Source organism: Passer domesticus, chromosome 10 (assembly GCF_036417665.1).
Source record: "Passer domesticus isolate bPasDom1 chromosome 10, bPasDom1.hap1, whole genome shotgun sequence".
Classification (NCBI taxonomy): Eukaryota; Metazoa; Chordata; class Aves; order Passeriformes; family Passeridae; genus Passer; species Passer domesticus.
In genome coordinates, this window is record NC_087483.1 from 1,076,476 (window position 1) to 1,147,966 (window position 71,491).

Genomic DNA, 71,491 nt, shown 5'->3' on the forward strand with positions numbered 1-71,491 from the left:
AGGTTGTCTCAGCATTTGAGTTGTACAGCCATGCCCTCTGCACAGTTGTCTCTGTGAAATAAATGGGCAGGAGATCTTTCTCCTTTTTAATGCCTTTATTAAGAAGAATCAGCTCAGGTGGGGAGAAATCGACGGGTTGCGCCCTCGCCGCCGTTGCTCCCAGGCGTGGCACGAAGGAGGAGGATGTTGCAGTTTTGTCCGCTGGTCTGCAGACAGAACTGGGGACTCTGTCCTCACGGGAGAGTCGTTGAGTCCTTGGTTTGTTTGTTTAAAAACCCGGGGGGTCTCCCCAATCAGTTTCTCCTCAGGTTAGGGCGAGAAAATAAAAAGGTCCAAGGAGGCACGGGACCACACTCCCATCCTTAGACGTCACTTAAGTCACTTGTTGGCTCGTGATTTTAGGGTTTTTTTCTTATAAAAACTGTAAAAACCCAAGGTGCACTGCATTTCTTATTTGCATACTGGCTCCGATGTCACTCCTATTTTCTTTACCTCGGAGGGGTCTGTCCTGGTGAGTGGCCAGCATCAGGGAAACAGTTAATCACCGGCCATTAACAGGTATTCGAAGAGCTTTTCTTTGGCAGCACACCTAAAGAAGTCTGACCGTTTTTTTGTTTTTGTTTTTTTTTGGGGTTTTTTTTTTTTAACTCTGAAACTAAAAAAAAATACAATTTTCTGTTCATAACAGCTGCTGCTATTTTTCTTTGATCAAGCTTAAGCTTGCATCAACTTATAATTTTTGGCTCATTAACATAGAATTTCCTATATTTTTTGTATTGATAATACATTTCTTCAGCACTCGGGTGATCATATTTACTAAACTTCATTACCCTTTTTGGGTTTTTCAGGTTAATTCCTTTAGAGATCCTTAGGTTATTCTGTACAGCAGATGTCACTATTTTTGTTAAACATGGAAATAAGAACATACTAACAAGTGTACCCACAGTGAAGGTTATAGTTTTCCAACTTTTTTTGAAAATCCATAGATTATCCCACCAACTGGAATCAAGTGTAAGAGTCTTTTGATTTCTTAAATATGCTAGGTTTTTTATTTCATTTAAAGTGTTTCTAATGACTGCTACAATTAATTTGATTTGATAAACTATTGTTTTGGTTTGGTTGAGTTGGTCATTAATATGATTAAGAGCCAATGCGGTCTGATTATATATTACTTCTAATTCTGATTGTAGTTTCAAAATTTTGTTTAACATATATTGTTTCTTCAGTTTTGTTTTTCTCAAATCTTCACATATAGGAACTCTTAAACTTGATCCAGATTCTTTGTGTAATATAAAGACAGTTCGTTTTATAATTCTAATGATGCCACCACTAGACCAGCCTCTTGGCAATTCAGTGGATGTTGTGGGACCATTGACCCAAAACAGGTGTTTAGGGGTTTCCTGAAAGATATTAATTTTTGTCGTGCCCTCCCAATATTTAGAAATACTTTTTCCTTTTATCAGATTTACCAGGTTTGCTTCAGTAGCATCATGTTCAAAGCACCACCAGGTTTCTCCTACAGGGTGCTCTCCCAGGAGTGGCTGCCTAAAGGTGGCGGTGTTCCGGGTCATCCAATATATTTTCTTATTCTCTTGATAAAAGATCAATTGGGAGAGGTTAACACAATTGTTGTGGACTCTCAGCAAGGAGCTTACTTCTTTCTCATAGAAAGGTTGGTAGTACTCATTGCACAGCTCTCCTGGGCTCTCCAGAGCACCACCAGCAATCAGAGCCAGCACTACTACCCTTCCCAAGAGTCCGGTATGGGTCATCTTGCACAGCCTGCCCACCCGGCCTTGCCTCTTGAGGATTTTACTGAGAAGAAGTCTCCAAGTTCTTTAGAGTCTCTTGCTCCTCTGGTTAAACCTCTCTTGATCTGTGCCTGCTAATTTAGTCCCTCCTAGGGGAGCACTCTGGAGAAGATTAACCTGGGGTCTTTGGTACCAAGTTGGGACGACTTAACCAGAATTACTTATTAACAATTTTTAACTTTTACAAATTTCTTAAAACACTTCAAGACATGTTATGATTCTAAACTTTTTTCTTACGCAGTTCATCAGTCTTTTTGAATGTCAATTTTAAGTCATTTGGTCCTTTTATAATAGTATACTCAGCTGAATTAACTCCCGATGCGGTTGAATCCTGTCCTGAGTTAGGGTGTGAGGGTGGTGTAGAATCTGGTCCAATACCAGAGGGGGACACTGAAGAATCTTGTCCAATGCCCGGGGGTGAGAGAGGTGTGAAATCTGGTCCAATACCAGAAGGAGACACTGACGAATCTTGTCCAATACTCGGGGGTGAGACTGGTCCTTTAATTCTCGTGATGTGAGTCCAACCTTTTTCTCTGGTTTGCACAGCCGAATTAGCGATGAGGAGTACCTGAAAGGGGCCTTCAAATTTAGGCATCAATGGTCTATAATTCCAGGATTTTATTAAAACCCAATCTCCTGGGTTGATGTCATGTGCTTTTGTATCAAGAGGGGAGGTTTGGGGGAGGTATCCTCTTTTTCTAAGTCCTTCTAGAGTTCTTCCAATTACTTCTAAATATTTCCTTGTAGCTTCTTCTCCTTCCAGATAGTCTCCTGTGCTATAGGGCGTTAACAAGAATGGCAATCCGAACATAATTTCATAGGGTGAAATCCCTATATCAGACCGGGGTCTTGTTCTGATGCGCAAGAGCGCTAGGGGCAAACACTTTAGCCAATTCATTTTTGTTTCTTCGATCAATTTAGTCAATTCATTTTTGAGAGTTTTGTTCATTCGTTCCACCCTCCCAGAACTCTGGGGGTGCCACGGAGTATGCAATCTCCATTTTATTCCTAAAACTTCAATTATATTGTGCAATGTTGAGCTACAAAATGTGGACCTCGGTCTGAGTCTATGGTATTCACTATTCCGTATCTGGGGATAATGTTTTCTAAGATTGCTACTACTTGGGCTGTTCCCCTTTTGGTTGGGAAGGCTTCTACCCAGTGAGTGAGATGATCTACTATAACTAGTAAATATCTGTATCCTTGTACTGGGGGCATTTCAGTAAAATCTATTTGTATGCTCTGGAAAGGTCTTAGAGTTAGTTCTCTCCCTCAAGGTGTTACTTTTCTCATGACTTTCTGGTTTACTTTTTGGCAAATTAAACACCCTTTTGTAATTGTTTTTGCTAGGTCATATACGCTTATGCACAGGTTATTTCTTAGGAAATACTCACATAGTCCTTGGACTCTCCAGAGGGTTAATTTCTGTAGTTCTGTTAGCACCATCCTAGCAAGTGCTTTGTTTAGAAACACCCGTCCATCAGATGTTAACCACTCCCCCATATCCTTTGATGTAACTTTAAATTTCACAAAAATATGAGTTCTTTTTTTTCTTTTTCCCTACTCCAGTGTGGTTTCTGCTTAAAAAAAACTTTTACCAGATCCTCTGGTCTTAAAGCTGCTTCCTTTGCTATCCTGATCAGCTAGCAAAGGTTTCACAACTTTAGGCTAAACAGTCTGGGGGGGGGGGGGGGGGGTCGTCCAGTTGCTCCACAGTAATAGCAGCAGCTTTCACTCAAAGGGACTCGAGGCCTCTCCATGCTTCTTGCTCTTGATAGTAGACCCCCCCACTCTTTTGTGGCCTTGTAGTGTAGGAAAGAGTTGTTTGCTCCTACACTTTCTCTGGCTATAGCAAGCATGATCTTAGCTTTGGCCTTTGCTTTTTCTTCTTCTCTCCTTAAACACACTTTCAATGCTTCCCTCAATAACTCATTAATGTCTTTTTCTTGCCAATCCTCAATCTTTTCCAGTTTTCTCCGTATATCAGGCCAAGATTTAGTAACAAAATGGAATTTTAGTAGCATTCCACCTTCGCTGGTGTCCAGGTCTGTTTTGGAGTACAATTGAAAGTTCCGCCTCAGGTGATTAAGCCAAATGGCAGGAGTTTCATCTTTCTCCTGTATACCCTCAAATGCCAGTTTTGTATTAGTTCCTTTGGGAATTGATTCTCTGATCCCCCGAATTATCAAAGACCTGTACTCCATCATGGCCTTCCTCCCTTCCTCCTGGTTAGTATTCCAATTGGGAGCCACTAGTGGCAATTTTTCTTCTCCTGATGGCACTTGGGGCCCTGGACGGTTATCTTTTTCCCAAATTCTTGTGCTTGCGGCCCTAATCATTCGGGACTCCTCTGGGGAAAATAATATATTTAGAATGGAATTCATCTCCCCCCAAGTGTAGAAATTTGGACCTAAGAACTGATCCACTTGGTTAGCAATGCCCACGGGGTCTTCAACTCCATTCCTTAACTCCTTCTTGAATCCTCTTACCTCAGAAGCAGTTAGAGGAGCATTTACAAAACCAACACCTCCTGCTACTCCTCCCATAGGAACTTCTCTAAGGGGAAAAAGTTTCTCTGCCTTGGAGGTCTTGGATCGGGTACTACAGTATGGCCCATCTTCAGACACAAGATTGTTCACTTGAGGGGTAATAGCATTAACCTGGACCTGCTGTAAGTCAACGGCTGTACCTGGTGATAAGGGGTTATTAGATAAGGAGGCATTTATGTCCCAGTTAGGAGGAGGTGGAGGGACTGCAGTAGGAGGGGGAGAAGAGCTTGGGTGCATGTTAGGTGGAGCTGGAGAAGGGGTGGAGCATGCAGCAGGTGTAGTCGGTATTAGTGGTGGTGCAGAAGCAGCTGAAGGAGTCGAAGGGGGTGGTGAGGGAATGGCCCCCATGGCAGCTGGGAGAAGGGCTGGATCTGCTATTTGAGGTGCTCAAAGGAGAGGGTTATAAGGTGGAGGGGCATCAGGAGGCAAGTAGTCTAGGGGGTCCCACCTTTTACCAATTTCCTTAATTCTAGCATCTCCTCTTTCATTCTCTTTTTTCTTGCTCTGCACTTTACAAATTTGCACTCCTTCATTCTTTACAGCTTTCAACCAACAAGCTACATATAATAATTCCTCAGGATCAGTATCTCGAGCCGTCAGATAATTACTCAGCTGTTGACACACCCACTTGTCTTTTGTCCCACACCATGGCCATCCTCCTTGCACTTCTAATTCTGGCCACACTTCTGAACAGTAATGAATCATCTTAACTTTATCTAATCCTTCTGTGCCTTCTATAAAGTCCCATTTCTCTAATAGTTCACCTAGGGGACTGTGGGGAGGTATATTCTTCAATCTTTGGCCACTTTTTTTACTACCGCACCCTCCCATATTTTCTGCCTCTAAAGAAATCACAAAGATGTCTTTTTTTCTCTAAAGGAAATATATCTTATTTAAGAAGTCTCAACCTCCTGCCAAAACTCCAATTTCACTGAACCTTTTTGTCAGGACTTTGTTGAGACCTTCGCCTTCCCTTGCTAAGACTCAACAAACAACCAAAACATAAAAAAAATCCTCGAGGTCCTGACCTCTGAGGTTCGCCTGACCTCCTTCGTCAGGACTTAGAGAGACCTTGGCCTCCTTTGCCAAGGCTCAAACAGTCAAACCTTGAAACCCTGGTTTCTGAGGGGTGCCTGACCTCCTTTGTCAGGGCCAAACTGCCTGATATCCTAAATCCTAACTTCCTTCGTTAGGACCTGTATCAGGGCCTTTGGGGTGCGTGCCACTCACACAGCTATTTCCTCCGCATGCCCGGAGGGGGGGTCCTTTTTACCCCTCTGGAGGCGCCTCAATCACCAGTTCCACTCGCTTCCCCCTGTTCCCGGCCGGCCCCCTCGCGGGGGTGCGGAACCGCGGTACTCAGGGGTCCTCACTCGCTTCGAGGGGCCGAGCTGCCGGCCCTCGTCTCACTCACACACACTCGCTCACCTCCCTCTCCTGCTGCCGGATATTCTCACCTATCCGACGCTGCTCCGTGTCACTGTCCCAAGCCGATCTTCTCTGGTCCCGATAGCCAGCTGTCCTGCAGGTCCAGGGTGGGCGGCCGTCCCAGTCCTGGTGTCCTCTTCAGGCGTGGCTATCCCAGACGAGTCCCCCAAGCTGAAATAAATGGGCAGGAGATCTTTCTCCTTTTTAATGCCTTTATTAAGAAGAATCAGCTCAGGTGGGGAGAAATCGACGGGTTGCGCCCTCGCCGCCGTTGCTCCCAGGCGTGGCACGAAGAAGGAGGATGATGCAGCTTTGTCCGCTGGTCTGTGGACAGAGCTGGGGACTCTGTCCTCACGGGAGAGTCGTGGAGTCCTGCTTGTTTGTTTAACACTCCGGGCTGTCTCTTTAATCAGTATCTTTTCAGGTTAGGGTGAGAAACAAAAAAGGTCCAAGCAGGTACGGGACAATGCTCCCATCCTTAGACGTCACATAAGTCACTTGTTGGCTCGTGATTTTTAGGGGTTTTTCTTGTAAAAACTGTAAAACTGTAAAAACCCAGGGTGCACTGCATTTCTTATTTGCATGTTGTCTCTGGTGTCACTGCCCATTCTCTTTACCCTGGAGGGTTTCCCTTGGTATCTTTTTGGCAAACGGCCAGCATCAGAGGAACACTAGTTAATCACCGGCCATTAACGGGTGATTAGAAACTTTTTCTATGGCAGCGAAACCAAAGGAGTCTGACCCGGTCTGACTTGGTTTTTTTAACTCTGAAACTTAAAAAAAAATACAACTTTCTATTCATAACACTCAGTGTGCGGGGCTGGCAGCTGTGCCCCTGCCCGCTGCTGCAGCCAGAGGCCGCGCGGGCTCTTCTCCAGGCTGCTGTGGGCCCGAGCCGGGTGCCCATGGAGCCCCGGCGCGGCGGGGCTGCGGGGCGGCCCCGCAGCTCCCCGGGCAGCAGCCGGCCCTCTGCCCCCTGCGGAGCTCGGTGCCAGCGGCTGCTGGCCGCGCCTCAGGGCTGTGCGGGCAGGGGAGGCCGGGGCTGGGCGCAGGGAGCGCCCGCCACAGGGGCTGAGCCCGCGCCGAGCCTTCCCTGCTGCCGCTCTCTGCAGCTGGCAGAGGACACGAGCCGAGCGGCCGAGCAGCTGCGCTGGGCCCTGCGCTACCTGGAGAGCCCCCAGGAGCCCCTGCGAGAGGCGGCCGTCAGGTTCATGGGTGAGCCCCGAGGCCGGGCTCCCTCCCCGGCCCGCCGCAGCTCGGCCCCAGCCCCGCCCGCTGCCCCGGCAGCGCCATCCGGGCCCGGCGCCGTGGAGCCCCGCCTGGCCCGGGCGCTGCTGCCGCCCTCTGGCAGCCGTGCCCTTGGGCGGCAGCGTGCGGCAAGGGCCCGGGCTGAGCCCTGCCGGGCCAGCAGGGCGTGTGGCCGCAGCGCTGGCAGCGCCGCTGGCAGGGAGCTGTGCCGCTGCCGCCCTGACAGGCTCTGCCTTCACAGGGATGGCCGCGCGCTACCTGTCGAGGAAGAGGGAAGAGCTCCAGTTCCACAGTCAGGGTGAGTGAGGGCAGCGGGCTGGCAGCGGGGCTGCCAGGGAGAACTGCAATGCCCGGGCAGGGAGCTGCCATCCCTGTCCCGGCTGCAGTGGGCTTCGCTCCCTGTGTGCATGAGGGATGGCGTGGCCAGAGCACACAGAGCGATTGCAGGGGCACTGCTGGGGGGATTCGTGGCCAGCGTCTTGTGGCTGATCCCGTGGGCCCCTCCCCTCTTCCGGTCGATAGAAGAGCTGAGTGGGACACCCTTGATGGATGTAGTGGTTTTGCTTTGCCAATTTAGGATTTCCTGGCCAATGTGCCAATTGCTGTGGTGGGTTCAGTGCTGGTTAATCAGCAGTTCGCTCACCAGAATGTATTTACTCATTTCCCCTTTGAGACAGGATTAAGAGAAAGCCAAAGCAGGCTCGAGCCTTTAAAAGGGTATGAAGAACAATTTATTAAGAGAAACTAAAAGCAAGAGTAATAAAAGTCAGAACAAAACCTTCGCAACACTTCTCCTCCCCCTACAACCTTTTCTTTACCACTGACAATGTAAAGAGACCAAACCAAAATTTTGAGTCAGTTTACTACCTCTGCAATAGTCTTTTGTCTCTTTGCTTAAGGAGAGAAGTCCCTCTTATTAATGTTATGGAGACTTTTCCATAAGAAAACAGTTCTCTCGTGGCTCTCAATTTCCATGAATAGCAGCCACCCAGGGAAATGTGCAATGCTGAAATCACTCCCATTTTCCACAAGCTTTTCCCACAGCTGGGTTTATGTGGCATGTCAACTTATAGGGTACTGTTTTAAAGATGAGCTGTTCAAAAGCAAAGTTCTTGTTCTCTAAAATCATCTTCATCTCTAGCAAGAGAGATCTTCTGTTCCTGGGGACACAGGATCTTCATCACTCTTCTCTCCGTCTCTGTTGAAACTTCTCAAAGAATCACAGCTACTTTAACATCTGCTGACTTTAGCATGGAGGTCTTTGCTCTATACCTACCATTTGAACACTTTTCATCTCCCCATACCTTCATGTGTTATAGGGAAAAAAGTATCATTCTCCTGTTTATGGAGGAGAATGATACTTTTTTCCCTGTAATGGGAAGAATATATAATACAGCAGAATTACAAGAGAATTTTGGCCTAAAACTAAAGGCATCTCCTCATCTTTCCCGTCTAGGACTTGACTTCTTCTTCACGGACCTCAGCCAGGCCTTGGCTGGGCCAGCAGTGTTACCTCCTTGTCGGCCAGAAGGCAAAAGAGAAAGTTCCCCGAGTTTCTTTTGTTTTTAAGATGTGTTTTTCACAGAGGCTTTTGTGTACAGCTTTCCAGATTATCAATTCCCAACGGCAGCCATTGATTGGTTTCCTAGCAGACACGGAGGAAGCTGCCAGCAGCTTCTCCCAAAACATGACGTCTGGGGTGCACAAAGCAGCACACCTTGGCAGGAGGGTCTCCTAGGATTCATGCAGATGTGGGTGCTGACTGTGGCTCTCTTCTTTGTTCCAGCCATTTCAGTCCCAAGGAAAGACACTAGTCCGTCCCACTGAAACCTGAATATTCACGCCCGGTTTGCCAGAAGAGCTGAAGAATTAGGTCCATCTTCAGGATGCGGTGAACCAGTGTCCCAAGAACAGCACCAGGAGACACTGAACAGGACACCATCTCCCATTGCCACTGGAGCTCCAGGCACAGCTGATGATTGGAACAGCTGAGCCTGTGGGAAGCTCGCATGGCTTCTGGCCTTCCCCTGCCTGTAGATACCTCCCTCCCTCCAGCCCTCAGACACTGCCCATTCCCTCTTCCCCTCCCATATCACCCCTTGTTTTTGGCTTTCATTAATAAACGGTTTGGCTTCTTCACTTTGCCTGCATCCCTGTGGAGCTGCAGCAGAACAAATCCGGGGCCCTGGGACACACAGGCCCCTGCTGCCGTTCTCTGCCACGCCGTGTTTTGTGCACAGGAACGAGGGCAGGTCAGGCTGGCACGGTCCCTGTGCAGAAGCTGCAGTTCCACAATCCTGTGCAGTTACAGATCTTGCTGAGCACACGGAAGGCCAGAAGTGGCACAAGGAGCCTGGGTGTCAGGAGTGAAGTCGTGTCTAAGGCCCTGCCACATTTAATCTGCTGGTGTGCACGTCAGCAAGATAATGAAGAACAGACAGTGAAGGAAGCCTTATGGTTGAACTGGTGGGAATTTGACCCTTAGGAGACAATGGATTGGTCAATCGATGGGAAGTTAACCTGTGAAAGAGGAACAACACCCAATGGAGCTGTGTTTGGCAGGGAGGTGGCATCACAAGCCATTGCAGCCTCTTCTCACGCGCTGACCAAGCATGAGATGATGTTATAACAGGAAAAACTCCGCTCCAGAGGAGGAGATGTCAGGCCTGGTTGTGGGGTGGAGGGATGAGAGGGACAACATGCATGTCCTTCTGATGGAGGGGATGCCCTGAAGGTGGGTGGCCTGCCTGCCCCTCCCAATGAAGCACCATGCTGCATCTCCTGCTCCTGCTCAGTGGCTTTTCACCATTCCAGGGGTTGGTACATATTCTTTGCAAGAGCAGCTGATCAAACAAAACTGGATTTCCAATCACAAGTACAATTAAGTCTTTCTGCATGGGAATCCTCCAGAACCTGTGCCACCCCTGATTTTAGAAGAGCCAATCTGAGGATGCTCTGAACCCAGCTGAGAGGGATTCCATGGCAGGCATCCATGGAGAGCACAGGGGCTGGGAATGCTGGAAGTTTTCAAGAATAGCTTCCTGAAAGCACGGCAGTGCTCCATCCGTGCACAGCAGGATCAGGAAGAGGGCAGAACCAGAGACCATCCAGGCTTAACAGGCAGCTTTGGGTGTGCCTGAGAGCAAATGAAGCAGCAGCACAGTGCCCGAGACTCGGACACGCGACCGTGCCGGTGCCCAGAGCGCTGCCAGGCAGTGCCGGGATCCCGGCTGTGGTTCTGGTCCCCACAAGTGAGGAATGGCAGTCCCAGGCTCAGCCCCAGGCAGAAAGCCAACCAGGTGAGAGCAGAGGGAGGGCACCCTCCCAGTCTCTCTTGGCCATGGTCACAAAACAGCCCCTGCTGCTTCTTCCTCCGCCCGTGTTTGGGGTGTGCTGGTGGCAGAGCCAGCCAGCTTGTGCTCTGCGTTCCAAAGCCCGTTGGGAGCAGGCATGAAAAGTGCAGTGTGCACAGCAGAGAGTCCTGGAAGGTGCTGGCAAGAGCGTCCTGCGGGAACAGGGCTCTGGTCCCTGGCCGGGAACAGCCTGGTTTTGGTGCCGAGAGCACAGGCAGGAGTTGAGGCAAGGGAAGAGGCAGTGGGCAGCTTGTGTTTGTAGAGGGCCTGGGGCTGCACATCTGAACCTGGAAACACACTTGGGGCAATGCCAGCTAGAGCTGGAGTGCCTGTCCTGAAAGGACCTGAAGTCATTCAGCCTTGCCAGCGTTGCTTAAGGGTGTGTTGGTGTTTCCCAGGAAAGCTGCACATTTTGGGAAACGCCTTTGGAGGAAAGGGGCTTGCTTCTCAAGGAAAGTGCTTCCCAGGGAGCGCCCAGTGAGATAGGTGCAAGTTGTTCCCCTTTGGCTCTCGGTGCACCTTTCAGTCCTTGAGGCCCATTGCTCTTGGCAGAGGGGCAGAGGAAGGGAGAAGGCTGTGAAGAGCAGGTTTGGCATGTGCCTGGACCTGCTGACACCAACCCAAGCAGCTGCAGCAGGATGTGTTACCCCCTTTGCACAGAGGCATGAGCAGGAGCATCTCTGTCCAGCCATGAGCCCCAAAGCTCTCTGAGAGCTGTGAATTAAAAGGCCTTTACACACACACTTGTCACATCTTCCTCATCTGCTGTGTTTCAACTCTTGGCAATAGGCATTTGCCTCCTGCTTGGTGGGAGCTGCTGTGGCCCAGGGCCAGCACAGAGCTGGGCTGGGTGGGCCAGGCAGCGTGGAGTATATGGGCTGATCTGGGTGTGTCCCTGTCCTCAGAAAAGGCTTGCAAGATTTGCCTCCCAAGGTTCCTACTCATTGGCCCTCCCTGTGCATCTTGCAGAGAACATGGTAGGCATTTCTGGCAGCTGGGCATCAGCAGGGCTTAAAATGGGGGCATGTTGTGGAGCAAGCCCAGCTGAGATCCCCTGAGAGGAGCCCAGTGCTCCTTGCTCCTCTCTGCTGACACGTGAGCCTTTGTCTGGGTTCGGGATGGCCCTGGCTGTGTGAGGGCTGCTACGTGCACACGAGACAGCCGGTCCTGTCCCGCTGGGTGCCAGCAGTGCCTCGCAGCAGTCCTGCATCCACGTCAGGATGCTAGCCAAGAGAGGCCCTGGAAGGTGAGGCACATGATTTTAAGCTTTTGCAGATATACACAGGGGATGGCCAATGGTGTTCCCTCAGGATACAGCAGTCCTGAGGGGTCTCCCTAATTCAAAGAAATCCTCAGATAAATGCATTATCTGCTAAAAGCCCTTTTATTGAGCTGGTAGGAGGGCAGGGGTCTGCACCCTACCAAAATGCTTTTTGGCCACGTATAAATTTCAGTGGGTTGATGCAGAAATTTGATAAAAAATACCATCCATCTTTACCCTGCTGAGGTGATTGCATAGGCAGGGGGTTAGAAATACATTCTGTCAGATTCCTGTACTTGAAGCTGACGTCCAGGCGCTGGCCAGAGCGGTCTCCATGCCCTAAAGCAGCACTTCTTCCTCATGGCTTCCCTGCACAGGGCTCATTCCCTAGGTGCCCTTTGCTCTCCTGCTAGAATGTGTCTAAAGCTTTTTTCAAGTCCCTCTCCTGTCAAGTTAGGCCCACCAGGTTTTTCTCATGCTAACTGGTGCTAAGTACTTACCTGTGTCTGTGCTAAGTACTTGTTTGCTTATGTGAATTGCTTGTGCTTATGTCAAACAAAGGCCCTCTTTCATTCTCCTCTTTATCCTGATGCAAATTTGCAGCGACGGCCGCTGGCTTCCTCAATGATGGAATGTCCCAGCTAGCTCGGCCAGCACCGCCGGCAGCACTGGGGGCACTCTCCCACAGGTGAAGCTTTCCCGAGGAGGGCGCCTAAGGCTTTCGCCTTGGGGACAGAGGATCCGCAGAGACGGAGATGTTGTAAGGTGGCTGCAACCCGCAAGAGGAAGAAGAAACGGAGGCCTGACAGTAGTGTCAACCAAGGGAGGTTTAATGCAGGGTGGGGCGTCTGTCAAGGACTCAACTCACCTTGAGCCTGACAAGGGATTAAATACAGAGTCGGACAACCAATTAGAAGCGAGAACTAGGGAGGGGAAATATGATTAACAATTGTGGGAATCCAATGGGGGCATTCCTAGGGAGTGGCCCTGGCCCTTAAACCAATCACAGAACTACTTTCTCAGAAGCTTCTGGAAAGGAAGGGGTGGTTTCTTGTGACAGACAAGGGCTCAGGGCGGGGTAAACATTGTAACATTAAAGAACTGGGAGGGGAAAGGGGAGGAGAACAGGGAGACAGACAGGGCGATCAAGGGCCCCTGGAGAGGGAGAGAGAGAGGACCGGAGCATAACTTACAGAATTATGATAACCAATATACAACTTAACATAATACAAAATTTTGAAAAATTAGCAGACCACTACATCTCCCCCTTTTTTGTTTAAAAAATCAAAAAAAGGAGGAGGGAGATGTAGGAAATTAAATGCTGTCCTCCGACGAGGAGTCTGATTTAATTAACTCTTGGGGGTCCGCGGAAATTTGCATATCTTCATAATCGTTGGTGTTCTGATGATTTTCTTCTTCCACGAAGGCGACTCGGTTGACGGAGGCAGTGGAGGTTAACTTGATTAAAAGTCTTTTTAAGATAGTCCAAACTAATGAAACTGAAACGATGACTATTAAAATTACAAACAACATTAAATAAAACACTTTTTAAAACAGAAGCTGCCCAGCCCGATAGACCCCATTCTTCAAAAAGGTCCCCCAGCCAATCAACTGTCTTTTGTTTAACTTTGTGGACCATGTCTTGAATGTTCTTGATGGAGGTCCTGACATTTTCAGCACGTGATGACAAATTCAGGCAGCACAATCCCTCAAATTCCTCGCAGTGGTGGTCATGCAGCAGTAGTAGGTAATCAATTGCTGCACGATTCTGCAAGGTTGCTTGCCTTGTGATTTCTTCATCTTGTAGGAGTTCACTTAAAGCTGAGGATGTATAATTTGCTTGTTTTGCGACCCAACACTCTAGGTGGGCCAATTCACCTAGAGATTTGGCAATGGAAACCCAAGGCAAAAAGATGGTCCATGCCACACTTTCAGGTTGCGACCAATGGATAATTTCGGAGTCGCAGGTGGAATCTAATTCTTTTAGGTCCCGAGGGACTCTTACCGAATTGTTTGCGACTTTCATTCTTTGCCAATTAGAAATTTGAGTTTTGTTGGGGCTAAACAGCGACATCCTGCTGAACGTACATGGACCTCCTACAAAAGAAGAGGGGATGCCAGCCCAGGCTCTGTCTCCGCAAATCATGAAAAAACCTTTTGGGATGGAGCGGGGTTGTCTCCAAGGGGTGATGGACATAGAAATTTCAATAACTGAATTACACCAATTTTCTGCCTTGTACTCAAGTCCAGGATGGTAAGCGGACTTTTCCGCACCAGGTTCAGGGAATGGCAAAAACTGAAAACATAAATCGGCCGCGGAGGAGCCTAGCAACTTAAATTCCTGAGGTTCTGACTTACTGATGTTTAACTCCGTCAAGAACCTTCTCCAGCTGGCATTTGGGGAAGAACCACGGGTACGTTGAATTTTATTATCGAAATGGGTGAGGGATGTATGTAGGGGTTCAGGGAGGCCAGCTAGAGAAACCGGGATCCCCACAAGGCAAGTGGAGAGAGGGTCGGCTGCCGAAGTCGTGGTGAGGCACAGATGATCTTGGCCAAGGGCGTCAGCAAGAGTTCTCCATACGTTTTTCTTGGGCTGGGGGACGATCCAGGGACTCGTGGCAGGAAAGATGGTCCACAGGATCAGTACATGCATGATGGTGAGTAACATCTTCAAAGGGTCTCCGGGCTAGGAATGAACAAAATGACATACAATTAATTTTAAGAGGGTTTTGCTCCGGGGAGAAGGTCGAGGTCTCCCTCGAATGGCCTCCTTCTCCTCCTCCAACAGGCTTCTGCTACCTGGGCCAATGAGACCTGGGATTTGGATTGAGTGGCGGTGTAAGGCCGCACCCACCTTGAGGGAACCCACTTGGGACCTGAGGGGGTGGATACACAAGCGTATCCTCTCCCCCAGGTGATTAAATCAAAGGGTCCCTCTGTCCGCCAGGTCTCGGGGTCCTTAACGAGAACTGGCGGCTTTTGTTTCGGCTGCATTGATTGATGGTGGTGAAAGTGTCTAATGACTGGTGGATTTAAATTGTCGAAGGAACAATTTAAGAAATTGATAGTAAACAATGCTCTGGCTATACGAACCTGGGGGGACTCAGTCTTCATTGCCTCTCGTTGTTGTGCAAGGACCCTCTTGAGGCTCTGATGAGTCCTCTCCACAATAGCCTGACCCGTCGGGGAATAGGGGATGCCGGTCTTATGCACTATTCCCCATTGCTGCAGGAAAGTCTCCAACTCCTTGGATTTGTAACCCGGGCCATTATCCGTTTTTAATTCTTTCGGGATGCCCAGCGAGGAAAAGGCTAGCAGTAGATGTTTGATGATGTCTTTTGCCTTTTCCCCTGTGTGGGCAGAGGCAAACACTGCGCCCGAGAAAGTGTCGATAGACACATGTACAAATTTCATTTTGCCAAATTCCGCGATATGTGTTACATCGGACTGCCACACTTCGCAACTCTGTAAACCTCGAGGGTTCGCCCCAGATGGAATGGAGGGGAGTTGAAAGGACTGGCAGTGGGGGCATGTGGCCACAATGGCCTTGGCCTGGTCACGGCTTAGATGGAATTGGCGGACCAAGCCAGGCGCATTCTGATGAAAAAGCTGGTGGCTGATTTTTGCCTGGCGGAACACATCAGGAGTTGGGGCCATCTGGACAGGCGCAGCAAGAGCATCAGCTCTCCTGTTACCCTCCGTGATGAACCCCGGCAGGTCGGTATGGGATCTTACATGCATAACATAATACGGTTGCTCTCGGTGGGAAACCAACTGTACTAATTCGGAGAGCAAGCGGCTCAAAGATACATTGGAAACTTCTTGCAGGATTGCATTTTCTGCTCTGACAACTACACCGGCTACATACGCAGAATCTGTAACCAAATTGAATGGTTCAGGGAACCTCCTGAAAACTCGGACGACAGCGTCCAACTCAGCCACTTGAGGTGAACCTTCCACCTGCTTAATGTCGGCTTCCCACCGCTGAGTTTGGGGGTTCTTCCAAGTAATGACTGACTTGTGAGAAGCCCCGGACGCGTCAGTAAAAACTGTCAGAGCCTTCAAGGGGGTTTTACTCTGAACCGATTTTAGAGAAAAGCTGAATTCCGAATTGAAGAATTTGTGTGCAGGTGGGTGAATAGAGATTTGTCCGGTGTAACTGTCGAGCGCAAATTGTAATTCTTCGTTTTCCTGCAACAAGTGTTCCAGCATGTTTTTTGAAAAATGTCCAATGGATAGTCTAACCTGAAGGTATATGCATGTAAAATCCTGACCTGCCAGCTCCCTGATCCGAAGGCGAGCCTTTCGGATCAGTTCCGCTAACAGCTCTTGTGGTCGCGTTATTCTTTTGGATCGGTGATGGCTAAGGAACACCCACTCTATAATTAAGAGGGGGTCCTTAGCCTTTCGATCCTTTTTGGTGGAAGCCTCCCACTGGAAGATGAGTCCATGGAGGTGTGGCAGTTTTCCGAGAATGATAAATTGAAATGGCAATCCAGGCACACAGCGATGTGCCTGTCTGTTGGAGATGGATTTTTGGATTTTCTCGAGCGCAATCTGTGCCTCTGGGGTGAGGGACCTTGGAGAACTGAGCTCTTCTCCCCCTTTCAATAAATTGAAAAGGGGGGCTAGGTCTTCCGTAGGAATTCCTAGCCAAGGCCTCACCCAGTTCAAGGATCCACACAGTTGCTGGACATCTGCAAGGGACCGAATTGAATTCTTGATTTGAATCTTTTGAGGTGTTATGGTGGTTTTGTCAATTTGCAGGCCCAAGTACTTCCAAGGTGGCACCCTCTGAATTTTGTCTTGTTGGAGCTCGAACCCTGCAGCAACCAACGCATTGGTTGTGAGGTCGAGGCTATGGACAAGTTCGTCGTCTGTCGGAGCACACACGAGTATGTCGTCCATATAATGGTATATTATCGCATTTGGTGCCGCGGCCCTCACCGGAGACAGCAAGGAAGCGACATACCACTGGCAAATGACTGGGCTGTTCTTCATGCCCTGTGGAAGAACTCGCCAGTGGTATCGCTTCCTTGGGGCTTCTCGGTTGATGGTCGGAACCGAGAAGGCAAAGCGTGGCGCATCATCCGGGTGGAGCGGAATTTGAAAGAAACAATCTTTTATATCAATAACTTCCAAATTCCATTCTTTAGGTAGCATTGTCGGGGAGGGCATCCCTGGTTGGAGGGGACCCATTTCTTCTATTACATCATTAATTTTTCGGAGGTCGTGGAGGAGTCGCCACTTGTCCTTATTGGGCTTCTTGATGACAAAAACTGGTGAGTTCCACGGCGAGGTGGTCTCAACTAGATTGCCCTTGGACAGCTGCTCATCCACGAGCTCCTGGAGCGCCTTTAATTTTTGTTTGGAAAGCGGCCATTGCTCTACCCAGACAGGAGAATCGGTTTTCCAATTGAGCTTCTGGGTAGGGCGCTCCTCAATGGCCGCAACCCGAAAAACCTGGGGAGCCGGTGGAAGGTCAATTTTGGCTCCCCATTGGGATAACAGGTCCCGTCCCCACAGGGGTTCTGTAAAATCTAAAACAAACGGGCGCACAGAAGCCAATTGCCCGTCAGGTCCCGTAATTTGGACAATGCCTTTAGACTGTTTTGCCAATTGAACGCCGCCCACACCTTGGATGCGTCCCGCCACGGTTTGCAATTCCCATTGCGACGGCCACTCCCTAGAAGGAATGACCGTCACATCTGCCCCGGTGTCCAGAAGCCCATTAAGGAGCTTCTGGTCCCCACCTTTTTGCAGACTACAGGTGATTCTTGGCTTGTCTTGGCCCAACACTTGGGTCCAGGCTACAGATGGAATGCGTGTATGAATTTGAGGTTTTGGAGAACCTGGGACCCAGGGCCACTCAGGGACAGGTATAGCTTGAGCTACGATTTGACCCCGAGGCAAAAAGGTGGGTGGGCTGGTGGAAAAAACGGCAATTTCAAACTGTCCCGGGTCGGTTGCCAAAAGACCCGGGATTATAGTGATCTCGTGTGGCGTGTGCTTGGTGTCTCCGACAACGACAAACCTGCCACAGATTCGCTGCCAGGTACCTGGTTCCCTCGGGCTGACGGTAACCGAAACAATGTCGGAGTTGGTAAGATGAAGCGGCTCCGTCAGTTGCAGCCGAAACGGTGAGTGGATGGAGACAGATGTTAAAATCGGCCTTGGCACCGCCTGGAAACAAAGAGACAAATTTGAATCAGTTAAAGTCATATCCGGTGAAACATGGTCATCATTGGCAACAGGCCCGCCTGTCTGGAGGTTTCCTTCCTTCTCTCCCCCCCCGCCGGATGATATTTTGGGGCCTTCCCTACTTTTGTCTGAGCGCGGGGAGGAGGCGCGCTTCGCTATTAGTTTTTTCTCTGGTTGCCAGGTGTCCCCTGAGGCTGCGATCTTCTTTTAAATTCATAAAACTCCTGCCTCAGTGGACATTCTGGCATCCAGTGTCCCAACTTGCCACACAAATGGCAAGGATTTTGCTGTCTCCGCTGTAATCCTGGGGTAGGTGGATTGGTGGTAACTGCAGCAGTGGTTGAAACAGGAGAGCTATCTTCAAAGTTGGTAAAGGCGACTCGACGTTGGGCAGGTGTCTTCTGGCGAACATCTGGGTCTTCTTGGCTAACGGTGACTTTTAGCTCACAGATGTCTACCATTTGCTGAAGCGCAGGAGGGGAGTCCATGGGCAGGCTGAGGATAGCGGCTTTACATGCAGAGTTGGCGTTGGATCGGGCCAACTCTGTAATCATCCCCAGCCTGGAGGACTCGTCCCTGACTTGCGCCTCAACCGCTCGCCGTAGCCTCTCTACAAAACTCAAAAACGGTTCATTAGGGTGTTGGAATATTTGTGCAAATGGGGTTGTGGGAACCGCGGTTGCACGCATTGTAAGGAATGCTGTTTCTGCTGCTTTCGCCCCCTCTTTTAGTGCAGCTGATGGAATGTGCCACGCCTGCGTGGCCCCATCTGCCCAGGGCCCTGTTCCGCACAGGTGGTCGTTGGAAATCATTGCTCCCTGCTGGTCTACGGCAGTTGCTCGATTTTCCCAAAGACGGGGTAGTATTTTAGAAATTTCATTTTTCCAACGAGATTCCCAAACTAGGAATTCAGTTGGGTTAAGCAAACATGAGAACAACTGCCGAAGATCAGCAGGGACTACCACTGAATCCGAGAGGGTGGCTCGGAGCAACCCCCGGAAGAATTCACTCTCCCGGGAGTAGTCCTTTTGAGCTTTCACCAGCTCTCGGATTACACTGTGCGGAAGAGGAGTCCATTGGGGCTGGGTCCCCCCGTTCACCCCCGGCAAATAATTAACCGGAGCCGCTATGATGTTAGGCTGCGGCTCCAGCTTCCGGGCCTCGGCCCCCCCCCCAGCCCCCGACGGACCGTGGGAACCGGAAGGAGGATCGTGAGAACCGGAAACCAGGGTGGAGTGGGAGGAGCCAGGGATGGGGGCGGAGTGCAAAGATGGCGTGGACTCCGCCTGCAAGGCGTGGTACGAGGGAGGAGGGGCGTCCCCGGGAAGGGCGGAGACCAGGGGCGGAGCGGAAGGCGGAAGGGAGTCAAAGAAGGAAGGATCTTGGGAGGGGAGGGAACGGAAAGGGTTATGACGGGACAGGGGAATGGGATTCTGGGAAGAGGAAGGCTCCTTGGCGGGAAACGCCACGTGGCGTCCGCCATTTTGTGGTGTCAAGGAGCCATTTTGGGAGGTGAGAGAAGGGACAGACTGGGGGACAAGTGGGGAAGGGGGTGAAAGGGGTAGGTTGAAACTAACTTTCTTCAAACCGGGGGAACGGGTGATTTTGGAAAAACGGGGAAGGGGAGAGCCTCGAGGAGTCTGGCCAGGACTCCTCGAGCGGGGGGATTGGGATTCCTGAAGAGAGCCCGGGCGATGGTAATTTCCCAGCGCGGTGCTGTCGCGGGCTGCTCCCTTCAAGATCCCTTGCCTACGGGAAGAGGGCGAAGGAGAACGGGTTTTAGGGAGACGGGGAGAAACAGGGACCGAACTCGAACCAGGGACATTAACATCCAACAAACAACTTTTGTCCTTTGGTTGCCCTCTTTCTCCCTTCTGGGACTGTAAAACCTTTTTAACTTGAAGGGCCCAGAACATAACTCGCTGCATTGAGGAATCCCCCGTCTTCGCCAAATCTTCTAAAATTTTACATACTCTTTTCCAAAAAGCCAAATCTTTAATTTGTTCGGGGGAAGCCTCTGGGAATTGGGAGGATAACCAAAGGATTAATTTACGAATTTCCTTCTTTTTGACCTTATCAAAACCCCCATTTAACAGGATTCCCAAAACATTATTAAACAGTTTCTTCTGGGCTGTCGACAAGTGAGCACCCATTGCCAAGCGATGTTAAAACAGCCCTAAACCCAACCTCTCTCGGAAAACGCGAAACAAAAGGAAAGGGAGGGTCTCAACCGCGCCTTGTCGCCGGATAAAACCGGCAAGTTCTCTGGCCAGAGGAAAAGGGAAAAGGACTGGGTGAAACCAGCGAAATTCCGGACAGAACCGGTTAAAAAGACAAGGCGGGAGGGGGAAAGGGTAGGGAGAGGGAGGGAAAGGGAACGCAAAAACTCACGGAAGGTTGAAACCCGAACGAAAATCCAAGAGAGGTGGCTCCTGCGGCGGGACCGACTCCGGGGTGTTCGGAGCTGCCGGCCCCAATCCCTGGGGAGCGCCGCCCACAAGCGTGGGTCTGCTCACCCGAGGGTAGCTTGACGTCCCAATGGGATATACCAGAAAGTCCGACGGGTTGCGCCCGCTGGTCCCTGGAATCCTCGTTCGCGGGGTCCGGAGGCTGTCACGAATCTCTTCCGGGCCCCACGTTGGGCGCCAAACTGCAGCGACGGCCGCTGGCTTCCTCAATGATGGAATGTCCCAGCTAGCTCGGCCAGCACCGCCGGCAGCACTGGGGGCACTCTCCCACAGGTGAAGCTTTCCCGAGGAGGGCGCCTAAGGCTTTCGCCTTGGGGACAGAGGATCCGCAGAGACGGAGATGTTGTAAGGTGGCTGCAACCCGCAAGAGGAAGAAGAAACGGAGGCCTGACAGTAGTGTCAACCAAGGGAGGTTTAATGCAGGGTGGGGCGTCTGTCAAGGACTCAACTCACCTTGAGCCTGACAAGGGATTAAATACAGAGTCGGACAACCAATTAGAAGCGAGAACTAGGGAGGGGAAATATGATTAACAATTGTGGGAATCCAATGGGGGCATTCCTAGGGAGTGGCCCTGGCCCTTAAACCAATCACAGAACTACTTTCTCAGAAGCTTCTGGAAAGGAAGGGGTGGTTTCTTGTGACAGACAAGGGCTCAGGGCGGGGTAAACATTGTAACATTAAAGAACTGGGAGGGGAAAGGGGAGGAGAACAGGGAGACAGACAGGGCGATCAAGGGCCCCTGGAGAGGGAGAGAGAGAGGACCGGAGCATAACTTACAGAATTATGATAACCAATATACAACTTAACATAATACAAAATTTTGAAAAATTAGCAGACCACTACACAAATTCTTTTGCAAGATCCTCTGGACAGTCCACAGTCGTGGTTTGGCCCGGAAATGTGTTTCTGGAAAGGTCTAAGTCGGGCCAATCAGTGGCCAAATTCAAAATTGGCATGTGATGTGGCCACTGAGGATCTGGATACGCCTCTGAGAACACACGGGGGTTAAAAGCAGGAGATTCCCAGAGAACTTCCTCTTTGGGAATCCGGCGTTGGTGAGTAAGGTCTGGCCTCTCCCCTGCCCAGCTGCGTCTGGGTGGGGGAGGGGGAGGCCATGATGGGGAGGAGGCCGGGAGCCCCAAAAGGTGCAGAGGTGGAGGAGAACATGCAGGGGTTGATGAGACTTGGGATGTCTGGGCAGCCCCCCCGGAGAGAGGGACAGAAATTGTGCTGGCAGCTCAGCCAGCCAGAAGCGGGGGATGCGGCAGAGAGAAGGTGCCCGGCAGATGTGGGAGTCCTTGGGCAGGCAGAAGTGAAGATTTTAACCCCTTTGTAGACTAATAGAAACCTTACAAATACTGAATCCTCCTGAATCAGGATGAGGTGAGAGAGAGATGGGAGATGAAATGGGCAAGCGTGAGGAAAGCTGGAAGAGGAGAGAAGAATCCTGGGTGGAAGAGATGATGGAGTGGCCTTGGGCTGGACTCTTTCTTGTATCGCCATGGACAGACCCGTGTTTTTTCCCTGTGACCCAGAGACTGTATTTAGGGGGAGGCAACACCCGGGAGTCAAGAGTGAAGCAGCGGCGTGAACAGAGACGGCTGAAGGGGGTGTGGGATGCCCTCTGTCTCCACGGAGAGGAAGATCTCTTTTCACGAGGCCCCTTGGCCCCAGGGGGTGAAATTTGGGGGGGACTGGTGTCCCAAGAGTTGAGAGACTGCTGCTTCTGGAAGTGGGTGGAGCATCTTTAAACGGGGAGCCCTAAAGGCAGTCCTGGTCCGTGTCCAGTGGTGAGAGCACTGGACATGGGGGGGAAAAGTCACGAGGGCCGATGCTCTCTGGGTGGGGCCATGGGTGACACGGAAGCACAGGAGGTTTCAATTGTGCTTCTGGGGGAGGCCCATGAGGCAAAGGGGGGACTCCTCTCTCCCTGATGGATTTGAGGGTTGATAATTTGAGGGGTGGTGAATCTGTGGAGAAAAGGGAGGGGGAGGAGGAAGGTATCTGGAAGGTTTTCATTCTTAGCTTGGTATGTGTTCCTTTCTAGATTTGTAATAAATAAATTGTTGTGTTTTTCCCTCCATCCCCGAATGGGAGCCTGCTTTGTTCTGTTCCCGGGTCACATCTCACAGCAACCATTTTGGAAATATACCCTTCATGAGGGCCCTGGCATTGTGCCAGGGTCAAACCATGACAGGGGGATTTGGGGTTTTTTGGCTGGATTTTTTGGGGAATTCGGGGTTTTCTGGGCTGGATTTTCTTGGGGGTTTTTGGGGTGCATTTTTAGGGGGATTTGGGATTTTTGGGCTGGATGTTTTTGGTTTTCAGGGGGATTTTTAGGGGGATTTGGGGTTTTTGGGGCTGGATTTTTTTGGGTTTTCTGGGCTGGATTTGGGTGTATTGGGGATGGATTTTTGGGGTGATTTTTAGGGGAATTTGGGGTTTTCTGGGCTGGATTTTGGGGGGGATTTGGGATTTTTGGGCTGGATATTTTGGGGTTTTCTGGGCTGGATTTTTGGGGGGATTTGGGTATTTTGGGGATGGATTTTTGGGGGTATTTGGGGTTTTCTGGGGTGGATTTTTAGGGTGATTTGGGATTTTATGGGCTGGATTTTTTGGGTTTTCTGGGCTGGATTTTTGGGGGGATTTTAGGATCAAAATTTTTTTTGTTTTCTGGGCTGGATTTTTGAGCTGGATTTTGGATTTTTGAGCTGGATTTTTTGGGGTTTTTGGGCTGGATTTTTGGGGGGATTTGGGGTTTTCTGGGCTGGATTTTTTTGAGTTTTGGGCTGGATTTTTGGAGGGATTTGGGGTTTTTTGGGCTGGATTTTTGGGGGTTTTCTGGGCTGGAATTTTTGGGGAAATTGGGGTTTTCTGGGCTGGATTTTTTTTGAGTTTTGGGCTGGATTTTTGGAGGGATTTGGGGTTTTTTGGGCTGGATTTTTGGGGGTTTTCTGGGCTGGAATTTTTGGGGAAATTGGGGTTTTCTGGGCTGGATTTTTGGAGGGATTGGGGGGTTTTTGTGCTGGATTTTTTGGGGTTTTCTGGGCTGGATTTTGGGGGGATTTGGGGTTTTTTGGGCTGGATTTTTAGGGCAATTTGGGTTTTTCTGGGTTGGATTTTAAAGGGGTTTTTTAGGGTGCATTTTTTGGGGGATTTGGGATTTTCTGGGCTGGATTTTTAGGGGAATTTGGGATTTTTGTGCTGGATTTTTTGGGGTTTTTTTTAGGGTGGATTTCTAGGGGGATTTGGGGTTTTCTGGGCTGGATTTTTTGGGGTTTTTTTGGGGTCTCACCTGCAGGCCGATGGGCCCGGGGGGGCCGTTGAAGCCCCGCGTGCCCTCATCCCCTTTGGCCCCAAAATGTCCTTGGGGTCCCCGAGCCCTCGGCTCCCCGTCCGCGCCCTGGGAGGGGAAACTCGGGGGGTCAGAAACCCAAAAATCCCCCCAAAAATCCCCCAAAAAATCCCCCAAAAATCCCCCCAAAAATCCCCCAAAAAATCCCTACGAAAATCCCCGAATCCCCCCCAAAAAACCCGAATAAACAACACCCAAAATCCCCCCAAAATCACCCCAAAAATCCCCCCAAAAATCCCCAAATCCCCCCCAAAAAACCTGAATAAACAACACCCAAAATCGCCCCCAAAATCCCCCCAAAAATCCCCAAATCCCCCCCAAAAAACCCGAATGAACAACACCCAAAATCACCCCAAAAATCCCCCCAAAAATCCCCAAATCCCCCCCAAAAAACCTGAACAAACAACACCCAAAATCCCCCCAAAAATCCCCCCATCCCCCCCAAAAACCCCAGCAAACAACCCCCAAAATCGCCCCCAAAAACCCGAAAAAACAACCCCCAAAATCACCCCAAAAATCCCCCCAAAAATCCCAAAATTCCCCCAAAAAACCCGAATAAACAACCCCCAAAATCGCCCCCAAAATCCCCCCAAAAATCCCCAAATCCCCCCCAAAAAACCCGAATAAACAACATCCAAAATCGCCCCCAAATTGCCCCAAAAATCCCCAAATCCCCCCCAAGATCCCCAGTAAAAAACCCCCAAAATTTGCCCCAAAATCGCCCCCAAATTGCCCCAAAAATCCCTCCCAAAACACCAAAATCCGATCAAAACCCATCCTAAAAATCTTCCCAAATCCTCCCCCCAAAAAATCCCAAATTCCCCCCAAATATTGACCCCAAAATTCCCCTAAAATCCCCAAATTCCCCCAAATTTTACCAAAATTCTTCTAAAATCCCCCAAACTTTCCCAAAATTCCTCTAAAATCCCTCAAAGTCCCTAAATTTCCCCAAATTTCCCCCAAATCCCCAAATTTCCACCCAAATTTTCCCAAAATCCCCCAAATTTCTCCCCAAAATTCCTCGAAAATCCCCCAAATTCCCCCAAATTCCCCCCAAATCTCCCAAATTTCCCCAAAATCCTGAATTTTCCCCAAAAATTGCCACTCCCCAAAAACCCCAAATTTCCCCTAAAACCCCCCAATTCCCCAATTTCCCCCCTAAAAAGTCCCATTTTTACCCCTAAAACACCAAAATTTCCCCCAAAATCCCAATTTCCCCCCAATTTTCCTTACCAAAATCTCAAATTTCCCCATTTTTCCCCCAAAATCCCCAAATTTTCCCCCAAAATGCCCCAAATTCCCCTAAAATCCCTCAAATTCCCCCAAATTTTCTCCAAAATCCTCCAAATTTTCCCCAAAATCCCAAATTTTTTTCTCCAAAATCCCCAAAATTCCCCTTAAACCCCCCAAATTCTCCCAAAATCCCAAAAATTCTTCTAAAATCACCCAAATTTCCCCCCAAATTTCCCCAAATTGCCCCAAATTGCTCCCAAATCTCTCCAACATTCTCCTAAAATCCCCAAATTCCCCCAAATCTTCCCCCAATCCCTCAAATTTCCCCAAAATCCCCAAATTTTCCCCCAAATCCCCCGAATTCCCCTAAAATCCCCCAAAATCCCACAAATGTTCCCAAAATTCCCTGAAAATCCCCCAAATTCCCCCAAAATTACTCTAAAATCCCCAAATTCTCCTCAATTTTCCCCAAATTTCCTCTAAAATCACCCAAATGTCCCCCAAAATCCCCCAAATTCCCCCAAATTTTCCCAAATTTCCCCAAAACTCCCAAATTTTCCCTCAAAAATCCCCAAAATTTTCCCCAAATGTCTCCAAAATTCCCCTAAATCTTCCCCCAATCCCTCAAATTTCCCCAAAATGCCCAAATTTTCCCCCTAAAATCCCCCAAATCCCCCCAATTTTTCCCAAAATTCCTCTAAAGGCACCCAACTTTCCCCCCAAAATCACCAAATTTTCCCAAAATCCCCCAAATGTCCCCAAAATTCCCCTAAAATCCCCCGAATTTTCCCAAAATTCTTCTAAAATCCCTCAAAGTCCCCAGATTTCCCCCAAATCCCCAATTTTTCCCCCAAAATCCCCCAATTTCCCCCCAAATCCCCAAATTTTCCCAAAATCCCCCAAATCTCCCCCCAAATCCCCAATTTTTTCTCTAAAATCCCCAAATTTCTCCCCAAAATCCCCAAAATTCCACTAAAATCCCCCAAAATCCCCTAATTTTTCCCAAAATTCCTCTAAAATCCCCCAAAATCCCATTTTTTCCCAATCCCCCAATTTCCCGAATTCCCCGGAATTGGCCCCAATCTCACGGCGGCTCCGGGGGGTCCCGGCGGGCCCTGCAAAATCCCCAGGTTTGGGCTGAAATCCCCCGGTTTTGGGGTTTTTGGGTGAAATCCCCCAAATTGGGGGTTTTTTGGGCTGAAATCCCCCGGTTTTGGGGTGAAATCCCCCGGTTTTGGGTCTTTTGGGGTGAAATCTCCCAATTTTTGGGTGAAATCCCCAAATTTTGGGGTTTTTTTCGGGTGAAATCCCCCAGTTTTGGGGTTTTTTTGGGGTGAAATCCCCCAATTTAGGGTTTTTTGGGTGTGAGACCCCCCAAATTTGGATTTTTTTGGGGTGAAATCCCCCAAATTTGGGGGTTTTTGGGGTGAAATCCCCCAATTTTGGGGTTTTTTCGGTGAAATCCCCCAATTTTGGGGTGAAACCCCCCAATTTTGGGGGTTTTTTGGGTTTTTTGGGGTGAAATCCCCCAATTTTGGGGTTTTTGGGGTGTTTTTGGGGTGTTTTTGGGGTTTTTGGTGACTCACGTGCTCCCCCTTGGCGCCTTTGGGGCCTTTGGGGCCCGGCTCGCCGCCCTCGCCCTGAGGGAAATTGGGGGAAAATTCAGGGATTTTGGGAGAAATTCTGGAAATTCGGGAAAAAATGGGAAAATTCGGGAAATTTGGGGAAATTTGGGGAAAGTGGGGAAAATTTGGGGATTTTGGGGAGGAAATTTGGGGAAAATTGGGAAAATTTGGGAATTTTTTTGGAAATTTGGGCGGAAATTGGGGGAAATTTGGGAAAATTCGAGAATGTTGGGGGGAAATTTGGGAATTTTTTGGGGAAAATGGGGGAAATGGGGAAAATTTGGGAATTTTCAGGGGAAATTTGGGAAAATTCAGGAATTTTGGGAGGCAAAGTGGGGAAAATATGGGAAAATCTGAGAATTTTGAGCGGAAATTTGGGGAAATTTTGGGAAAATTTAGGAGGGAAATTTGGGAAAATTTGGGGAAAACTCGGGAAACTTGGGGGGAAATTTGGGAAAATTCAGGAATTTTGGGGGGAAATTGGGGAAAATTGAGGAAAATTCAGGAATTTTGGGAGGGATTTTGGGAAAATTTGGGGAAAATTGGGGAAATTCGAGGGAAAAAATGGGAAAATTCAGGAAATTTGGGAGGGAAATTTGGGAAAATTTGGGGAAAATGGGAAAAATTCGGGAATTAGCGGGGAAATTCGGGATAATTTAGGGAAAATTCGGGAAAATTGGGGAAAATTCAGAAAATTTGGGAGGGAAAATTGGGAAAATTTGGGTAAATTCGAGAATTTTGGGGGGAATTGGGGAAAATTTGGGGAAAATTTGGGGAAAATGGGGAAAATTCAGGAATTTTGGGAGGGAAATTGGGAAAAATTTGGGGAAGAAATTTGGGAAAATTTGAGAATTTTGGGAGGGAATTTTGGGTGGAAATTGTGGGAAAATTGGGGAAATTTGGGAAGAAATTTAGAATTTTTGGGATATTTTGGGAATTTGGGAGGGAAATTGGGGGATTTTGGGGGGAAATTTGCAGATTTTTGGGAATTTTGGGGCTCCCGGGTGGATTTTTTTTGGCATTTTTTAAATTTTTTGGGCTATTTTAGGATAATTTGGGATATTTGGGCTATTTTAGGATATTTTGGGATAATTTTGGGATATTTTGGGGTCCCCACCTTGTCCCCATCATCCCTGAGACCCCCGGGGGGTCCTGAAGGGTCCCGGGGGGGATTTTTGGGGCCATTTTTGGCGATTTTGGGGCTCCCGGGTGGATTTTTGGGGAATTGTTTTGAATTTTGGGGCTCCGTGATGAAATTTTGGGGGATTTTGGGGCTTCCAGGTGATTTTTTGGGGGAATTTTTGGGTTTTTTGGGGATTTTGGGGCTCCTGGGCGGATTTGGGGCATCTCGGGGGGGAATTTTGGGGCAATTTTTGGCGATTTTGGAGCTCCCGGGTGGATTTTTTCGGGGATTTTGGGTTTTTTGGGCCATTTTGGGATAATTTTGGGACATTTTGGGATATTTTGGGGTGCCCACCTTGTCCCTGTCATCCCCGGGCCCCCCGGGGGGTCCTGGAGGGGTCCCGGGGGGGATTTTTGGGGCCATTTTTGGCGATTTTGGAGCTCCCGGGTGGATTTTTTCGGGGATTTTTTAAATTTCTTGGGCTATTTTGGGACATTTTGGGATATTTTGGGGTGCCCACCTTGTCGCCGTCGTCGCCGGCCCCCCCGGGGGGTCCGGCGGGCCCCGGGAGCCCCACGGGCCCCTGGATCCCGTCACGCCCGGGGGCGCCCATCCCGCCTTTTTCTCCCTAAAAAAATCCAAAATTTGGGCAATTTCTCCACATTTCTGGGACTTTTTGGGCTCAATTCAAAACCCCCGCAGCGAAAAAACCCAAATTTCAACCCAACCCCCCCCAATTTTACAAAAATGCCAAAAATTTATCCCAAACCCCCAAAATTTTACCCCCAAACCCCCAATTTCCCCCCAAAATCCCGAATTTTTACCCCAAAACCTCCAAAGTGGACCCAAACCACCCAAATTTGACCCAACCCCCCCAAATTTTACCCAAAACACCAAAAATTTCACCCAAAACACCAAAAATTTGACCCCAACCCCCTCAAATTGTACCCAAAATTCCCAAATTTGACCCCCCAAACCCCAAAATTCAATCCCAAAACCCCCAAATTTGACCCAAACCACCCAAATTTGACCGAAACCCAAAACTTTAAGCCCAAAACCCCCGAAATTTCACCCAAAACTCCTCAAAATTCAATCTCCAAACCCCCAAATTTCACCCCCAAACCTCCCAAAATTTGACCCCCAAAACCCCAAATTTGACCCCAAACTCCAAATTTCACCCCCAAAACTCCCAAATTGGACCCAAACCACCCAAATTTGACTGAAACCCCAGAAATTTAACCCCCAAACCTCCCCAAACCCCCCAATTTAACCAAAAATCCCTCAAAATTCAATCCCCAAACCCCCAAATTCGACCCCAAAACCCCAAAATGTCACCCCTAAACCAGACCCAAAACCCAAAAATTTCACCCCAAAACCCCTAAATTTGACCCTAGAACCCCCCAATTTCACCCCAAATTGGACCCAAACCACCCAAATTGGACCCAAACCCCAAAAATTTAACCCCAAAACCCCCCAAATTTCACCCCAAGCCCCCCAATTTTACCCAAACCACCAAAAATTTTACCCCAAATTTGACCCAAAATTCCCACATTTGGTCCCAAAACCTCCAAGTTGGACCCCAAACTCCCCCAATTTTACCCCAAATGTGTCCCAAAACCCCAAAATTTAACCCCAAACCCCAAATTCGCTCCCAGAACACCAAAATTTAACCCCAAATTTAACCCAAAAAGCCCCCAAATTTTCCCCCCAAAATCCCCAAATTCCTCCCCCAAACCCCTCCCAGAACTCCCAGAATTCCCGGAATTTTGGGAATTCCCAAAAAATGGGAACCTCAGCCTCCCCAAAGCCCCCAAATCCCCAAGTTTCTTCCCCAAATCCCCCCCAAATCCTCAAATCCCCCCCCAAACCCCCAAATTTTCCCCCCAAATCCCCAAATTTCACCTCCCAACCCCTCCCAGGATTTCCAAAATTCCCGGATTTTTGGGAATTTTGGGCTCACCAGGACCCCAAACCCCCCAAATTCCCCCCCAAACTCCCAAATTTCCTCCCCAAACCCCCAAAGTTCCCCCCCCAAAATCTCCAAATTTCCCCCAAATCCCCAAAATTTCACCCCCAAACCCCTCCCAGAATTCTCGAAATTCCTGGAATTTTGGGAATTTTGGGTTCATCAGGACCCCCAAGCCCCCAAATTTCCCCCCAAATCCCCAAATTTTCCCCCAAAATTTCCCCAAATCCCCCAAAATTTCCCCCCAAAACCCTCCCAGAAATCCCAGAATTCTCGGAATTTTGGGAATTTTGGGAATTCTGGGGCTCACTAAGACCCCCCAACCCCCCAAATTAACCCCCAAACCTTCAAATTTCCCCCAAATTTCCCCCCAAATTCCCCAAATTTTCCCCAAAATCCTCAAATTCCCCCCAAAATTCCCCAGATCCCTCCCAGAACTCCCAAATTCCCGGAATTTTGTGAATTTTGGGGAATTTTGGGGAATTTTGGGGCTCACCAGGACCCCCAACCCCCCAAATTTCCCCCCCAAAATCCCCAGTTTTTCCCCCAAATCCCCCCTAAACTCCCAAATTTTCCCCAAAATCCCAAAATTTTCCCCCAAAACCCCCAAATTTTCCCCAAATTCCTCAAATTTCCCCCCCAAATTCCCAAAATTCCCCCCAAAATCCCCAAATTTTCCCCAAATTTCCCCCCAAACCCCTCCCAGAACTCCCAAATTCCCGGGATTTTGTGAATTTTGGGGATTTCGGGGCTCAGCGGGACCCCCAAACCCCCCCAAATTCCCCCCAAAATCCCCAAGTTTCTTCCCCAAATCCCCCCCCAAATCCTCAAATTTTCCCCAAAATTCCTCCCCCCAGACCCCTCCCAGAACTCCCAAATTCCCGGAATTTTGGGGATTTTGGGAATTTCGGGGCTCACCGGGACCCCCAAAATCCCCCAAATTTTCCCCCCAGACCCCTCCCAGAACTCCCAAATTCCCGGAATTTTGGGGATTTTGGTGAATTTTGGGAATTTTGGGATTTTTGTGCTCACCGGGCCGCCTTTGTCTCCGGGGCGGCCGGGGGGACCCACGGGACCCCCCAGGCCCGGGGGGCCCCGAGAGCCCGGCGAGCCCTGGGGGGGAAAATAAAAATCAAATTTGGGGTGAAAAACGGGAAATTTGGGGGAAAATGGGGAAAAAAATGGGAAAAAATGGGTAAAAATGGGGGGAAATCGCTGGAATTTGGGGCTGGGGGAGCCACGGGACCCCCAGAGCTGGGGAGCCCCGAGAGCCTGGGGAGCCCTGGGGGGGAAAAATGGAACAAATTCAAATCAAATTTGGGGTGAAAAACGGGAAATTTGGGAAAAAAAGGGAAAAAATGGGAAAAATCTGGAAATTCTGGGAGAAAATCCCGAAATTTGGGGAAAAGAATGGGGGGAAATGGGGAAAAAATGGGGGGAAAATTGGACAAAAAAAATTCCCGAATTTCTGGGAGAAAATCCTGAAATTTTGGGGAAAAATGGAAAAAAAAAGGGGGAAAAATGGGGAAAAATCGGGAAAAATCCAGAAATTTGAGGGGAAACTTGAGGGGAAAATCCTAAAATTTGGGGGAAAATGGTTAAAAAAATGGGGGGAAGATTGGAGAAAAAAAAATCCTGAATTTCTGGGGGAAATCCCAAAATTTGGGGGAAAATGGGGAAAAATTGGAGAAAAAATTCCTGAATCTCTGGGAGAAAATTCTGAAATTTTGGGAAAAAATTGGGGGAAAATCCTGAAATTTGAGGGGAAATGGAGGAAAAAAAATCCTGAAATTTGGGGAAAATGGGAACAAATGCGGGGGGGGAGGAATTGGAGAAAAAAAAATCCCAAATTTCTGGGAGAAAATCCTGAAATTTTGGGAAAAAATGGTTAAAAATGATGGGCGAATGGATAAAAAAATCCTGAATTTTTGGGGGGAAATCTGTAGAATTTTGGGTGAATCAAAGGGATTTTTGGGGTAAATCCATGAAATTTTAGCGGGGGGAGCCCTGGGAGGTAAAAAAAAAATCCCAAATTTGGGGGGGAAAGGGAGAAATTTGGGAAAAATGGGGGAAAAATGGGAAAAATCCTGAATTTTGGGGGGAAAATATGGAAATTTCCTGGGGGGAATCCCAAATTTCTGGGGAAAAAAATGGAATTTTGGGGGGGAAATGGAGGGAAATTTGGAATTTTGGGGGGAAAATTGTGAAATTTGAGGGGAAAAGGGAGGAAAAATGAGGAATTTGGGGCAAAAAGGAGGAAATTTGGGGAAAATGTGGCAGAAATTTGGGAATTTTTTGAGGAAAAGGAGGAATTTGGGGGGAAAAGGGAAATCTGGGGAAAATTTGGGAATTTTCGGGGAAAAGGAGGGAAAAAGGGGAAATTTTGGGGAAATTTGGGAATTTTTGAGGGGGAAAAAGGAAGAATTTTGGGGGAAATTTGGGAATTTTGGGGAAAAAAGGAGGAATTTTTTGGGGAAATTGGGAAATTTGGGGGAAATTTGGGAATTTTGGGGGGAAAAGGAGGGAAAAAAGGGGAAATTAAGGGAAAAATGAGGATTTTGGAGCGAAAAGGAGAAATTTTGGGGGAAAATCAGGAAATTTTTTTGGGAAAAGGAGGAATTTGGGGGGGAAAGGGAAATTTGGGGGAAATTTGGGAATTTTGGGGGGAAAAAGGACAGAAAAAAGGGGAAATTTGGGAATTATGGGGGAAAAGGGAGGAATTTTGGGGGGGAAAGGGAAATTTGGGGGAAATTTGGGAATTCTGGGGGGAAAAGGAGGAATCTTGGGGGGAAATTGGGAATTTTTGGGGGGAAATAAAGGAGGAATTTTGAGGGGAAAAAAGGGGGGAATTTGGGGATAAATTCTGGATTTTTTGGGGTAAAAAGGGGAATTTTCGGTCACTCACCGCCGGCCCCGGGGGTCCCGCGGGGCCCCCCCCGCCCTGAAAGGGAAATTCCAACATTTTTTGGGGGGGATTTGGGGAAATTTGGGGAATTTTTTGGGAATTTTTGGGGAATTTTTTGGGAATTTTTGGTGATTTTTTTGGGAATTATTTGGGATTTTTGGGGGGGATTTGGGGGGTGGATTTGAGGGATTTTTTAGGTGGATTTGGGGGATTATTTGGGGGATTTTTGGGGTGGATTTTTGGGGTGGATTTGGGGCATTTTTTGGCTGGATTTTTGGGATGGATTTTGAGGAATTTTTTAGGTGGATTTGGGGCATATTTGGGGATTTTTGGGGTGGATTTGGGGGATTTTTTGGGGTGGGTTTGGGGCATTTTTGCAGTGGGTTTGGGGGATTTTGGGGTGGATTTGGGGAATTTTTGGGGCATTTTTGGGGAGGATTTGGGGCATTTTTGGGGAGGATTTGGGGCAATTTTTGGAGGGGATTTTTGGGGTGGATTTGGGGGATTTTTGGGGTGGATTTGGGGCATTTTGCGGAGTGGATTTGGGAATTTTTGGGGTGGATTTGGGGCAATTTTTGGAGGGGATTTTTGGGGTGGATTTGGGGGATTTTTGGGGTGGATTTGGGGCATTTTGCGGAGTGGATTTGGGAATTTTTGGGGTGGATTTGGGGCAATTTTTGGAGGGGATTTTTGGGGTGGATTTGGGGGATTTTTGGGGTGGATTTTTGGGGTGGATTTGGGGGATTCTTGGGCTGGATTTGGGGATTTTGGGGAGGATTTTGGGGAGAATTTTTGGGGTGGATTTTGGGAGGATTTTTTGGCAGATTTTGGGGGAGGATTTTGGGGAATTTTGGGGGAATTTTGGGGGAATTTTGGGGAGAATTTTTTGGGTTTTGGGGAGGATTTGAGGGGAATTTTTGGGGAAGATTTTGGGGTTTTGGGGGAATTTTGGGGAGGATTTTGGGGACTGATTTTTGGGGGATTTTGGTTGATTTTTGGGGGGAATTTTGGGAGTTTTGGGGGATTTTCAAGGAAATTTGGGGGAATTTTGAGAAGATTTTTGGGAGGATTTTGGAAAGGATTTTGAGGAAAATTTTTGGGGTTTTGGGGAGGATTTTGGGAGGATTTTTGGGGGATTTTGGGGATGATTTTGGGGGGGGATTTTGGGGGGATTTTTGGAGAAGATTTGGGAGATTTTGGGGAATTTTGGGGGAATTTAGGGGAAATTTTTTAGGTTGTTGGGGAGGATTTTGGGGAGGATTTAGGGGAATTTTTGGAGAATATTTTGGGGGGATTTGCATTTTTTGGGGGAATTTTTTGGGTGAATTTTTGGGGAATTTGGGGAGGATTTTTTGGGGCACTTTGGGAGAATTTTTTGGGTTTTGGAGGATTTTTGGGCAGGATTTTGGGAAGGATTTTTGGGGAATTTTGGGGAAAATTTTGGGGAAAATTTTGGTGGGAATTTTGGTGAGGATTTTTGGGGTCTTTTGGTGGGATTTGGGGATTTTTGGGGAGGATTTCGGGGGAATTTTGGGGAGAATTTTTGAGATTTTGGGGGCATTTTTGGGGAGGATTTTGGGGAAGATTTGTGGGATTTTGGGGGGAATTTGGAGAGAATTTTGAGGGAATTTTGGGGAATTTTGGTGGATTTTTGGGGGATTTTCAAGGGAATTTGGGGGGATTTTGAGAAGATTTTGGGGAGGATTTTGGGGAGAATTTTTGGGATTTTGGGAGGATTTTTGGGAGGATTTTGGGAGGATTTTGGGAGGATTTTGGGGGGGTTTTGGGGAATTTGGGGAAGATTTTGGGAAGATTTTTTGGGAGGATTTGGAGGAGGATTTTGGGGGCATTTTGGAGGATTTTGGGAAGGATTTTTGGGGGGATTTTTCGGGGATTTTGGGGAGGATTTTTGGGATTTTGGGGAGGGATTCTGAAAGGATTTTGTGGGGATTTTTGGGGAGAATTTTAGGGGATTTTGAGGGAATTTTGGGGAGGATTTTGGGGCAGATTTGGGGATTTTTGGGGTGAATTTTGGCCTTTTTGGGTCACTCACGGCGTCTCCTCTCTGCCCGGGGTGCCCGGGGATCCCGTCCTTGCCAGAGGGGCCCTGCAGGAACCAAAAATTTGGAGTTTTCCCTCAAATTTGGGATTTTTTCCCAAATTTTGGGGTGGTTCCCCATTTTTGTGGGGAATTTCCCCTTTTTTTTTTATTTTCCCCCATTTTTTCCCATTTTTTGTTATTTTTACACCAATTTTTTAGGGTTTTTTTCTCCCTTTTTTGCTCAAATTTTGGGAATTTTCTCCTTTTTTTTCAAATTTTGCTATTTATTTCCCGCCATTGTTTTAGACTTTTGTCCCAAAATTTGGGTTTTTTCCCCATTTTTGTTGGTTTTTCCTCCATTTTTCTATTTTTTTTTCCAAATTTTTGGGGTTTTCCCCATTTTTGGTGGGGTTTTATTCCAAATTTTGCTGCTTTTACCCAAATTTTGGGGTTTTCTCCACGGAATTCTGGGATTTTCTCCTAAATTTGGGATTTCTCCCCACATTTGATTGGTTTTTTCCCAGAAAATTTTGGAATTATTCCAAGATGTTGGGATTTTCACAATTTTTGGTTGTTTTCCCCCAGATTTTGGGTATTTTTTTTTCAATATTTTGGCTTTTTTTTCCCCTAAAAACCCCTCAATTTCAGGGGCTTTCCCCCAAATTTTTGGGGATTTTCACCTAAATTTTTTGATTGTCCCTCCCCTTTTTGTGCTTTCCCCCAATTTTTTTACCAATTTTTACCATTTTTTCTCTAACTTTCAGAGATTTTCCCAAAATTTTTGGGATTTTTTCCCCCCAAATTTCAGGATTTCCCCACAAGTTTTGTGGTTTATTTCCAAATTCTCTTGGATTTTTTCCCCCAAATTTTGGGATTTTTTCCCAAATTTTCCTTTTTTCGCCTTTCCCCCCCCAAATTTCATGTGTTTTCCCCAATTTTCATCTTTTTTTACCAAAATTATCAAGTTTTTATTGGGGTTGTCCCCAAATTTTCAGAATTTCCCAATTTTTAGTGTTTCTTTTCCTCCTTTTTTATGTTTTTATTGCCAATTTCTGGCCTTCCCCCACATTTTTGAGATTTTTTCCCCCCCCTTTTTTTTTTTATTCCCTCCAAATTTGAATAATTTGAATTTTTCCCACAATTTTTATTTTTTTCCCCATTTTTGGTGGGGTTTTTTCCCCAATTTTTTGGTGGTTTTTCACATTTTTTTTGGTGCTTTCCCCAAATTTTGAGGTTTTTACCCAAAATTTGGATTTCCCCCCATTCTTATTGGTGTTTTTCCCCATTTTTTTTCCAAATTTCACGGGTTTTTTCCCAAAATTTGTAATTTTTTCCCCCATTTTGTTGGCGTTTTTCTCCCCAAAGTTTGTGTTTCCCCCAAATTTCAGGTTTTTTTCCCTAAAATTTGGGATTTCCCCCCAATTTTTGGTGTTTTTCCCCAAATTTCAGGGTTTTCTCCCAAAATTTGGGATTTCCCCCCAATTTTTGGTGTTTTTTCCCATTTTTGGTGATTTCCCCAAATTTCACAGGTTTTTTCCCAAAATTTGGATTTTTTGCCCCATTTTGTTGATATTTTTTCTCCCCAGAGCTTATGTTTTCCCCACATTTCAGGTTTTTCCCCCAAATTTGGGATTTTTTTCCCAATTTTTTTGTGGTTTTTCCCCATTTTTTTGGTTTTTTCCCCCAAATTTTGAGGTTTTTTCCCAAAATTTGGCATTTCCCTCCAATATTTGGTGTTTTTTCCCATTTTTTTGACGTTTCCCCCAAATTTCAAGTTTTTTTCCCAAAATTTGGGATTCCCCCCTTTTTCTTTTATTTTTTTCCCCATTTTTTGGGGTTTTTTCTCCAAATTTCAGGGTTTTTTTCCCCAAAATTTGACATTCCCCCCCATTTTTTAATTATTTTCCCAATTTTTTGGGGTGTTTTCCCCAAATTTTGAGTTTTTTCCCAAAATGTGGGTTTTTCACCCCATTTTCGGTACTCACGGGGGGTCCCTTGGGGTCGGGGAAGCCGCCGGGGCCTTGGGGGCCGGGGGTGCCCTGGGGGGGGGAGGGGAGGGTGAAAAATCCCCCAGATTCCACCCAAAATCCCAAAATTCCCCAAATCCCACCCAGAAACCCCAAATCCCCAAAAATCCCCTGAAAAATCCCAAAAAATTCCCCAAAAATTCCCAGAATCCCACCCAAAAACCCCAAATTAAAAAATATTCCCACAAAATTCCCTAAAAATTCCCCCAATTTCCCAAAATTCCCCCAAAAATTCCCCAAATCCCAAACCCACCCAAAATCCCAAAATTCCCAAAATCCCACCCAAAAACCCCAAATCCCCAAAAATCCCCTGAAAAATCACCCAAAAAATTCCCCAAACTTTCCCCAAAATTCCCAAAATTCCCCAAATTCTCCCCCCAAATTCCCCAAAAACCCCCAAAATTCTCCCAAATTTCCCCAATTCCCCCCAAAATCCCCCCAAATTCCAAAATTCTTCCCCAAATCCTTTCAACAGACCCAAAAATTCCCAAATTCCCCAAAATCTCCCCCAAAAATTCCCAAATTCTCCCCAGAATTCCCAAAATCTCCCCAAAAATTCCCCAAAAATTCCCAAATTCCCCAAAATCTCCCCCAAAAATCCCCAAATTCTCCCCAAATCCCCCCAAAATTCCCCAAATTCCCCAAATTCCCCCAAATCCCACCTTGGCTCCGGGGTTCCCGGTGGCTCCCCAGTAAATAATCTAATTTGGATAGAAAATCTTCTGGTGCAGCCTTTGATGAATACACATCTGTGAGCGGAAGTGTAATTTCTGGCTTTGCTCATGATGGTTTGTAAATCCAAGCCATAAAACCACAGTGTCTCCATGCACCTTCAGCCAGCCGTAAATGGGAGTGCAGATTTCAGAAGCAGAGCGGTGAAAGTGCAGCACGCAGTTTCCAATTTCAAACATTGATCATGAGGCTACTACCGTTTCATGGAGTCTACTCATAAACACACTTTGTTCTTTGTAGAAATACTTTACTTTTAAGATCGTAGCCATGGGGGGAGTAAAAGGGATCTCAAGAGGTTGAGCAGTGACAAGCCCTATGAGACAACGTGGCCATCACTGGACCTTCCTTCCTAACTGCTAGTTCAGCAGTCAGTCCTTTGGAATTTTGTGTTCTTAGTTCATACCACTGAGCGGGTACTCTACTATTTTTTCATAAAAATCGCAAAGATCATTATTACCAAATTGCTGGTTTTGCTGCCAGCTGGCCTGATGATCCACACCTCTTTTTAAAAACTAATTGCTCATGTCCTGGTGGGTACATACGTGACCGTTCCTTTGGGATGTTAGACAAAGACTGTATTTTAAAGCTGTATAAAACATACAGTGATGATTTTCTTAAATTTTGGTTTTTTGATGGAGAGGATGAGATTTATCTAAAAATACACTATGCCTCTTGCTCACTATGAGATGTTACTGAGTAATCATTTTAATACAAGAGCATAGTATTAGTAATCCATATGAGTTATTACATTTCTCACAGAATTCTGCAGCCATGTTTATGTTCTTGCTTGGCATGCTGACTTTTGTTATAATTATTTCTGGAGTAAATAGCACTGACCTGTTTGCTATGGACGATTTCTGCACAGTGTGCTTGTGAAAGAGTAACATGAATGCAACTTACTTTCTTCCTTCTTCCTTCCTTTCAGCCAATCTGAATGGGAACAGCTGCTGACAAACTGTAGTGCATTTCTCTTCTATGGGATGGAGAGATTCATGTCTCACGTGTTGCTTCATTGGTTGGTTGCTATGAACATGCCAAGTAAGATAAGCAAATTGAGAAATATTTTTAATTGCACCAACTTTTATTCCTAGATGTGTCCTATTGTATCATTACCACAATATTGATGTTGGCAATTAAGGGCTTTTTTTCTAGATCCAGGGTTTTTAGTCAGAGAACCTTTGTATTATGTAGGTTTTATTCTGTTGCACAGCTTTGTTGTAAATCCTCACAAATAAGCTTCTTCACTTCCATGTGTTGGAATTTCTTAGGTTTCAAAAATTAAGTCAATATGTAATGGTTTTCTCAGTAAACCATCTCATTTTCTTTGGAATTTATTATGGGTTGCAAGGTATTTTTTAATGGTAAGAACAACCTCTGCAGTGCCACTTCAAGTGTCAAAATTCCTAAGTCTCTGCTGAGGCAAGCAAGAATTGTCCATCATGGCTAGGTTAATGCTGAAGGATTACTCTGATATTACAGAGCATTTGTAGACTCTGTAAGGTCTCTGTACCCTCTGTAGAGAGTATTTTGTATCTGTTTCTTCACAACTAATTAGTCTCTCTGTTGTGGCATAAGGCTTAGATTCAGGACTGATTTTTAAGATTAACAATCTTCATTTCTCCTACAGTTTTCCTTGCACAACTGGAAGAGTCTTGATGGCAGAGTTGTGCTGAATTTGTCAGGGTAGCTATATTGTGTTGGCATGTGAAAGTGAAACACACCAGATTGTGAAGCCCTGTAGAGCAACAGGAAGCTTCTTCATGAAGCTTTGATTTTAAAAGTGATTTAAATATCTATATGTAAATAATACAGGAAATAAGAAAATATGTTTTCTCTGTATTGATGGATCATGTCTCAGGATGGTGTTTCAGATATCCATAGACCAGATATTTACTGGTCTGGCAACTTTTGGAAAGTTGTTAAACCTTACCCTTTTTCCTACTCTTAAAATATGTCAGGATTAATTCTGTCTGAGATTTCTGAAAGTTCTAACCTAGACCAAATATTATGAAGTATTCGGATTGGCCATTTACATGATGAAATAAAATATATAATTGCTAAATCTGAGCATGAGACCAGGCTGACAAAGAGAATGCAGTGGTTTAGCAAATCCTGAAATGCAAGATTATGATTACAAATTAACCTTGCTTTATGTGGGGTGTAATTTGGGAAAGTCTAGTGAGAGATATTATACTTCAGGGAAAATAACCAGTTAATCATTAATAGGTTAAGGTATGACTGCTTAAGGGGCAGAGTTACAGAGCAGATCTCTTGTGATCAAGAGATTGATCACAAATTAAGCAACGTACCCTTGTTAGTGTGAAAAAACCCCCAAGGTGTGTATAGGGGTAGCTGTGCAGGAGTGTTACACGCAAGCTGTGTGAAATAATTTCCCATTCTACACAGTATTCTGAAGGTCTTAGCTGGAGAAAAATAGCAACCACATGGAAAAAGTTACTGCTGGAGACCATTGGGAGTGGTCAAAAGGCTGCACTACAGATTTCGTGCTCAGTTTTATTAATAAACATGTATGCATTGATATGTTTATATGCATTTAAAACATGCTTTCAGAGAAGAGACTGACGTATTGAGAGGAGATATGATAGAAGTTTTAAGTGTGTCAAAGACTTTCCAGGCAGAGAAGTAATTTCCTTCTCATCTGCTTGGGATAGGAGAATAAGTAACAGATTTAAGCTACAACAAATGAAACAGAAGGCAAAACCTTTCAATTCTGAGAGGATTCTGAGTTGTTTCACTGGAGACTTTTAAGGAGAATAAAGCATATTAGGGATGTAACTTGGTTGTAAGTTCTGAAGAGGAGCTGTAGTGCAAAAAAATTTCTATGCCTGTATACCATAAACTCTTCCAAGAGTTCATAACTACACAGTTGTGTCACACAGGTCATTGACTGCAGTAGGATGGTATGTGGACTTCCTTGCCAATTATGCTAATGTGGCATAGGGAAAAAAACCCTGCAAAACACTATGGAAAAATGTAGCAAAATTACATGAAATAATGTAGCATTACTATTAGTGTACTTTTACATAATACTTGACAATTGCAGCTTAAATATGTGGATTTTATACTAGTGGTTCAGACTGTGTTCAAGAAAGTAATTAATTTACAAAAGGCCTGATTTACTTAAATTATTATGGTGGGTGTTATTATCAGTGCAAACACCATTGCTATATTTTTTTCTAGAATGCCGTTTGGTGTTTCTTCTTGATCTGGTAAGATCACAGCAAAGTTACCAAAGAATTGCAAACTCTGATTCCCACAAAAGGTAGGTAAAGTCAATTTCAGTAAAGTCCGTAATAAAGTAGATTATTTCAAATGAAAGTTAAAATTTTGAGTTGTGAATATTATCCTTTACTTCTGCAAGAAACAGAGCCTCTTTATAAAGAAGGACTATAAAGGACTATTATAAAGGACTAAATAGGATGAAAGCTCTGTTAGAAGGCAATGATAAGAAAATATGACACAGAAACCTTGCTACATTATGTATACCTCACAAGTCTGAGAACAAGATTCTCAAAATGTTCTAATTGAATATATAAAATTTTCCTTTGACAGATAAACCTCTGAGGGTTCATACATGGAAAAATTTAACAATCAGATTTTTATTTTAAAAATTATTATAACATGTAAAATAAACGGTTCCGAATTTTTAATATTAACTGCAGGGGTTTTTAATCTTGAAAAGCATTTCAGTATTTTCATTGCTTTTAAGTTGGCAGGTGGTAGAGTTTACATTCTTTTATTGCATGTCCATTATAAATTCTTGACAGGTGCCACAGTGTCCTAATTTTATTTATTAATTATTTAGACCATGCTGATTTTTCAGAAAACCTGATTATACTCTTGAGGGACGAGACACCTTGCAGAGGGATGTAGATAGATGGGAGCATTGGGCAGTTGACAGTGACATTAAATTTAGCAAGAGCAAATGACAGACTCCTCACTGGTGACAAAGTAATGCTGGACACAAGTGTAAATCTGGAGAGGGACAGCCGGAGAGCAGCCCTGCAGAAAGGCACTTGAGGCTGAGCCAGCACCGTGCCTGGGCAGCAACTGAGCAAAGCACATCCTATGGACATAAGTATCTCTTGACTTTTCTAATTATTCATTCCATAAAAAAGAAATAGAAAAAAACCTAAAAAATACTTTTTAATTAGTGCAACAATGCATAAGGTAAATCTAGTTGTCTGTGAAATAGGTTATACACATATCTACATATGGAAATATGCAGATATGTGAGTGTATAAACAAACTCATGGTATTTTTATATCCTTTTTGATCCCAGCCATTTCCTAAAGTAAACCGAAACACACTTCCTTAAACTAGTTTTTCAAACTCAAAAATTTTGAAGTCTCAGTTCAACAGTTTAGTGAATTTATCAATAAGAGTTACATGTCTAAGTCCAAAAGCTGAAAATTGAGAATAACATTAATTTTAAAAATGGGTCACATAAACTTCATAGACAATCAGATAGCATCTCCCCAAAAGATTGCAGAAAACTTTCATTATCATCTTTTGATAAAGTTACTATAAAAAGCAGGTCTGAATAAAACCAAACTGCAACCTTCTATTTGCTGCAGTTTCAACCTTAAGAGTATCACTCCCCTTTTATAACTAAAATAATTTTGCTGAAGATGCTTACTGAAATATTCAGCAGTAAAAACTCAAATCACCCATTGCATGTGATTTGCTTTTAAGCCTTCGAATCAACACCACACTTATGACAAAGAACAAGACTTCAGTTCCTGCAATATTTTATGTCTAAACATGTCTTTTCACACCTGATTCTCAATTTTTTTACTGTCTTATAAAAGATATTCTGCAGTGTTTTGTAAATGTTAGGGTCTTACTACTCCTTTCAGATTTCCAAAGATGTCCAGATCTACAATAATAGGACAATAGAGTAAATCCCATGGTAAAATTGCATAATTAAAAAATGTTGAGAGATTACCTGAATTCATTGTATTAAATTCAAAGTGACATACGAATGTTGGAAAGCACTTGATGATCGGCATAAAAGAAAATGCACTCTTGTGGGAACTCAGTACATCACTCTGGATGTCCAGAGCTACCGAGACAACCCTTGGGGGGCTCGGAGGCCCTGGAATGTTGCCAAAAGTACCTGGTGGCTTGACTTTGATCCTTTTAAAGAAATGACACCTGAAGGTGAGGAGATGAGAGAATTTCAGGTCTGAATGGTGAGGGGATGTTATTCACTTGCTGGAACTTAAGTTAGAATGCACTGTACAGGGGGGTTTTATGTGTTGTACAGGGGGGTCTGGAATTCTGTGCATGGATCAGGAGTCCCAAGATGGAGGAATTTGGGCGTGCCCTGTCCTTCTTCTTTCTTCTCCTTGGCATCCATGTTCAGGATGATGTTGGCACGTGTGGATTTGGTTCACAGAAAGAGTACACTTGCCAACAAGGGCAGAAAGTATTGGGAAGTAAAGGTAAATATCTAATACGTAGTTTTCATTATAAAAGAGACAACCGCCTCGTGGGCGGGAGAGAGTGCCTTTGGCTGTCTTGCTGATCAGACCTCGGCTGGACAGACAGAAAATCTTTGTAGATAAGAAATAATAAACTCGACTGAAGACCTAAAAGCAAGAGTCCAGACTCCTTCTTCGAGAGTGCGGCCTACCCAGAACCACTTTTTCCCGTGCTGGGGCAGAGACAAGCGACAGCCGACCCCAGCAGAGGGTGCCCAGCAGAGGAGCTGCAGTGCTGGAGCACAGCACGGAGGGGAAAGCCCCAGAGCCTTGGGCTGAGGAATGCACTGGCAGAGGGACAGCAAAGGTGCAGGGCCTCATGGCATCCCTGCCTGCTGCTGGCCCAGCCGCGGCTCACTGGCCTCACCCTGGAGCAGGAGTTGGGGCCCCTCTGCTCACTCCCTCCTTGGCAGAGATTGTGCTGGGGCTGGCATTCAGCCCTGAGCAGCCTCAGCCTGAGGCATCACAGCCAGCCCTGGGCTGCTGTGAGCCAGGGAAACAGGCTGGGCTCCCAGCCCTGCCCAGCCCAGCAGGGCCTCTCACTCACCCGTCTGCAGGGGCTGCACCATTGTCACCTCGTAGGGCTCCACTGGGGAGCTGCTTTCCTGGGGACCCCCGTCCTCCTCCCAGGCCACCCTGGGCTGGCTCGGGGCTCTCCTCTCCATGATTTGGTAGAAAAGAAAAGTCTGGTAGCGGAGAAAGGGGAAATAAGAATCGTTTGGGAAAATCCTCAGCACCACGGGGCTGCTGAAGAAGCAGGGAAACTCTCGAGCTTGTGTGTAGAGGCTCCTGGCCAGCTCTGTATTCCCAAACTATCCTCTTCTCCCCCTGTCCAGCTGGACACTGACCACAGGGGCAGCAGTGGGGTGTCACAAAGGGCTCCCCTGTGACACAGCACCTGCCCCCCGAAATGGATCCAGGTAACCATTGACATGGAACCTGCCCCCAGCAACGGGCCAGGGACCCGGGCAGGGAGGCTCTGAGTGTCCCTGGGGGCATGGGCACAGCTCAGTCCTGGGCACACAAAGTGCTCCCAATGGACTTCCAGGCCCCCTTTGCCCTCCTGTCCCCTCCGCACATCCCTGGTGCCCTCCAGCATGCCCCAGAGCCCTGTGTGCAGACACCCCCACATGCCCCCAGGATGTCCCTGCGTGAAAAACAAGGTTCATTCTCCTGTAAAACATTCAAAGTTTAATAAAGGACAAGAGGAGACAAAGACAAGAAAGCAAAGATTTACAGCTGGGTGCATCTTGGCACTTAGCCAAGAGCACACCTGCTATTTTGGAAAAACCCTTTAGATACCAAGCAAGATGGAGGTTTTAGGGCAGAGACAGGTTGTTCTTCTTTACCTTCTTCTCCATGCGTTTGGGTGGTCTTTTATAATTAGACAGAACAGTCCACACTGTGGGCTTTGAGGGATTAGTTATTGGGTTAAAAGGGAAAATAATTTAGGTGTCATTTCTTAATTGGATAGTTTAGCCTTAAAAGACCTTGTAACAAGAGATAGTTGGCCATTTTGTGCCTTGCTAATGAAAGACTGCAGAACTCATGGCTGTGAGGCTGTCACATTGATAAGAAATAATAAACACCTGAGTCTGAACGCGAACTATCGTCTCAAGTACCTTCATTTCTGACCTTGACATAGGTAGAAAAAGGGAGCTGAAAACTGGCAGCAAGCCATTGCAGGTGTATTTGATCTTCCTGGTGGCAAGCACAGCAGCCAACCCGGTCTTGCCCTCTTTTTCCCTTGTCACTTCCTTTTTACTAATTTCCAGGCAAATAATTTTTGACATTCCTTAACTCTTTCCCACTGTTCCTCAGGTATCTCCCATTCAACAGGCACTAATAATTCCCATCTACAAAGCAATGTTATTATTTCAGTTGTTTTGAGTTCTGTCTGGATAGGGGCTAGACTTGGTGCTTGACATTTCATGCAATGAGAGTCCGTTTTTTTTGAACAACAATACGAATGTTTTCCACAATTTAAACATTTACATATAACCTAGCTAGCATATCTGGTATTGGGATGAATCAGACAGGGTATACGATATGCCTCTGATAGAAGTTGTAATTCTTTTTCTTCCTATAAGTCACAGGCTAAGGCCAGAATATGAGAACTCTCTGTCTGAACCAGTCCTGATGCTCCTGTTTGAAGAGGAAGGATTCCTCCCCAGGGAGGTGTCACGAAACTTGTCCAGCAGCCGGTGCTGCTGCGGCCGTGGGGCAGAGCGGGTGCGGAAGGCGGGTCCGGGGCGGGAGCGGAGGAGGAGTGGGAGGAAGGGCAGGGAGAGGGGAAGGGGAGGAGCAGGAAGGCGAGGAGCGCGAAGAGGAGCGGCCCGAGGAGGAGCAGCAGTGGCAGGAGCATTGCGGGGCTCCACGGCGAGCCCGCTGAGCCCGCAGTGAAATAAATGGGCAGGAGATCTTTCTCCTTTTTAATGCCTTTATTAAGAAGAATCAGCTCAGGTGGGGAGAAATCGACGGGTTGCGCTCTCGCCGTCGCTGCTCCCAGGCGTGGCACGAAGGAGGAGGATGATGCAGTTTTGTCCGCTGGTCTGCAGACAGAACTGGGGACTCTGTCCTCACGGGAGAGTCGTTGAGTCCTTGGTTTGTTGGTTTAGAAACCCGGGGGGTCTCTTTAATCAGTTTCTTTTCAGGTTAGGGTGAGAAATAAAAAGATTCAAGCAGGTACGGGACAATGCTCCCATCCTTAGACGTCACTTTAAGTCACTTGTTGGCTCATGATTTTAGGGGTTTTTCTTATAAAAACTGTAAAACTGTAAAAACCCAGGGTGCAATGCATTTGTCATTTGCATGTTGTCTCTGGTGTCACTGCCTATTCTTCTTTACCCTGGAGGGTTTCCCTTGGTATCTCCTTGGCATACGGCTAGCATCAGGGAAACAATCAGTTAATCACCCGCCATTAACTGGTGATTAAGGGCTTTTCTTCCGCAGGGAACCTAAAGGAGTCTGACCCGGTCTGGCTTGGTTTTTTTTAACTCTGAAACTTAAAAAAAATACAACTTTCTATTCATAACACGCAGCTCGGCTGGCCCCGGCAGCATCGCATTGCCCTGCATGCCGCGGGTGAGCGCAGAGGGGAAGCTCGCCCCGAGCCGATCGCGGCAGCTCCGGGAGGGATTTTTGGGGGGCGAAAGAAGGGAGGTTGGAGGGGTTGGGGTCTCGCGGAATCCGGAGTCGCGTCCCAAATATATTTCGGTTTTGCTGGGAGCAGTATTTTTTCTTCCTATGACGAGGGGACATTTTTGGATGTGGCCGGAGTGCAGAGCTGAGCTGTGAATGGCCCTGAGTGCCTGGGGTGGGGGGATGCTGGAGAAGGGGACCCTGGGACACCTGGGAGCCGCACTCGAATTGGTATAAAATTTCAATAGTCAATCCGGATTTTATTTTTTATGACTTTTATTTTAAAGCAAGCAAGCAAGCAGCGCTGGGTGGTCGGGGAGTCACTGCTCCACTCACGGCACACACCACTTACAAGTTCGGTAAAGTATATATAGTGTTTTTAAGCCTACAAAGCATTTTCCAATGTGCTCGGTTAGTCCAAATCAGCAAATATCAATAAGCTGGAATACGCAATTTCATAATCTTTCCAGGTGGTCCTTGGCTTCCTGTCCTTCCTGTGGTCATCTGGAGGGAGGCCTTACACTGGTGTCTGCTACCTGATTTTATCAAGTTGTTATAGGTAAAAAATTGATCCAGCCAATTTAATAAAAATAAAAACAGAATTTATTCACAACCAATATACAGTCCTGACAGCCAACAATCAAGGAACAGCACCGACCCCGGGATCTGAGCTGGGCGAACACGGAGTCCGAGCTCGCCAGCAGTGAATCCCCAATGTTCACAAAGAGAGCCTGGTAGAGCCGGCTTAAATACAGTTTTTCTAGCCCGAGGCAGAGTCTCTTGTCTTCCATTCAGGACTCTCATCTTTTTTCAGGTTTTCTCATATTCATGTGGTTTTATTTCTCCATGCAAAAGTCTAACAAAGCTCGTCCAGGAATCCATGTACTTTTGCTGCCGAGTTCCTGGAATATGTATTTCAGATGTAAGTTTCTGATGGCTCAGGTTATGTAGGTCAGACATCTTCATGGGCCATCATGGCTGGGTGGCTCCTGGTTCATTCTAGAGGGAACACCCATCTCCTGTCTCAGCCAGTCTTTGTCATGTGTTAATTTGGATTCCTTTCCTCTGCTGCCAGCTGTGGTTTCCTCACTCCCTGTAGCAATCCCTTGTCTCTGGCTAGTGTGCCCTTCATGACTTGTTTGATTAGAAATCCTACTATATCCTATATAACACTCATACCACATCTGACAGAATACTCATAATGTACGAATTATCAATATACACATACACATATAGTCTCAATCAGCACGAATTGCCAAAATACACCTAACAATACCTCCCCTTCTTCATAAACACATTAAGTTGTGCTGTTTTTCTAAAAATGTTCATGCGTACATCTTTCTAGCCTTTTAAAAATTTTCCCTTAGAACCTTTAGCTACTTGGTGCTTATGTGAGTTTACTGTTAGGATGGAAATACATGGAGTATACTCTTCTACTTCATTATATTCTTTTCCTTCCCTGCTGATGCAAATTGTTGTAATCACCCTTTTGTTTTTGAAATCTTTGCATTATCGCATTTGAGAAGCTGCTCTGGAACTAAACTCTCACTTTTCTAGGGCTATTTTTCTGCTGATATGAGCCTTCCACAAATCCAGCAGTTGGATTGTTCCACCCTCTTCTTCTTTATTTCTGAGTCCTGTCGTCTTAACTCTTGAGCTACCTGCTTTATTTTGCTCTCTGGATCCACCCCATCTTTATTCTTCAAAAAACAAAAAGTCCTATCATATTGCAGACAAGCCCTGTCATCATGATCTTCAAGAAGGTCAAGAATAACTGGCTCATTCTTGAGGGATAGCCTCTTTTCATATTTCAAATTCTTTCTTACCCAGTATGTTTTCTTCTTATCACACACCTTTTCAGGCGATTATGATCATAACATAGTTTGTTAACTTGGAAATAAGCTACAAACTCCATTATTCCCCCAGTCTACATGGTGTGATTACACGTATCACAAATAGGGATGGATATCTGTTCAATATTCCTCTTATAAATTTTATGCATGGGTGTTTCTGACTTTTTGCTTTTTGCATATAACATATTATTTTTCCATTCTAGTCACATATACTGAGTACTATTTAAGGTACTGTACCCACTTTTCTTACCCTTGCTGCTGCAGTCTGCTGGGGCTGGGTATGCTGAAGTCTCTGTCTCTGCTTGTCCTCTCAGGACAATCTGCAAACATTGCCTGCACTCATTACCAGGACTCTGCCTCTCCATGCTGGGCAAATTTTCCAGGTGTGAACCAGCTGTGCTGCACATGGTTAGACTCAGGCCCATCAGGATCCCCATATTTGTATTCTTCTGCTTCTGCTTACGCCCACTGGGTTGCAGCCAGCAGCAAGGTCAGACCATCTTCTCAGCAGCAAGAATATTCTTTTGGGGTCCCATACCCGGACCAAGCCACATACTTCTTTTTAAAGATGCCCCATCTTGATAGTTGAACTGCATCAGTTCTGCAGGGTACTGTGTTCAATCTCTGGTACTCGATTGTTAGAATTTGAGCTTGCGAATTTACTTTTTCCCTCTGTCCTGTTCTGAAACAAGTGATGCCACTCCAGGGAATCCAATTCTATTATGCCTAATTCAGTAGTGATTTCTAAGATACAGCTAGTCAGATACTGTTCTTCCTCTGTATCCCTTGTACATAAACCTCTTGGTCTATATCCAAGTGTGTGTAACCTAGACTTAGTGACAGCATTCACATTTAAAATAGATGCATGTGCAACCAGTCACTGTGCAACTTACCTGATCTTTTTCAGTCATTTACTTGGCTTTTCTCTTTTACTTTTAATTTGGTGCTTACTAAATATCCAACAGTTTTTGTCGTACTTTAACCTATTTTAATTTTACTTTCAATGTTTCTTATAACTTCAATCTAGTTTGTATCTTATATACCCAGTCTTTCCAGATTTTTCACTAATCACATTACTTGTTTTATTATATTCTTTACAGTATCTTCTAACTATTCAATATACTTAAAACAACTTCATGAATAATACTCATAGTTCCAAAGAAAAGATTTTACTTCTCGTAGCAATCTGTTTTTACAACTTACAACCTTAGGTATTAACATGCATAAACACAGACTCATTTACTTATAAAACAATAGGTGTTTTCCACACTTTAAAATTACTAGATGGACATTAATTATGATGGGATTCTTTTGATTTTTTGTGTAACCTTGTGGCAAATAATTTATCAAAGAATATTTTAAAAATTGAAAACAGGAAAAGAATGGGAAGATTTAATCTCACTTGTGCAAGAGAAGTTAGTTTAAGAGCAGTTTAGTTGCTTAGCTTACAGTTTGGCAATTTACTAGGCCTACAATGTCTATTGAACTTGTAAATTTAGTCGTTTAGGAGATAAAGGCCTGGATGTCTCTTTTGTGATTCAAACAAAGGGCTCAGCTCTGCCTTTGGGAGTCTTTAATAGGGAGCTTTTCTAGCTCCCAGAAGAAGTTCTAAGTTTTACAACATTTAATAAAAACATAGTAACTTGATGCAACTATAACTTTTCTCAGAGGATGACAGTATTGTTTCAGATCACACTACAGTTCTTAAACTTATAATTGCTTCATCTTAAAAACGCATCTAAACTTTTAAAACTTCCACCCAATGTAACTTTTCTTAATTTCACACATTGAATGTGATGTTTTAAATCTTTCTCTTCTCTTTAAGCACAAATATATATATATATATATATATATATATATATATATATATTTTAACCAATATACTACTAGTTTACTTTAAAGCACTGTAATCATAATAAATACAGCACAAATTTAACACTTACAGACAGAGACTGGTTAAACACATATTTTATGCACATATCAATTATAAGCTCCAAGACTCGTTTGGACTTCAAACATACAAATCTGGCTGATTTACTTTAGAGCTGCTAGTTCTGTTAAACTTTTGTCCAAACTTTTAAAGCTGCATATAATTCACAGACTTGAGCAGACACTTAAGGATCTTGATCTTTACAATATTCTAAACGTCTTCTTAGCCTAGCCTTTTTGTGGTAACACAATAATTTACTTTCAACACTTCTGAAAACTTCTAAAACTTCTAAAATTTTTTTTAAAAACTTCTCAAGACTTTCAAAACTCCAAGCAAATTTCCAAAAATTTTTTAATCTGCAAAAGTGCATCAATCTTTCTCAACTAGTCTCTCTTAAAAACTTTTTTTCAAAGTTGTACACCATCTCTATAGGTATGCACATAATTAAGGAGATACACTTCAATACTACTTTCTTCTAGGAAAGAAATTTTGCTATTTTTCTCTAATAACACCTCTAGATCTTTTCTTAACACATTGAAACTTAGTTTGGAAATTGATAAGGTATTTATTCTTTTATATTTTGGTGTCTCTCTTAATTGCAACACTTTTAATAATAGGAACTTCAAATTCTTTTCCTTTTTCTATTTCTGTAGGGACTTTTCATGTTTCACATCTTCCTGGTATTTCTATAATACATGTTTTCTTTGCACTAAGATCAAAAACTTTGCTAATGTGAGCCTCTTGAGATATGAGCTGTGTCTACTGGCACTTCTTCCTTCTCTCTTTTTCTTGAATTCAACTTATTAGGAGGAGCAGATGGTCTTACAGCCTCCTCCACAGGCTGGGCAAGGGAGGTAAATTGTCACAGGACTCCCAAGTCTTATTTTTGATTTTCAGCTTTAACCCTTGATTCTGACTCATCTTGTCCATTTTAACCTATTAGTAGTAAGTTTCTCATAAAGGAATTTTACCTTCTCACTATACCCTTCAATCCAGTGCCTGCAATACCTTAGAAGTTTCAGCAGCTGTCTGATCTCTCTTTTTGTCTGTGGGAGGGTAAAGCAACAATTCTTGCTACTCATTCAGGGTCTAATTTATTTTTCCTTTTTATTAACCAATGTCCCAGATATTTAACTTCAGGTTCAGTAAACTGTAACTTAGATTTTGAAATTTTTAGGCCCTTATCTTTTAAGAAGTTTAATGATGTTATGGTACTTGCTTTTACATCTTTCTCTTTAGGATTAGCCACTAAGAGGTTATCTACACATTGTAATAATTTTGTCCCTTCTATTTGCACAAATTGATTTAATAATTGTTCAAGAGCCTGACCAAACAGATTTGGTGAATCTACAAACTCTTGAGGCAAAGATGCCTACTTGAATTGCTGCTTTTTATTTGTCTTTGGGTCGCAGCATTTCTGTAAATTTTGATTGGGAATAATCTTGTACTAGCATAGTCCCATAATCTGGCATAGTCCCCTTCCTCTTTATTTTGCAAATTCTTACCACCCACGTGATGATGTAAAGCTTGGCAAGTCCATCTTTTTGAAGGTGCTAAACACAGGCTAGATTAGATGTTTTCTAATTTCCTCATCTCCCCCTGTTTCTACGCAATAATGTATCATTAGTTCTTTGGATCTTATTTGTCTCTTGGGGCAGTTCGCTTAGTGTTCTAGCATCCACCTCAACGCACTATTTCTCGGAATTTCAGGTAGACTGTTCTCCTGTTCTTTTTCAGGTTTGCTCTGAGTATTTCCCTGAATCTTGCTCTTTTTTTTGCTCCATTTCACAAGCTCTTCCTAAAGTTCCCTTAATGTACGTACCTTTTTCTGAGCTGAAAGGAATTCCTAGAAAAACTTTTTTACTGGTACTGTGTCTAAGTTCTGATCCCCTTTTGAAAAAATATTACCAGTCTACTAGACACACAGCGAACCAGTCTGTGGATTTTCGGCTGGTAATGAGCTCTTGTTCTTATCTTTTCTTTTACCTGGATTTCTTTTTCCCCCATGCTGGAGAACTTACCTTCCCCTTTCTGATCCTGCCCGTAATCGATCCCCCGAGCTCCCCGAGTTTCAGGTTTTTTTGTCTGAAAATGATTTTTTGTCTGCTTCCCCCTCGACCGACCACTTTCCTCTCGGAAGAGTGGAACTATGATCCTGGGGTCCACACTCGCTTCGTGACAGTGCCACGTCTCATGACTTCATGACTTGTTTGATTAGAAATCATACTATATCCTATATAACACTCATACCACATCTGACAGAATACTCAAAATGTACGAATTATCAATATACACATACACATATAGTCTCAATCAGCACAAATTACCAAAATATACGTAACAAAATGCATCAGGCTTTTTATTATACATAAGCATTTAGTTGCTTTGTTGTAATATCTCTTAGCTTTAGCACAAGTTCCTCTATTTTATTCTAAGCATCAGTCCTCTTGCTACTTCCTGTCTTTACTATACTTCTTTTATTTTGATGCTTTATTTGGCCATTTGGTCAGAAAGTTTCAGAACCTTTCTTTGTGTCTATTTTGGGCACAGCAGATAGAAACATTTGCTGATTCCATTGCCAATTGACACAAATCACAAAAACATTTTTCATAATCCTCCCCTTTATCTTATTGATTCATGTCTTTGCTTCAAATTGAGCTAATACTGTTTGAGTTTCAGTTTTATTTGGTTCTGCTTTGCCCTTGACTGTCATAAGGGAGAGAGTTTTTTCTCCTGTGGTTGTTATTTTAGGGTTTATGGGCATTGCTGAAATCTGCATTCCCTGGATCACTGAATGCATTAACCTAATAAAGCATGGAATCAAACATGGTATAAACAATAGGCCTAATGCAGAAGAAAGCAACGTGAACCCTAATGTTTTCCACCAGGCACCTTCAAACAAATTATTCCGTGAATTGTCAGTTAATGTGGAATTCCATTATTGCACTGGAACATGTGCAACTTGTTTAATTTTGTCTACCAAATGTGTAACAGCCTCTCCATTATCATCAGTCTCTAAACAGCACTCAGATGTACTAGATTTTCCACAAAACTCCCTTTCTTCAGCTCATAAGTAATCTGGGGCTAGCCTATTCTGATATACTGCTGCTCTGGTCTGGCTTAGTTGTCTAGCTACAAGCTTCAATGCCTCTGATGTTTGATTAAGAGTAATTTCTACACTGGCCTGTAATCTACTAATTTGCTTAAGCATATAAATAGGGGTTCTATAACCCCAGCTGCCATGCTGAGCCCAGGAGGCAGGATCACAGTAATCTGTGATCCATTGGGAAGCCCATTCTTCATTTTTCCAGGTCTGTTTTCCTCCTATTTCAGTTTGTTTCCTTCTGCACAGAGTTTCCTAAAGAGATTGTCCCAAATATTCACCTTTGCTCTTTGGTAGCAAAAAGAATGCAGGTTGTATAATTGCAATTGTACAGGTACTTCTCCACCTCTTTGATAATTCATCATATGCCCTTTTACCACATATCCAAAATAATCCATTTGAAGCTTTCCAATTTTCAGCCTTCTGCCCCTGATTTTCCCAATATCCCTTAAGATCTTTTACCTCCTCTAAAGGATTGGCATGTGTTACACTTTTCCAGCAGACAGTTCCACTGGTACAATTGATGGAGCAATAACCTGTTGGTGGTTTTGGGCACCAGGTTGTAAAAGTGGAGTTGGTGGTATATATCAACTTGCAGGAGGTATGTCCTACATACGTAGTATAATTGTTTCCTTTCCTAGAAATACAAATTTGGCCTACTGCTTCATGAGTCAATATTTACCCCTGAGGTTGAATTTCATTAAATCTTTGTGTCGTGTTCCATAATATCAACTGATCAGGTCCAACCCCTTCTCCCCTCCACGGCCATTGCTTGGTCATTTGGGATCCCCACCAACCCAACAGTTAGTCACATTTAATTCCTTAACTACTTTTTGCATCAGATCAATAAACAAATTTTTTTCCTCACATGGGGAGGTCCCAATCCCTGAGTCTTTTCTTAATATTTCATACAGGTCACTTCCTGCTCTTGTTCTTTTTGGTTTGAATTTCCCCTAAATGCTTTGTGATGTTTTTCACTAACTCTTCCTTGAATTTATCTTGTATTCCCCCTTTATTTGAGTATCCCCACGTTCTGCCTTTGGGAAAAGAGAAGAATGGTTCTCCCTGGTGACAAAATTGATAGTTTCCAGGTGCCCATCCTCCCACTCCTGAATCTGTTGCTACCCAGTAACTCTTTTCTCCTGTTGTACAAGTTTCAAGTTGTCCTGGCCCATCACATCCTGCATTAATATGAGTGTGTGCTCGGGCCATGGTCCAGCCATACTTTACATTTTGGTAGCACTTCAAGCAGGGATTGGTTTCCCATTCCCTGGAAGACCCAACAGTACCAGAAGGCCCCAAAGTTTTATTGTCCCTCTTCCTCCTTGGCCTCCCGGGGTGCTCCCAGCAGTGGCAGTGAGGGGTACCATCTTCTCTGCAGCAAGGATATTCTTCAGGGGTTCCGTGTGAGCTTTCCTGCATTCCGTGCCGTTTCTTAAATACTTCCCAGTTCTTTGCTTTGGCTGGCTCGGATCTGCAAAGGACTCGATTACGTTTGCAACGCTCAATCTTTTTAATGTTTGCCTCACTTGATAGTCCCCCTCTCAATCCGTATTTCCACAACATCCACCACTCATAAGAATCTAGTTTTAATGTTCCTTTCTCTAGTCTCTTTTATAAAAAATATATTCAGATAAAATCTGTTCAATGTGTTTACACTCTGGACACAACCCACTTGGAGAATTATCCCTGTGACAATGATAACACCACCTCTCCTTCCAATAGTTGCATTCAGTGCTTACAAAGGGATAGCAATTACAGTCCTTTTCAATACAGGTTATTTTATCTCCCGGCATCTCTTGAGAACATGGCATCCCATATAACATCTTGCATGGGGAGATCCTATGCTCTGAGTTTGGCATTGTTCAAATATTTAACAACGCCAGTGGTAAATACTCGGTAAATATTGGATTAATGCTTAATCCAAGATAGCTTTTTTTTAATCATTAGTTTTGCCTGCTGATGCTTTAGGGTCTGGTTCATTCTTTCAACTCTCCCCAAACTCTGAGGGTGCCAAGGGGTGTAGTATTCCCAAGAGATCCCTAGAGCTTTCATTACTTTTAACACTTTTGAGGTAAGTGGGAACCCTGATCTGAATCAATCTCTCTAAGCATACCAAATCATGGAATTATTTCTTCTAAAATAATCTTTGTAACAAAATGTGCTGTTGTTTGTGTTGCAGAGTAAGTCTCTACCCAATGAGTTAATTGGACTACTATTACTAACAAATACTTATATCTTCCCATTCTCTGTGGTTTGGTAAAATTCACTTGTATCTTTTCAAAAGGCCTATAGGAATTTTTTCTCCCTCCCTTTGAGGTCTGTCTAGATGTCTTCTTGTTAATTTTCTGGCAAATAATGCATCCTTGTGTCTTCTGTTTTGCTATATCAAATATTCTTATACACTCAAAAATCTTTAAAAAGTGGGCACTTAGTGCTCATGTTTCCCAATGAGTTCATGAATGTAACTGGGGAATTATTCTTTTAACATTACTTTTAGATAGCATTTCTCTACCATCTGGTAAAAGCCACTTATGCCCTTCTAGCTTAGCCCTTAGTTCCTCCATCTCTTGTATTTCCTGTGAGATACAGCATTTTTGTTACTTTGTATCATCCTCACTTTTATTCAAATGATTTAAAAACAGAGGTAAGCATACTGCTGCCCTTTGTGCTTCTGCATCAGCCAAATTATTGCCATGAGTCCCATAATCCGTTCCCCTCTGGTGTCCTCTGACATGGACAGCAGCTATCACTGATGGACCCCTCAAAGCTTCTGATACTCTTATGGGAATGACTGGATTACTTATTTCTATCTTAACGGGTCCAATCTTCAGCTTTCCTGTTTCCCCTTTATGGTGCCACACTTTTGGATTAATTTTGTCTTCATCTTCTGACATTAAGGTATAAAACTGTACCTGTAGTTCTCCTTGTTTCACTTCTAAATTTATTCCTAAAGCTGTAATTAAATTTCTTCCTAGCATATTATTGTCTGCTTCTGGTACCAATAACAAATCATTCAAACAAATCTTATTTTCTGATTCAATTTCAACATTTTCAAGTATGGGTACTTTAAATGGTTCCCCTTTTGCTGCCACAACTAGAGCAATTTCTTAAGTAATTTTACCCCCTTTGAGGAGGTGCTGTATAGTTGATCTTTCTGCTCCAGTGTCCACTGAAAAGGTAACTTCTTCCCCTTGGGAACCTATTTTTAGTTCTATCAAGAGCTCTTTTGATGATCTGGCCCTCAAGATGTACAGCCCCTGACACCCCTATTTGTCTTTTTCAGACTTTTTTTTTTCCTCCCATCTTTTTGTTGTTGCTTACAGCTTCGCTTTGTCTTCTCCTTCCTCACTAATAGCAATGATAATCTGCAGGACCATCTCTGGGGTTTCGCATTTGGGGAAGTTTCTTATAATCTCCCCTAGGTCTTTGTCCTTCTGTTCTAGACGCTTTCTTTCCCCCCCTTCTGAGTTTCCCTCACAGCTGCTACAAATATCTTGGCTTTTGCCTTTTGTGTTTCTTCACCTTTCCTCACGTACACCTTTTGGTCTTCCCACAATAGCTCTTGGAGACCCCAGTCCTGCCAATCCTCTCATTTCTCTAGCCTTTTTTTTTTTTTTTAATATGTCTCCCTATAATTTTGCCACAAATGGAGTTTTAAGCAATGCTGCTCCTACTGGTGAATCTGGATCTGCTCCTGAATACATTTGCAGGCTCTTTCTGAGCCTCTCAAGCCAATCTGTAGGTGTTTCATCTTTTTCTTGGTGCACGCAGAAAGCCTTGTTAATATTTTGCCCTCGAGGTACAGCATTCTGTATCCCTTGTATAATGATATCTCCAAGGTCCCTCACATTTTGTCTGTCCTGCTCGTTCTGATTAGGCCATTTTTGATCCCCACGTGGACCCTGCTGGTGTCTCCTTTCCCAGTCTCTCATTCCTGCTTGCCTAATCATTTCCCTTTCCTTACAGTAGTAAACAGTATTCCTAATATAGCTTGAAGCTCATCCCAGGTGTAGGTATTTGGCCCTAAAAATTGGTCTAACCTCTCAGAAACCCCTAAAGGGTATTCCAAGCAGCCTCCCCATTTCCTTTTTAAATTCTCTTACATCCGCATTATGAAGTGGGACTGTTACAGACGCTATTCCCCTATAATTTCTTCCCATAAGTACTTCTCTCAAGGGGAATAGTCTCTTCTTTTGATCTTTCTCCTCCCCGCTAGAATTATTTTCCTAGCGTCGTTCTCTCCTCTTGCTCCGAGTCCTACTAGATGGTGATGATAGGGGTGGAGTCATCGAGCTCCGTGGCCTCTCAGGGGAGGAGAAAGTTTCCTGCCCTTGATAGGGAGGGGGCAAATTGTCTAATGGTTCCCAAGGTTTTTCTTTTTCCTCTGCCTTTCTCCTTTTTTTAGTTTTCAGGGGGTATAATGTTATCACTGCAGAGAAACCCCCCCCCCTGCCGCTCAAAAGTGCCACATAATCACTTTCCTCCTGATCAAAGGGTTCCTTACTATTTACATAAAGATTTAAAGCTTGACACATCCAATCATGAAAGGACCCAGCACTGGCCAATATAAATGATCAGGCCTAATTTCTTCCTTAGTCCACTCTACCATGCAATAATGGACCATCTCTTCTTTACTTTTTCCCTTCCTAGAGGGCATTGCATCCCAATGTGCAGTTGTTAACCCCAGGGGGCTGTCCAGGGGTATCTCTGGTTATTCACTCCCTTTCTCGTTTTTAGAGCCTCTCTGGGGGCCCCATAACCTTGAGCCTCTCTTGGGGCCCTTTGAGCCTCTCTGGGGGCTTGTTGAACCTCCCTGGGGGTTCCTTGAGCCAGAGGTCTTACTGTTCCCCTGAGCCATCGTGAGCAGTGTCTCACAGCACTCGCTTTGTCCCTTCACTGGCCGAGCCCTCGCGGGGTGATGGAAGCACGGATAGAAGGACTCCTCGATGGCTCCGCGATAATATTGCGTCTCACTCACTCACTTTCACTCAGACACTGCCGTGTCCACCCAACCAAATGATACTCACAGCCCGCTGCTCTTGTCTGGATCTTCGTGCACTGGAATTGCAGGTGATTTAAACTGCAGTTCTCAGGGAGCTCAGTTCCTTGCTTGCTTTCTTTACCAGGTTTGTGGTCCCATTAGCTCCTGGGCTATTGGCTTCTATGGATCACAAAAGTGGGGTGTTCCTGCAGTAGCCTCAGTCCGAGAGATCCCAGGGCATCAGGTCGGCGTCACCAAATTGATATAAAATCTTAATAGTCAATCCGGATTTTATTTCTATATCTTTTATTTTAAAGAAAGCAAACCAGCAGCTCCCACCTGATCACATTTTCCAATGAGCTCAGTTAGTCCAAATCAGCAAATATCAATAAGCTGGGATCCGCAGTTTCATAATCTTTCCAGGTGGTCATTGATTCCTATCCTTCTTGTGGTCATCTGGAGGGAGGCCTTACACTGGTGTCTGCTACATGATTTGGTCAAGTGCATCAAGCTTTTTTTATACATAAGCATTTAGTTGCTTTGTTGCAGTATCTCTTAGCTTTACAACAACTACCTATATTCTATTCCAAGCATCAGTCATCTTGCAACCTCATTTCTTTACTATACTTCTTTTATTTCAATGCTTTATTTGGCTATTTGGTCAAAAAGTTCCAAAACCTTTCTTAGTGTCTATTTTCGACTCAGCAGATAGAAACATTTGCTGATTCCATTGCCAATTGACACGAATCACAAAAACATTTGTCACAGAATCAGGGGAGGATGAGCCGTGGGACCCCCAAAAGCTCCTCAGCATGGCTGAGCAGGACCCGGGAGTGGGGGATGCCCAGGACCCACAGGCCCCCCAGCAGCTCTGAGAAGAGGGACCCCTATAACCCCAAAGGACCCTGGAAACAGGGAACTCCTAGGAGAGTTTTTGGACTTAATGAATTTTGGAGGTTTCTCTGGCCACCAGAATGCTGGTGACTTCTAGAGATGGACTTGGCCAGTGGACCTTCAAAGCCAATGCATTCACATCTTGTTTTTCCCCAAATCAGGATTTCCCATTCCCAGACCTTATCTGGATGGAGGAGAAGGCTGTGAGGAAGGGGAAGGTGCTCCAGGACACTGAGGCAGGTGAGGAAGAAATCACTGCCCCTTTCTCCCTCTCTCCTGCTCCATCTCCCAGTCCAGCATGGCCCCTGGCTGCAGGACAACCCTGCTGCCAACGCTGTCCTGCTGGGGATGGACTGGGGGGATCTCCTTCTCCTTCCCTCTGGCACAGAGGCAAATCCCACCCTCTCCTTGTCATTCTCCCACAGATAATGAGCTGAGGATGAAGACCAGGGAGGGCAAATCCCTGCGGCAGAACCTCGTTGAAGAGGCCGTTTTGAGCAGCTCCATGGCACAGGAATCCAATTGGGAGGAAAAGCCCTGGAGATCCCGCAGGAGGAGGGGCTCCAAACCCAGCCCAGGATGCTCTGAGGGGGAAAGACCCAGCCTGTGCCAGGAAGGCAGCCAGAGATCTGGCCAGAGCTCTGAAGTGGTGGCCAATGAGCAGCTTGATGATGGCAAGAAGCCCCACCAGTGCTTGGAGTGTGGGAAGAGTTTTCTCACGAGCTCCCTCCTGGTCCGCCACCAGATGGTGCACACTGGGGAATGGCCCTACGAGTGTGGGGAGTGTGGGAAGAGCTTCAGGATCAGCTCCCACCTGATCATCCACCAGAGGACCCACACTGGGGAACGGCCCTATGAGTGTGGGGAATGTGGACAGAGGTTCCGGAGCAGCTCCCACCTGATTGTCCACCAGAGGATCCACACTGGGGAACGGCCCTATGAGTGTGGGTAATGTGGACAGAGCTTCAGGATCAGCTCCCACCTGATCATCCACCAGAGGACCCACACCGGGGAACGGCCCTATGAGTGTGGGGAATGTGGAAAGACCTTCAGGATGAGCTCCAACCTGAAACTCCACCAGAGGATCCACAGTGGGGAAGGGCCCTATAAATGTGGAGAATGTGGGAAAGGCTTCAGGAGGAGCTCCAGCCTGAAACTCCACCAGATGACCCACACTGGGATACGACCCTACGTGTGTGGGGAGTGTGGGAAGGGCTTCCGTGACAGCTCTCGCCTGATCATCCACCAGACAATGCACACTGAGGAATGTCCCTACACATGCTCAGAATGTGGGAAGAGCTTCATTGAGAACTCCAGGCTGATTATGCACCAGAGGATCCACACTGGGGAGAGGCCCTACGAGTGCGAGGAATGTGGGAAAAGCTTCATCCAGAGCTGCCATCTGATTTTGCACCAGAGGATCCACACTGGGGAGAGGCCCTACAAGTGTGGGGAATGTGGAAAAAGCTTCAGGCAGAGCTCCGCCCTAAATGCCCACCAGAGGATCCACACTGGGGAGAAGCACTATGAGTGTCCTGAGTGTGGGGAGAGGTTTCAGAGCAGATACCGTCTCCTCAAGCATCAGCAGATTCACACAGAATAGAGGCCCTTCCGCTGCCCCGACTGCGGGAGGGGCTTTAAGAGAAACTCCACCCTCATCACCCACCAGCGGATCCACGTTGGGGAGGGGCCCTAACATTGTTCCAAGTGTGGGAAGCGATTCTCCCAGAACTCTACTATGACCCAGCACCAAGGGAGGCAGCAGTAAGGGAAGCCCTACAAGTGCCCCGTGTGCAGGAAGAGCTTTGAGCGCTGCTCCAGCTCCATCCCCCACTGGAGGACCCCCATTGGATGGTCCACGATGACCCTCGTTGGGCAGAGACTTGGTGATCCATAGTCCTGGTGATCCATGTTGGGAAGAAACCTGGCTGGTCATCTCCACATCTTCCTGGCTCACCTTGGGCACTTGGGATACAGCCAGAGAAAAATCCATTGGGATGCAAACCGACAGCAGAATTTCATAGGGGACAGCACAGTTTTTTACTTTCCACCCCAAAAAAATCTCACCTTTTGCATCCAATCATTTCTTCAGGTGGCATCAAGGAATACCGGATGGTGTTGGAGGTCTTTTCCAATCAAAATCATTCCATGATTCCAATTCTCTCTGGCCCATAGGCATTTTTCACAGCCAAATGGTGATGGACTGGAGCAAAAACACAAGATTTTGGAGACAGTGGAGTGGAAATTCCTCTAGAAAAGGTTCTACCCACCCAGGCACATGGATACTCAGCCAGCATGGACACGTAAATTCTTTTATTTTGGCTTTCATTTTCCTTTATTTTTCTTCATCCCTTCACTCAAACAAAGGCATTTAACTAAGATATGGATGGTGACATTGGGGGACATGGGTGGGGATGGGGATGGGGACATGGACAAGGACGTGGGTGTGGACATGGCTGTGGATGGCAATATTGGGCATGGGGGGGGGGGTGTCACAGATATGGATGGGGACATGGAGCTATATGGCCATGGATGAGGACAAGGGGACAAGGCAATGGGTTGACATGTCCATGCCATGAGGTGTCCCATGACCAAGGACACCACATCCCCACCACCACCACGATACTGTCCCCTTCATGCTCCCGTTTATTCCCTGCTCTTTCCCTGGCTGTGACACCTCCCTTGCAGGATGTCCCCATGTCCAGGTGACCTGTGTCCCTCAGCCACTCCCAGTGGCTCCAGCAGCAGCCAGAGCCCGTCCTCAGCACGCAGGATCAGCTCGGGCTTGCGGCGCAGGGGTGGCCTCGCCGTGTCCCTCCGCAACACAAACCGGGACAGTGTCAGTGCCACTGCCACCTTCATCTCAGCCATGGCAAAGCTCTGCCCAATGCAGTTCCTGCCACCACATCCCCACTGTCAGTGTCACCCCACTGTGAACCCAGCCAGGGATGGGGGTGGCACCTGGGGACGCTCCTGTCCCCACTCCACCACATACCTGGGGCCAGCAGAGAAGGGGATGAAGGACGACGGGGACCGTCCCTTGCTGTTCTCCAGGCTGAACCTCAGAGGGTTGAACACCTGGGGTGACACCAACACAGTCACACTGAGGGGACACAGCTGTCACCACCATGGTGACAGGGACACCTCACAGGGCAGCCCTACCTCAGGCTCAGGCCAAAGGTCTGGGTTGTGGTGCGTCCCGTAGATGCTCATCAGGCAGATAACTCCTGGTGGGATGGGAATGGCCACTTTAGGGACAGCAGGTGAGGGCGGCTGGTGACACTGGGGACATCCTGGCCGTGCCATACCCTTGGGAATGGCACAGCCATCGTGCAGAGGGATGTCCTCGGTGCAGCCCTGGGACACAGCAGTGACAGGAGGGTGCAGCCACAGGCATTGGCATTGGGAGCGATGGCAAAGCACAGAAATCCTTTCACATTGTGGCCTTGAACCCTTGAAATAACAGGGTTGGGTTTCTCCTGAAGGAAATCTTAGTGAATCCTGTCAAACTGATCATTGGATTCCTGTGTTCCACAGCAGTTTTCTTGAACTGTCCCTTCACTGACTCCATTGCCACTCAGAGCCTATTGACAGAGTTCTGCCCCCCCCCAGGGTGGGCCCTCCAAGGGAATCCCATTCCTCTCAACATTAGTTGAGAACATTTCCAACAATTAGTTACAATGAGTATTTTGGCTGCTTTGACCTTTAAGTTTTCTAAGAATTTTATGACCAATCCCTGGGTGAAACTTAAGAGGTCTTTCTGGTCATCTTGGAGCCAACTGCTGTCTTACTTAAGTGTCTTAAGTATTTTTCTGCACTCCAATGTATAGATTGGTGCTCTCTAGTATTTCTCTCATCATTTTTTGGGAACTATTACTTGTCCAGAAGGGCTGACTGCCTATGCACCAGGGTGAAGTCTAGCTTATGATGCTTCACTTAACTGACCATCCTTTGCACCATATTCCAGCCTAACAGCTGCTACACTGATCTCTTGCTGTGGAACCAAAATGTGGATGCCTTTTTCTGCAGCCTCTTTAGCTGCCCTGTCAGCCAAGTCATTTCCCTATTTTGGCCCTATTTTACTTTGTGTTTGGCCCTATTTGTCTGGTGTGTTCTACAGTGCAGAATTGCAACTTCAGCTGGTTTATGTACCGCTTCCAGCAGGTGTAATATTTGTGTGCCGTGTTTGATCGATGAACCTCGTGCTGATAACAAACCTCTCTCTCCAGACTGCCCCATGGGCAAGGACTACACAAAAAACATACTTAGAATCCATCCAGGTGATCAATTTCTTTCTTTCTCAGTTCCCACACCCTGCTGAGAGCAACCAGTTTGGTCTTCTGCGCTGGAACACCTGATGTTAGAGCCTTGGATTTAACTCCTTTGTTCAGCCTAGTCACTGCAAACCCAGATGTGTTTTCCCTTGTGAACAAAGCTACTTCTGTCCATGTATAGCTCCCAGTCTGGGTTCTCCATCGGGCTCTCCTTCAAGTCCGGCTGGCTGGAATCAACTCCTTTGGTTGCTTGCAGGCAATCATGTTCTGGAATACTTTGGAGGCCAACAGAAACACAGCTGGATTAACAACAGAGGTGGTTCTGAGGGTCCATTAGTTCCACTTGTTACCTGAGCAATTGGCTGGTGTCTTGGTTTGGAAAGATAGCTTTGTGCTAAGGAAGGCAGGAGCCTCCCCTGAAATGGAAAAATGTAAACCCCCTCCCTCCGAATTGTTATAAATTTGAAATTAAGGTGCTCTCAGGCAAAGATATGGGAGCAAGAATAACAGTTCTTTATTAGGGAAGAAAATAAAAAGATAAAATAAACAATGCAGTAAAACAAAACAACACTGACAGAGTCAGAGCACAACCTGACACTCTGTGGGTCAGGGTGTTGGTAGCAGTCCAATTGGAATGGTGGCTGCACTCCTCCTGGAGTGTCAGGTGTGGTTCTGTTGGAGCAGTGATCCTGTAGCAAAGGGTGGAGTCTTCCTCTGAAGATCCAGTAGAAACAGCTGTTGCTCTGGGAAATCCAGTGGAGAAGCTGTCTTGCTGTCCCAAAAATCTCAGATTCTATCCAGGTAGGAATGCTTGGCTCCTCCCTCTGGGCAGAGCATCTCCCAATGAGATGATGTAATTCTATTAGTAACACTCAATGGCTCATTAACAGCAGGTGTCTCCCTGGAGGGAGGATTGGTTTGTGGAAGAGATAAAGAAAAACTGCCCAATTAACAGAAGATAACTGCCACACTTTTAACAGATGGCAAATAGAATACATCTTGCCTAGCAGTCTGGGACAGCTGGGGACAGCCAGTGGCCTCCCTTTTGTTCCCAGCCCCGGGGTACCGACTGTGGTACACAGCTGTCAGGCTTTGTCCCAGAGGCAATCTAGGAGCTTCCTGAATTGACAGCACTGTAGCTGTGACTGCTCACAAGCAGCTGAGCCATCCTTGGCACAAGTGAATAATTCAAAAGAGCTTGTGGGATCTGGCAAGCCTAAGCTGGAGCCCTCATCAGTGCTTTCTTGTTTGAATGAAGCGGCATTCCCAAAACTTCATCTCTGCATTCAATTTTCACACTAAGTTTCCTACTAATAAAGGTTTCGGAGATATAGACAAGTACAAGAATTGATGGGTTATGCATAATTTTCCCAGTTTGAATTTGTTGAAGGAATTGGAGGAATGTGTCTTTACAAACTGTGAGTCTGCCTCTAGATAAAAGCAGATACTGGCAGGTGAAAGAAGCAACAGGAGGAACCACACATTTCAGAGGAATGCTACTAATTGACACAGACTGCTGATTATCCAAGACCATGTTAAATCCCTGGACTTAGAAAAGAAGAACAGAGGTGCAAAGAAAAAGAGGGGTGCATATTAGGAGGGGGATATGTATTGGGTGATTTGGGGAGTCTGTACCTCTCAAGTACCTGAGCCAATGGGGAAAGACAGAGGGTGATCTGGATGGGAAAATAGTATTGAAAAGGAGGCTGTGTCCTCAAAAAATTGGAGAGACCCCAGGGTAAACGTGTCATGGCCTCTCCCTTTATTAGAATAAAGTTACAGGACCCTTTTGTCTCCTTTTTGGACATAAACCTCTGGCACTGTGAAGTTTGCATTGCACAGCTGGCTTGAAAAACGGGTGTGTTTCACCAGTCCCAGTGGTACTGACAGTTGTGATGGAATCATCACTTCCCTTGCAGGGTATTTCACACAAAATAGCCAGCTCCTGTGCCTACCAAAACTCCCAGTTTTTCCTTTCCCAGTGTGGCTGTTACCAAAGGCTCTGCTGGGGATGAAACCTCTGGTCCCCTTCACAAGTACCCAGCTATTGCCATGAGGGGGTTTGGAGAAGTCCTGGGTTTTAGGTGAGGACACTTCTGCTTCCAATGTCCATCTTTTTTACAATATGTGCATAGATTTGTTCCCCATCTTTCTAATGAAGGTCGAGGAACTGAACCCCTTCCCCTGCCACGAGACCCACTCCCCCCTTCCTGGGAGCAGCAGTCCTTTGCTGATTCCTTTTTCTTCAGCTGGAATTATTTTCTATTTAGTCACTTCCAGCTGGTTTTCCGTGGATTTGTATGTGCTGCCCATGCAATGTCAAGCAGTTTACCCATATCAAAAGCATCTGTTTCCTGGATTTCCTGTAGTTTTGTTCAAATATCACAAAGGACTATGCTATGCAAATAAGAGCCAGACAACTTTTACCTTCCTCCTGAACTTTCTTTTACCTTTATTGCTTTCTAATCTGTGCCTGCAGCCAGCCTTCTTAGCCCTCTCTGCACTGGGCTTTACAACTGCATTTAAACCTTCTTTCTCTTGCTAACCTAAATGCGTAGAGCAGATGTGTCCAATGCTACACATACAACATCAAGACTTAGGGATTTTCTCTTTATTTTCCTTCTCTAAAGCCTAAAAAAAGGATCTGAAGGTGCTACATTAATATCACAATACTTTTGCTATTCAGGGTGATTTCTCAAAATGAGAAACATTTCAGTTTACATGACTTAATTTAATTTTGTTCTCAATGCAAGAATAACATCAGTTGGAGCAGAATATTATTGTCCCACCACCCATTGCTCGCTGTCATTTTCACCAGCCCGTTCCATCCTTCCACCTTTCCAGAGGCCAGTCCATCACAGGTGATGTCATAAATCCACTCAGTGCCTCCCTCTTGGCCAGGTGTCTGTAAGGTTGTTTTGGAAATGAGTCCCACACTGTGATTAAATTCTTTCATGGGGCACCATGTGCCCATAACACTCATTTTCCAAGCCCAGAACAGTGTCCCAGGCAGTGACATGGGACACAGGCTCTGTCTGCAGTCATCCAGCCGTTGTTCTCACCACCACAGGCATGCAGCACTTGCCCTGGTGGGTTTGGGGTATAGTCAGTCTGCCAGGCCTCCCCATACACGTATTCCAGCTCTCCCTAAACAGGTTTTTGATTTGGGAGATCAAAACTCTTTCATTTGAAATTTGTGAACCCAAATCCTCCCTAAATTAGTGTTTCTCAGCTCCCTAAATTAGTGTTTCAGACAGCAAAATATGCTCACACTCATCTGGGACTCAACGTCCCCTTCACTGACTTCGGTGTCTTCATGTTACTCCTCTACGTGCCTGCACTTTGTACTTTTCTCTCACTTGAGGGAGGATGGAAGCACTGAAAGAGTTAATATCTTTCTTGGGGCCTGCAGATGGTTCCGTGACCCCGGCCAGGCTCGGTCCTTGCGGCCAGAGCTGTTTTACCATGGAGGTTTCTGCAGCGGCTGCGCTGGGGCTGTGTCAGGATGGGCCGCGCTGGGGCAGGGCCAGGATCTCAGCAGCCAGGCCAGAACACAGCAGCAGCACGGCTGGGGCCCATGGCTTCTCCTCCCCCTGCCCGGGGCTTGCGGGTGAACCCCAAGGGTGGCAGAATCTTGGTGGAGCCGGCCCGGCCCGGGGCTGCTCCTGGGGCCCGGCGGATCCTGGCTGGGCCCGGGCTGGCGGCGGGGCAGGGCTCAGCAGCGCCCAGGTGTTGGAAACCGCAGCCATGGCCCGGCCCGGCCTCGGCCCCGCGGCCTCCCCTGCCCTGCCCAGCAGCCGATGGGGCCTGGGGGGCTCCCTGGGAAGGGTCCGGCCCCACGGCAGGAGCCGTCCGGCCCGGCCCGGCTGAGACGGGGGCTGGGCCAGCCTTGTTACCTCTTTGCCAGACAGAAGGGAAAGAGACCCTCCCAGGCTTTCTCATCTTTAATGTGTGTCTTCACAGAGGCATTTACAGGTTCCTCAGTGGTTTAACAGACTGTCAATTCTCAAAGCTAATTACTGATTTTTTTTTTTCCAGAGACAGAGGAAACTACTAGCAGCTTCTTTTAGAACATCACTTCCATGATGCAAAAGCACCACAACATCACAGAACACAGAGCTCCTTTGTCCATATGTAGTGGTCATGGGCCCAAGGCCTCAAAACCCTTCCTTGGAAGAACTCTGGGTGCTCTCCAAGGTATTTCCAAATGAAAACCTTCAGCTCCTAGTCTAAGGAAATCACCAGAGGACAGGGCCAGCCTGACCTTTCTGTCCTGGCTACTTTTGGCTGGGAGCAATCTATGTATATACAGAATTGAGGAGGCCAAATTTTAGTTTTTGCCATGGCTCTTGGACATGAAAGCTGGTTCTTTTCCGTAGGAAGTAAGGAAGAGAGCCCCACTGTTTCCCAGGTGGATGAGAGGTTACCACCAAAGGCTAAGGGCAGCCAGAGCTGGCAGGTTTTGTTCTGGGAGATACTTTTGCATACAGGAAATATTTTAGGGAGAGTACCAATTTTGGCAATGGGCATCTGAAAAGGTAGATGGTTCTATTCCATAGCAAGGAAAGCATGGAGCCCCAGTGCTCCAGGAGCTGATGAGAGGCAGCCCTTGACATCCCAAGATCAGCCAGACCTGTCAGGTGGCCCCTGGGAGGCCAAGCCAGCCAGACCTGCTCCATGTTCCCTCGGTTCCATGGGGCCCGACAGGGTCCCAATGGTCCCTTGCTTCCATGAGGCACTGAGGTGCCATAATGTCACCCCCTTGGTGACACAGAGCCCTGAAGGGTCAGAATGATCTCCATGGTTCCATCAGGTCCCACAGAGTCATAATGATCTCTGGGTTGCATGAAGCCCTGCTGTGTCACCACGGCCCCTTGGTTCCATGGGCTCCAGTGGTGCCACAATGATCCCCTTGGTTTCATGAGGTCCCCACAGTGTCCCAGTAATCTCCATGGGAAGGAAAGAACCAAGCCCCAGTGTTGCAGGGGCAGTCACCAGAGGCCAAGCCAGCCAGACTTGATGGTACTGGCAGATTATGCCTGGGAGCAGCCCTTGGGTATAGGGAATTTTACAGGTGGAATCCCAATTTCAGACATGGATACCTGGGGAAGAAGGACAGTTCTTTTCCGTAGGAAGGAAAGCACGGAACACCGGGGTTTGAGGGGCAGATGAAAGGCAGCCATCAGAGGCCTAGGCCAGCTGGACGTCTCTATCCTGGTAGCTTTTGACTAAAAGCAAATCTTGGATAGAGGGAATTTTGGAGGTGGAATCCAAATTTTAGCCATTTCTGCATAGATAAGAAGGGCAGCTCTCTTCCATAGGAAGGAAAGCGCAGATTCCAAGGGTTTCAAAGGCAGAACAGGAGAGAGATGGCTCCTGGGAGGCCAAGCCAGCCAGACCTGTTTGTCCTGGCAGCTTTTGTCAGGAGGAATCCTTGGATACAAGGAATTTGGGAAGAAGAATCCCTTTTTTGACCATGGACCCCTGGAGAAGAAGGATGGTTCTTTTCCATAGGAAGAAAAGCCCAGAGCCCCAGTGTTTGGAAAGCAAAACACTGGCTGAGAGGCAACCCCCAAGAGGACAAGGCAGCCAGACCTGTCTGTCCTGGCAGCTTTCACTGAGGGGCAATCCTTGGATGTATGGAGCTTTGGAGGTAGAATCCTGTTTTTGGCCTTGGGCACCTGGTCAAGATTTATGGGTTTTTCCCATTGGAAAGAAAAGCACAAAGTCCAAGTGTCCTGGAAGATGAGAGGTGGCCACCCATGGGCCAAGCCAGCCAGACATCTCTCTCCTGGCACCTTTCATCTAGGGGCTATCCTTGGATATAGAACATTTCGGAGGTGGAATCTCAATTTAGGCCATGGGTGCCCGGCCAGGAAGGAGAATTCTTTTCATTAGGAAGGAAAGCACAGAGCCCCAGTGTTTCTGAGGAAGATGAGTAGCAGCCCTCAGGAAGCCAAGGCCAGCCAGACTTGTCACTCCTGGCAGCTTTGGTCTGGAAGCTATCCTTGCCTATAGGGAATGCTGGAGGCTGATGCCCAATTTTGGCCATGGGTGCCTGGTCGAGATGGATGTTTTTTTTCCCATAAGAAAGAAAAGCACATGGTCCCAGGGTTTCAAAGGCAGATGGGAGATGGCCCCTGGGGGGCCAAGGCAGCCAGATCTGTCTTTCCTGGCAGATTTCATCTGGGAACAATCTTTGCATATAAGGTAATTTGGCAAGGAATCCCAGTTTTGGCAATGGGCCCCTGGAGGAAAAGGACATTTCTCTCTCACAGGAAGGAAAGCCCAGAGCCCCAGTGCTTCAGGGACAGATGAGAAGCAGCCCGCAACATGCCAAGGTCAGCTAGACCTGTCAGGTGGTCCCCAGGAGGCCCAGCCAGCCAGACCTGTTCCCTGTTCCCTTGGTTTCGTGGGACCCCACAGTGTCCCAATGGTCTCCTTGGTTCCATGAGGCCCTGGAGTGTCACAATGTTCCCCTTGCTTCTGCAGTGTCACAATGGCCCTGTGCTTCCATGAGGCCTTGCAATATCACAATGGCTTTGTGGTTCCACAAAGCCCTGATGTGTCACCATGGCTCCTTGGCTCAATGCGCCTTCGCTATGTCACAATGGCTTTTCTGTGACACTACAGGATCCACAAGGTCACCATGGACCCTTGGCTCCTTGGCACCTCCGAGTTTCACAGTGGTCTCCTTGATTCTATGAGGCACCACAGTGTCACATGGCCCTTTGGTTCCATGAGGTTTTGTAGTGTCACCGTGGTCACTGTCAGAGGCTGGATGAGATCGATGTCCCGAGACACCTTGGGATGCTCGGAATGCCCGTGTGGGGCCAGGGCCAGGTCAGGCCTTGGCTTGTGGTGGGACAGAGCCCCGCCCCCAGCCCTGGCACAGCTGTCAATCACAGAACGGAGGTGCAATCACACGCTAGCAGCTGCTGCCTGCCCTGACTCTGATTGGCCAAGCCACTGGCAGTCCCACCTCAGGGGCGGACCCATGAAGGCCCAGGGGGTTAAAAGCCAGAGCACGAGGCCAGCCCATGCTCTGGATCCTTCCTTCTGCTGGGGTTTCTCTGTCAGCGATGCTGGAACCTGAACAGCTGGTACCTATGTGTGTGTCTTTCTATAGATCTGTCTTTCTGTTGTTCCCTGTTTCTTGTCCTTCTAATCCTAATTATTTGGAACATTTTTTGGGTAACTTAGCATCTCAAGGGTTCAATGTTTTTAGGTTAAATGTGTGGGAATCCAGAGCACAGGGAATATTTCTCTGTCTGCTTTGAGGGGTCCTGACCCCCAGAGAAACACTGCCTTTAACATTCGTCCATTGAGAGGACTTCCATGACTTTGAGATAGATTAGAATTCACCAAAGTGTGAAATAGGTAATATAGAGTAGTATAGTATGTTACTTGGGTGAGAAATTTAGGTTTTGGGATTTTTAGTATGGTGTAGATAGGAAGCAAGATGCAGGAATTTGGTTATAGTCCCTGTCTTCTTCTTCTTCTTCATCTGCTCCATTTTCTGCAGTGTTGGTGACAGAGGATGACTGGTCAAGGCAAGCACAGTGGAGAGGTTACGTGGACTGTCCAGGGATGAGTTCTTGGTAGGTAAGTAAAAATAATGCATGCCTTAAGAATTAATTGGATGAGACAACTTTAAAAGACCTTGAAACTGTATATTTTGGGACCATTTTGCAGTGCTTTTCCTGCACGCTGAGCCTGGTCTGCACAGCATGCAAAACTTTAGATAAGATAAAAGTAAAGAAGAAGCTGAAGACCAAAAAAGTCCTGTGCATTTCCTTTTCCCTGGCACAGAACTACTACAGGAGGGTTTCCCCCATCCTGGGAGCCCCCAGAAGGGCCCAATGTAAAACAAACATTAATAACTGGTGCCCTGACAATGTTTGTAATAAGTTGTTTTTTCCATAAAGTTGTTTACTGCAGGGTCTTGTCTTCATTAGCCGAGCATGTGAAATGTGTTGGTGAAATGACCAATGAGGTCCACTAGTAGCAAACCAAGGTATAAAAGAAGAGGATTGAATAAACTGGTAGATTTCCGCCCTTAGCCTTCTGAGTCTGTGTCATCTCTGACTCAATGGTGACTTTTTGGGATCTGTGGGGGATATTGGGGATCTTTTCCGTACCTCGAAACCCAACAGGAGTCTCTCCAATAAACTTTGCCTGAAGCTCCCACTGTGCCCATGACAGGAACCCCTGGGAGTGTCTGTCACATCCTGGCTCTTTAGCAGCCTGGGGACTCCTGGGATGTCACCGTGGAACCCCCGTGAGTGCCTGTGACAGATCAGTGCCTTTGCAGCCCAAGGTGCCCTGGGATGTCACCATGGAATGGCTGTAACTGCCTCTGACCACAGGGCCTTTACCATCCCCAGAAACCTCTGGGAGGTGTCCATGGATCCCCTGTCTGCCTGTGACATTCCAGCTCTTGAACAGCCTGGAGACTCTTGGAAAGTCCCCATG

At 46.3% G+C, this 71,491-nt stretch overlaps 1 long non-coding RNA gene and 1 pseudogene across 2 annotated transcripts; one reads left to right on the forward strand and one right to left on the reverse strand.

Moving 5' to 3' along the window:
- Window positions 1-36,404: 36,404 nt before the first annotated feature.
- Window positions 36,405-43,673, reverse strand: LOC135308427 (uncharacterized). Of its 2 annotated transcripts, XR_010368857.1 has the most exons (4): window positions 43,385-43,673; window positions 38,231-38,353; window positions 37,261-37,428; window positions 36,405-36,610 (listed from the first exon to the last, which is right to left on the reverse strand). It is a non-coding gene; the product is annotated as an uncharacterized LOC135308427 (long non-coding RNA). The 2 variants fall into 2 exon arrangements; XR_010368856.1 differs by lacking the exon at window positions 36,405-36,610 and having other exon boundaries at window positions 36,624-37,428.
- Window positions 43,674-58,907: 15,234 nt separating this feature from the next.
- On the forward strand, window positions 58,908-71,066 carry LOC135308423 (zinc finger protein 501-like; annotated as a pseudogene).
- The last annotated feature ends 425 nt before the right edge of the window (window positions 71,067-71,491 follow it).